Raw genomic sequence first — 72,089 nt, forward strand, 5'->3', positions numbered from 1 at the left:
GTGTGAAGGGGATCGACGACGAACACAAAGCACTGTAGCTTCTCATTTAAACAGATCTCAGATTTGAACCGACGGCTAAGATTGATTCTGGGCTAAATCAATGGTAAAAAGTCATCCAAAATCTGATCCGAAGGTACTGATGTGGATCTAAGGTCTGGATCTACTCTCCCGTAGGTCGGATCGATCAGATCATCACTGGATGACCCAGATCCGCCTAGTTTTCAATAAACGGTTCAGATTAAGTCGGGCTGGATCAATAGCTAGATGAACTCAGATCTGCATCAAAACTTCTGGATCTTCATCAATGGCTCAGATCTGCTCCCCATTAAGTTGGATCGGCCAGATCTTCAACGGATGGTCCAAATCTGTCCTATTCTTGATAAACGGCCCATAATGCTCCAAAGCTTGATCTTCTTGTTTGAACTCCGATTCGAGCCCAATTTCGGTCCAAATAGATCCAAATTCAAGATTCTTTGATGCCTACAAAATAATAATCAAATATTAGCATCAAATAATATAAAAATAAAGTAATTTATAATTAAGTCCAAAAATATACACAATGCACAAAATGTGATGTAACCATGATTTTAACCTATGAAATCAACATCAAATCATGCATATATGAATCAGAATAATGCAGTAAAATCATGGTTATCAACCAGCAGCCGCCCTCTTCTCCCTCTTGTCACACCACAGCTGCCCTCTTCCCCTCACCACTATCCATCTCCTCCGATGCTCATTCAGCCACCTTTCGACGTCGATACAGCCGACTCCGGCCTCTCCACTGTCATTGTCGCCGCTTCCGGTGCCGATTCGACCGTTGCTATGTGTAGGCCATCGAGCCACTGTGTCCCGCTCTTCGTATCGCTATTATGTGTCGACATTCGAGCCGCAATGGAGTACCGATCTGTGTGCCACGGTTGTATCCCGACCTTTGTATTATTTTATATCCCGGCCTGCGTGCCGAAATCCATTTCCCGGCCTATGTGCCGATTTAGTTTCCCGGCTTGCGTGTCGGTGTAGTGTCCTGGCCTGTGTGCCGATCTTATTTTCCGGCCTGTGTGCCGACCCAGTGTCCCGGTCTGCATGCCGATCTTGTTTTCCGGCCTGCATGTCGGTGTTTTAGCCAGACCTGCAACTCATCTTCTGGTTCCGCACCGCGTTCGGCTCTGCGTCGTTAGATCCAGCTCTCCAGCCTGATCAGAGTCATCTGCTCTTCCGGGTCGTGACAACTCGAGCCGCGTCCCATCCGAGGGCGCCCCCCTGGGCCAGGGTACGTTTTCCGTACTCACCCCTTATTTATTTCATTATTATATCATTAGCCAGTTACTCATATATTCGTTGGATCCACCTTGAGACTCGGGGTACCGGGGCCCGGGCCAACCCGGTCACTGGCTGCAGGTAGCGTTGACCAGAAGACTTTTGAAGACTCGGTCAACACGAAGGCCATCTCAGCATACCCCCCCACCGGGACGTCGCGACTCCAGTCAACATCCCATCCACCTCCCCCGACGGTCCGTCTGACTCAGCTTCCGGACCGGATCAAATTTGGTGCCGTCTGTGGGAACACAACAACCTGTCGCAAAACGTGAAGATGGACGACGTCGGGAGGTTCTCTGCCATTATCACAATCCTGGAGGATTTCGACGCATATATTATATTTTATCCTCACTCCACCGGTATTCGGGAGTCGAGGGATCGAGTGGAGCTTCAGCTGGCTGACAAGTTAGTTTTTCAGTTATGTTTTTTCCCTGACTCCACGGGTATTTGGGAGTTAAGGGACCGAGACAGACCCTTAGCTGGTTGGCACGACTTCCTGATCAGGTACGCTACGAGCTCTGCTCTCTTTTTACGATTATAGGAACTGTTATATTTCCCTGATAAAAGAGTAAGAGCCTAGTTCCTTGATCAAAGACTAGAGACTTCAATTTCTGATCGGACACTAGGGGTCCAGCTCCCCGCTCATACACTTGGGACACAGCTCCCCGCTCATACTCTAGGGGCACAGCTCCCCACTCATACACTTGGGACACAACTCCCTGATCATAGACTTGCAGTACCACTTCCCGATCAGGATCTACGGGCCTTGCTCTTTGATTACAGGCTGGGAGCCTTACTCCCCGATCAGGGACCAGGGCCCAGCTCCTCGATCAGGTGTACTATAGGCTCTGCACCCTTCACCATAAGGCTCTGTATCCTCTTACTACTACAGGCTTTGCACCCTTCATCATGGGGCTCAGTCCCCTCTTACTGCCATAGGCACTTTACTCTATCATTAGTATATGCTCTGCCTTCACTTGTTTTTGCAACATCTTCCGCCTATAGGTTTTGCTCCCTACATTCACGGTGCTCTGTTCCTATTGTTACGGACTCTGCTCCCTTGTGTGGCTATGGACTTCACCCCCTCTAACGGTCAGGGCTCATATTATCATCCTCTCCCCTCGCTCCATGGGTATTCAAGAGTTGAGGGACCGAGATAGATCCTCAGTCAGGTGACACCACTCCGTGATCAAGTATGATAAATGCTTTATTCCCTTATATTGCTACAGGCTGCGCTTCTATGGGCTTCAGGGCTTATCCTCCCTCGTTCGGGGTTGAGCGGTTTTCACTGGTCTTGGACTAGCTTATCGGATTTCATATCTCCCCCGTTCGGGGTCGAGCGATTGTCACTGGTCTCAGACCAGCTTATTGGATTTCTTATCTCCCCCATTCGGGGTCGAGATTTGACACCGGTCACGGACCGGAATATATCACCTTTTACCTCCCCATTCAGGGTCGAGATATCGCCACTGGTCTCGGACCGGAGTATCATTACTGGTCTCGGACCAGCATCATCTCCACCGGTCTCAGACCGGAGTATCACTACTGGTCTCGGACCAGCGCCATCGCCACCGGTCTCGGACCGGAGTATCATTACTGGTCTCGGACCAGTGCCATCGCCACCGGTCTCGGACCGGAGTATCATTACTGGTCTCGGACCAGCGCCATCGCCACCGGTCTCGGACCGGAGTATTCCAGACTCTCGCCTTAGTGCGAGTTATAAGTGAGCTCTGCTCTCACGCCCAACGACCTTTCAGGTTGGCTCTCATGCGAGAATTAAAAGTGAGCTCTGTTCTCACGCCCAACGACCTTTCAGGTCAGTAGTCCCAGACTCTCGCCTCAGTACGAGTTATAAGTGAGCTCTGCTCTCACGCCCAACGACCTTTCAGGTCGGCTCCCATGCGAGAATTAAAAGTGAGCTCTGTTCAAACGCCCAACGACCTTTCAGGTTGGTAGCCCCAGACTCTCGCCTCAGTACCAGTTATAAGTGAGTTCTGCTCTCACGCCCAACGACCTTTCAAGTCGGCTCCCATGCGAGAATTAAAAGTGAGCTCTGTTCTCACGGCCAACGACCTTCGTGCCCAGAGCCCTGCACTCTCGCCTCGAATTATAAGTGAGCTCGCTCACACCCAACGACCTTCGTCGGCTCCCATGCGAGAATTAAAGTGAGCTCTGCTCACGCCCAACGACCTTCGGTCGGTGGCCCCTCTCGCCCCAGTGAGAGTTATAAGTGAGCTCTGCTCACGCCCAACGACCTTCGTCGGCCCCATGCGAGAATTAAAAGTGAGGTCTGTTCTCACGCCCAACGACCTTGTCGGTAGCCCAGACTCTCGCCTCAAGGCGAGTTATAAGTGAGCTCTGTCCACCAACGACCTTCTGGTCGGCTCCCATGCGAGAATTAAAAGTGAGCTCTGCTCACGCCCAACGACCTTCGGTCAGATCCCAGACTCTCACCTCGGTGCGAGTTATAAGTGAGCTCGCTCTCACGCCCAACGACCTTTAGGTCGGCTCCCATGCGAGAATTAAAAGTGAGCCTGCTCACGCCCAACGACCTTCAGGTCGGTAGTCCCTGACTCTCGCCTCGGTCGCGAGTTATAAGTGAGCTCGCTCTCGCCCAACCTTTCGGTCGGCTCCCATGCGAGAATTAAAAGTGAGCTCTGCTCACGCCCAACGACCTTCTGTAGACTCTCGCCTCAGTGCGAGTTATAAGTGAGCTCTGCTTTCACGCCCAACGACCTTTCAGGTCCGCTCCCATGCGAGAATTAAAAGTGAGCTCTGTTCTCACGCCCAACGACCTTTCAGGTCGGTAGTCCCAGACTTCTGACGGTCATGGCTCAGATTATTCTCTTCTCCCCTTGCTCCCCGGGTATTTGGGAGTTGAGGGACCGAGACGGATCCTTAGCCGGTTGACATCACTTTGTGATCAGGTATGATAAAGGTTCTGTCCCCTTATATTGCTACAGGTTTCATTTCTATGGGCTTCAAGGCTTATCCTCACCCGTTCGGGGTTGAGCTATTATCACCAGTCTCGGACCAGAGTGTTACCACCAGTCTCGGACCAGAGTATCATTAACGTGTTGGAGTGTATACTAGAAGCCTAAGCTTTTGTAAACATTTATTTTGAATAAAGAATCACATTTGGTTAAATTGTCTATATTTAGTTGTAGTTGTTCAATTAATTTATATTGTGGATAACATAGTATGTGGTGCCACATACAGAAGATGATGTTATCAATACCTTATAAATTATAAACAGTAGCTCATGACCAAAATGGAAAGGAACAAACCATTGGAAGGTCATAGTGTAATTAGGAATTAGTTTATCTTGACTATATAATTACACTAGTACACTTAGAGTGTATTGAGTATGACCATTTGAGGTTGTTTCTTTTATACTGACTTTATAAAGGAACAAATACCTCAGTTATTATGAAAGTGTGTGCTCTTAATCCTAATATAATAACAAGCACATATATTTGATATTTATTTCTTTAATTTATCAATGGGTGAGATTTAGTTCGATGAATCAATAAACCCGATAAGTTGGGAAATGATATCACTTATAGTGTGGTTGATTATAGAAGGAAACTGTGTCCTAGTAATCTAGGTTGATAATGTCCCCAAGATGAGCTCATAAAGATTGTCATGTTAAACCCTGCAGGTGGACTTAGTCCGACATGACGATAAGGTTGAGTGGTACTATTCTTGGATTAAGATATTGATTAAATGAGTTGTCAGTAACTCACTTAATTAGTGAACATTCGACATCTTAAACACAGGGAGACTAACACACTCATAATAAGAAGGAGCCCAAAAATATAATTTGGGATTGGTGCGGTAGTTCAATAATAGTTCTCTAGTGGAATGAATTATTATTGATAAAATTAAGTTGTGTGTTCGGGGCGAACACGGGATGCTTAATTTTATCGGGAGATCAAAACTAATTCCTCCTCTCGGTCCCTATCGTAGCCTCTTAATTATAGAGTACTATACCCACCTATACCCACCTTCTATATCCACCTAAAGGGGTCCGGCCAAGCTAGCTTGGGAATCAAGCTAGGGCCGGCCTAAGCTTGGTTTATGGGTGGCCGGCCCTAGCTTGAACCCAAGCTAGAGGGGGCCAGCCATAATAAAATTAAAAAGATTTTTAATTTTAATTTTTATTATGTGGAAGATATAATTTATTAAAGAGAATTAAAATTAAAATATCTATCTTAAAAGATCTACAAAAGATTAAAGAAAGAGATTAGATCTCTTTCTTTATTTGTAGATTGGAAAGATATTTTATTTTCTTTTTGAAAATTATTCACATGTTGAAAAATTAAAATTATAGAAATTTCTTTTTATCAACCATGAAGGGATTTTAAAGGGAAATTTTATTTTTTTAAAAATTTCCAAAGACAAATAAGGAAGTTTTTATTGTTGATTGAAACTCTCCTAATTTGTCTATTTGAGTTAGCCGGCCATGATTAATTGATTAAGAAATTTTATTTAATTTTTCTTAATTAATTGTTGTCAAGGAAAGTTAAGAAAATTTTATTATAAATAAATTTCCTTATTTGCCAAAGCCAAGGAATATAAAAGAAGGGGTAGGGGTGCCTTCATGGGTTACAACTTCTATTGTTCTCTCCCTCTTTTCCTTGGTGTTGTGGCCGGCCATCCTCTCTTTCTCTCTTCCTCTTTGTGGTGGCCGAATTCTTCATCTCCCTTGAAGCTCTTGTGGTGGCCGGATACTACTTGGAGAAGAAGAAGAAGAAGGAGAGAAAGCTTGCATCCCTTGGAGCTTGGTTTGTGGTTTTCTTCATCCTTGGTGAAGCTCTTGTTTTGGCCGAATCTAGCAAGGAGGAGAAGAAGGTGTGTTGGTGATTTCTCATCTCGGAAGATCGTTGTCCACACAACGTCCGAGGTTAGAAGAGGAATACGGTAGAAGATCAAGAGGTCTTTCTAAAAGGTATAACTAGTAATTTTTCCTTTCCGCATCATACTAGTTATTTTTGGAAATAAATACCAAATACAAGAGGCTTACGATTCTAGTATTTCGAATATGTTTTTCGATATTGTGTTCTTTTGTTTTTTCTTTTCCTTGTGATTTGATTGTTCTTTTCGGTTAACCTAAAGTTATTTTAGGAAATTAAATATTAGCTTTCCTTAAAAGGTTTTGTCTAGTCGGTAGTGGTTGCTCCCATATCCAAGAAGGCCATGTGTCTCGCCACGTCAGTACTGGGAACAAATTATGGAAATTAATATTTAATGGAATTAATAACTTAGGTGATTTGGATCGAACGTGTTAAGTTCCGCAGGAGATCCAAGTCTAAACCTAAAAGAATAAATAAATTAAGTTTTGGATCAAATGTGTTAAGTACTGCAGGCGATCCAAAATTTAATTTAAAAGAACACATGGTAGCTAGGAAAAGGTTCAGACCTTTGTACAAAATTTTTGTACAGTGGAACCTCTAGGTTTTCCGAGTAGCAACCAACATAACGATCTCTCGGTCAGGCGGTCAGACCAATTCCCAGTCAGTCTTCCAGACAAATTCCCGGTCGGACTTTCAGACAAATTCCCGGTCAGGCTTTCAGACAAATTCCCGATCGGGCTATCAGACAAATTCCCGGTCGGGCTTCTAGACCAAGTCCTGGTCAGACCTTCAGATCAATTCCTGGTCAGGCCTCCAAACTGCTTCTTTGTCAGGCCCTCAGATTGTTTCTGGGTCAAGTCTCCAGATCGAGTACTGGGCAGGCCTCCAGAGCACCTCCCGGTCGGGGTCCCTGACTCTCGCCCCGGTGCGAGTTATAAGTGAACTATGCTCTCACGCCTCCAGACTCTCGCTCCAGTGCGAGTTATAAGTGAGTTCGGCTCTCACGCCCAAGGACCTTTTGATCGGCACTCATCCCTCTGCTCGCAGCTCTGCCTGACACTCACCGCACTCGCTCTGCTCACTTGCCGCTCTGCCCGGCACCCATTATACTCACTCTGCTCGCTGCTCTGCATGACACTCGGCTCCCACGTTCCGCTCATCGCTGTTGCTCAGTCGACATTCATCGCTTCACTCATCGCTCTGCTCGGCACTCATTGTACACACTTCACCGCCCTGCTTGGCACTCATCATGCACACTTCGCCGCCCTGCTCGGCACTCATCATGCATGCTTCGCCGCTCTGCTTGGGACTCATCCTTAACGCTTCGCTTACCGCTGTAGCTCGGTCAGCACTCACCGCTCACTCGCCATTCTACCCGGCACCCATCCCACGTGATTCACTCGTCGCTCTGCTCGGCACTTTTCGTTCACGTCTAGCTCATCGCTGTTGTTTGGCCGTTGGCTCGACTACTCACTGGTATCGCTCGGCTACTCGGTTTACGTTGATCGACCTATCACTTAAGGGCTTCCTCGGTTATGCACTTGACTTCGCTCGCCCATTCTTAGCTTGCTCAGTCGACACTCGCTCAGTCGACACTCGCTCGGTCGGCACTCGCTCGGTCGGCACTCGCTCGGTCGGCACCCGCTCAGTCGATACTCGCTCAGTCGGCACTCGCTCGGTTGCCTGCTCGGCTTTCCCCATCCCCTGATCAGCTCAGCATCGCCACAGCTACTCATTCGACGTCATATAACAAACCCGCGATATGACTCTGCATTCAGTGTTTTAGTTGGATGGGTCTAGTCAGTCGGACTTGCGCCTCCTTCGACTAGACTTGAGGGGGAGGCTTGTGATACGGTTTGGGCTGAGGGGCAGAAGAGGAGATTGAAGGAAGGAGAGGGGCAAAGGGGTCCTTTTACTGCTAGGGTATTAAGGAAAAGTGAGAAAGTGATTTTAGGGGGGTGGGCTTCGTGGATGGGTTTTTTCCGCCGCCAACTTCTCCTTCTACCTCCTTCTCATGCGCGCCTCGCCGGCGCTGGTTTCCGGCCACCACCTTTTCCTCTAGCTCTTTTTCCCTCTTCTCCTCGCGACGCCAGCCCTAGCCTCCTTCTTCCTCTCTTCTCCGTGCTTTCTGTTTGCCGCCAAGAAAAAAGGGAGGAGAAGGCATCATCTTCTTCCTCGGACGCTACTCGCTGGTGCGACGCCAGCCTCCGACTGTCCTCTTCTCTTCTTCTCCTTCCAGACGATGCCTCCTCTCCCTCTCTCTATTTCTTCTCTCGTGAACAGACCACGTCAAGCTGAGAGGGAGGTTGGCTCGTGTGTGCACGGCGTCGCCCATAGGAACTAAGCATCCTCCTTCCTCTCCCTCTCGCGCTCCTTGCCGGCGCTCACTCCGACGTCGGCCGCCACCTCAGTTCCTCTCCTGCTCCTCTCGCCGCATCCGCCGCAACCGGGAAGAGGAGAAGCTTAGTGCTTCCTTACGGTGCCACCATCAGACGAACTCGGCATCGCCCTCCTACCCACCTGAGCCCATCAGCCGGCACCAACAGCCTCCCTCTTCTCCCTCTTGTCACACCACAGCTGCCCTCTTCCCCTCACCACTATCCATCTCCTCCGATGCTCATTCAGCCACCTTTCGACGTCGATACAGCCGACTCCGGCCTCTCCACTGTCATTGTCGCCGCTTCCAGTGCCGATTCGACCGTTGCTATGTGTAGGCCATCGAGCCACTGTGTCCCGCTCTTAATATCGCTATTATGTGTCGACATTCGAGCCGCAATGGAGTACCGATCTGTGTGCCACGGTTGTATCTCGACCTTTGTATTATTTTATATCCCGGCCTGCGTGCCGAAATCCATTTCCCGGCCTATGTGCCGATTTAGTTTCCCGGCTTGCGTGTCGGTGTAGTGTCCCGGCCTGTGTGCCGATCTTATTTTCCGGCCTGTGTGCCGACCCAGTGTCCCGGTCTGCGTGCCGGTCTTGTTTTCCGGCCTGCGTGTCGGTGTTTTAGCCAGACCTGCAACTCATCTTCTGGTTCCGCACCGCGTTCGGCTCTGCGTCGTTAGATCCAGCTCACCAGCCTGATCAGAGTCATCTGCTCTTCCGGGTCGTGACAACTCGAGCCGCGTCCCATCCGAGGGCGCCCCCCCTGGGCCAGGGTACGTTTTCCGTACTCACCCCTTATTTATTTCATTATTATATCATTAGCCGGTTACTCATATATTCGTTGGATCCGCCTCGAGACTCGGGGTACCGGGGGTCGGGCCAACCCGGTCACTGGCTGCAGGTAGCGTTAACCAGAGGACTTTTGAAGACTTGGTCAACACGAAGGCCATCTCAGCATACCCCCCCCCTCCGGGACGTCGTGACTCCAGTCAACATTCCATCCACCTCCTCTGACAGTCCGTCTGACTCAGTTTCCGGACGGGATCCATTAGAAAAAAAAATATTCCATGATTTATCTAATATTGAACCGTCTAGGATAAACAATATACCCATTTACTTATCATCCCATACAATTTTATTCGATTAAAAGATGTTTTCAATCCATTCAAATCTAACTAAGTTGACTCGAAGCTTGTTAGTAACTCACGTAGATAAGATCCGTTCAACTTTTTTTTTTAATTCAAATAATAGATTAGTCAACTGTGTTATGTTATAAGAAAATCCTTCATTATGGATCGAAAATTCAGTTGCTAAATGGATATAGCTATTGATTAGCGATAAAAAATTTGGAACATATTTTTTTTTGAGCCGTCGACTTCATTTAGCAACGGCAGGGCTGGCCCTAACTTTTGGGGTCCTTGGCGAAAAGAGAAAAGGAACCTCTATGGATGCCCTTGGTGAAAAGAGAAAAAGGATCTTTATAGGAATTTTTTTTACTAACATACAATTTGAATATAATTTAATAGAAAAAATTAAAAATCAATATATTTCATTTAAAATATAATAAATTTCATACAAAATATATTTCTCAAGATTCTTCAAAAAGTGCAACATCATACAAAATATGTTACCCAAGTTGCTCCAAAAAGTGCAATACCTACAAAAAAAAAACAAGTATTAAAAATTTATTGAAAAAAAATCTAGATCTTCTAACATTTTGAGAAGTAAAATCATCAATAAGGTCTTCAAAATCAAGTTTTTCTAACACCTCATTTTCAATGCATAAAATTGTTAAGTCATTTACATTCAAATCATTATCATCATTTTCTCTTAATAATTCCTGTCCATTTATTGCATAATTATGATCATAATTTTCTCTCAATTCTTCCCGTTCATTGATTGTATTATCATTTAGTTCTTCTTGATTACTCGATTATTGTTCATTTGTTGCATGATCATTTGGTTCTTCTTGACTTTCTTCTTGTAATTTATCAACTAAATCTTCAATTGAAGAGCTAGCTATAAAAAATTTACGAAGAATATCTTTGTATGTTTAGTAATTTGTTTCACTCTTTTTCTTTTGTTTCTTTTCTGACTCCAGAATGATGTCTTTAGAAATATGTTTGCACTACAAATTTCAAGTGTAAAAATAAAATACACAAAACTAACAATGAAACAAACACAGGTAGTGAAAATAATAGTGAAAGAACAATAAAGTCTTTATGCTTGAAGCAATCGATATAATCTATTTTATGATAATTAAAATTGAGATGATTTATTTAAACTCTTTCAAATCTACAAGGAAAAACATAAAATATTGGACTCTAATGCAATATTAAAAATCAATATTGAATATTGACAATAAGAAAAAATATAAATAAGTAGATAATTACATTGTAAGTTTATATATTGATGAATGATGATATTGAAGAAACTAAAATTTCAATTGGACGAATAGACTTTTCTAATTTAATTAGAAGAGATTCAAAGGAGAAAAAGGGAGAAAATTATCATCTAGGATTCAGATTTTATTTTTCGGAGTCTTCTAACTTTTGTAAATAAATTAATGAAAAAAAAGTTATATAATTAATAAAGTCTTGGAAAAGAAAAAAATAACCGTTTACACTTATTTTTTTTCTTTTCATTTTTAGATTTTTTCTTAAATTTTAATGGAAAATATGTTGTTTTTGCCTTTAGTAAAATAATCCAACAATATATATATTTTTGGACATTTATTAAAATAATCTAATAAAATATATTTTTTGAGTTTTTATTAAAATAATCTAATTATATATATAATATATATTGTATATGTATGTCAAATTTGGGACCCCTAAAAATCGAGGGTCCTAGGCCATTGCCCCCGATGACATGCCTCAGGGCCAGCCCTGAGCAACGGATATTTTGATCACTAATTTAGTAATAAAAATTAATATTCATTGCTAAATTGAGAGACAAATGTCGCTAATTAAGTCAAAAAATTTCTAACACCCGCTTCATTTCACAATTTAAATTATATTTACATCCAAATATCAATCTAACATTACACATTCAACATTCAATATTCACAAATCATCCACCATACATTAAACCATCATTCACAAACAATGATAGATCATTCACAAACTATCATTCACAAACCATCATAAACACAACCATGATCCATTAAAGACTCATTCACAAACTATCATTAACAAACAACAATCGATACTGATCCTGTCTGAGAAGCTGGATAAAACGGAAAGCCGGGAGAAATAACCTGCTGCTGATGGAGAATAATACCTATGGAATGCCGATCCGAGAAACCCAAAGCGGATTAAAGAAGATGAAGCCCCAAGAATGTCCTCTTGATGCAAGATACCAATGGCGACGAAGAGATCCGATCGAAGAACACCCAGATTCGAAGCTTCCGAGACTTCCTGCGCACCAGAAACCAGCCAACACTATCGTCAGTGACCTAAGACCGGGGTGAGAATCCCTGGGTAGGCCCTCCGACGCTCAAGTTAGTGATCTCTCTTGGTGTGGAAGAAGGAGGAAGAAGATGAACAGTAGTTGAAAAGTTAGGGTTATGAATGTGCACAATGATGTGAACTTACCTAGCCAACGGAGAGGATTCTCCCTTTTATACCACTTCATATAACCTCCGTAGTCATGAAGTGGACCCCGGTTTGTTAGAGTTTGTTATGAGATGATGTAAGCTGTGTACTTGTGGTAAATGACTTTTTAAGGAATCTTCTTCGTACCCCAGATGTACCTTCTTTGTCGTCTAGCACCTGCAAAATGGTCTAAAAACACATTTCCCGCCAAAATATATAACACCGGTTATACAATCATATACTGCAAATATCTTCAGGAACTACTTTATTCGAAATATTACTTCTCTTCCATCTCACCAGTTCTTTTTCGAAGTGTTTCTATCCTTCCTACTCGCCCCTCCTGTTTTTGCTACATCAAAGGTGGCTTAATATACTAATGTTTCTTTTATTGATCGGGGTTAAGCTTAATTATGTTTGATCAATTACTATTATCTCTTATGAGGCTTGTTGGTCAATGCCCGTTCGTGCTCCTTTACCTCCTTTGAGGTATATTCTGGCCGATATTAGCCTACCTCCTTTGAGGTATATGCTGATCGATGTGGGTTTGCCTCCTTGGAGGCATATCCTGGCCGATATTGGTCTACCTTCTCTGAACTATATTCCGGCTGATATTGACTTACCTCCTTTGAGGTATATGCAGATCGATATGGGTTTGCCTCTTTGGAGGTATATCCCGGCCGATATTGACCTTCCTCCTTAAAGGCGTATCCCGACCGATATTGACTTACCTCCTTTGAGGTATATGCAGATCGATATGGGTCTGTCTCTTTGGAGGTATATCCCGGCCGATATTGGTCTACCTTCTCTGAACTATATCCCGGTCGATATTGACTTACCTCCTTTGAGGTATATGCAGACCGATATGGGTCTGCCTCTTTGGAGGTATATCCCGGCCGATATTGGCCTTCCTCCTTAAAGGCGTATCCCGGCCGATATTGGCCTTCCTCCTTAAAGGTGTATCCCGGCCGATATTGGTCTTCCTTCTTGGAGGTATATCTCGGTCGATATTGGCCTTCTCCTTAAAGGCGTATCTCGTCCGATATTGACCTTCCTTCTTGGAGGCATATCTCGGCCGATATCGGTCTGTCTTCCCCGTTTGGTTATCTCCTTTCCCTTCCTTATCGGGGACCCATGAAACCTAACCCATATCAGATACATTAAAAATCATCCACGATACAATAAAAATCATCCATGGTCAACATTTACAAACTCATTCATTTATCAATAAAATGTTGGACAATATATCTATTGGAAATTTTAAGAAATTTAGTCAAATTTAAATTACACCAAATTAAATTCAACTTATATGTCAATATGACCTAAGCTGATAATCATAGGTTGCTAGCGAGGGCTGGTTTTTACCAAGTATTGAGTGTTGACTGCACAGTGGCCGAGTAGGTAAAGCGGCTGAGCAGGTAGATTGGTCGAGTGGGTAGTGAGGAAGAGCAGCTAAGTGGCAGAGCTGACAAATCGGCTGAGCGAGTAGATCGACCGAGCAGACCCTACGTTTGGGCGACTAAGAGGTCGAACAATGGAGATCGCTGAACGCTGAGTCTTAGTGGACGAGTGAAGCATAATCACCGACCGAGTACAAATTTCAAGTGGGCAGTACAACAGAGTGACTGATCAAGCCGAGTGGCACAGAGTAGCCAAGTGAGCAGGGCAGCTGAGTCGTAGATCAAACTGAGTGATCGATTAGGCAGATCGGGCGACTAGGTAGTGAGGTCGAGCTGGCAGATCGGCTGATTGGGAAGTGCAGTTGAGTCGTTAAGTGGACAGAGCGGTCGAGTGGGAAAAACAGCAGATCCGGCTGAGCGACTGATCGGCTAGAGCTTCCGAGCGGGCAGAACGACCGAGTGTTCGGGTGACAGAGCAGACCGAGGGTTGCGATGGACACAGTTTCCTTGAAACAGATTCGCCTCACCTTCAACTATGCTTCGAAGTTTTCTCAGGTCTCCTGTTTCCCAAGATACAACGATTAACTGTAATTCATACCATGCACTGGTGGTCATGGTGAACTAAGAGGTACATAACTGCTATCACGGGTACTCCATCGAGTAAGAGATGCATGACAAAGGAGGAGGGGGAACATAGGTGGAGAGCTTCAGCTTTTCCATCCGTGTTTTGCTCAAAATCATGGTCTCTCTTTATATAGGAGCACCATCCCTCGTCTGAATTGAATATCGAATAATGACCATTTAATACCCCAAGGATTAATAATAGTCAACGATCATCAATGGTCGACCATTACTATCTGGGAGGTTACGAAATCACTATTAACAATGATCAATGCTTCCATTACCTTCTTGAATAGCAAACAAAAAGAATCTATGTGGCAAAATGTTAATTGTTCCATTTGGACAAAGTTTGTCCCAACTGGTCCAACATTCGACCCTCGTAGGTTGTGTTTGCATACGAGTCAACTTAATTTAGCGCAATTCGAACCCTGTATTTACACTCCCTCTGTGCACCCATGCATGAGAGAGAGTCTCTCCCATACATTTGTTCACATCATCAATGCATGTGAATCAATATTAACAAACCAATATGCCTTGAAACTCCCAATGTGGGACTAAAGTCCCATTTACAATGGAGTCTCTTTCCTCTTCCACCTCTTCTCCATTCACATATATCCAACAATCCCCACATGAATGGAAATAGGGTATGTGATATCATTCAATAGTTGAGTCCAGTATAGGACAGGTATGTTTTACCCTTTAAACCTTTAATCGTTAAAATTTGTTTACTTACTTGCTGACAGTAGATGTGATGTCCTTGAACTGTTCTATCATCTATGCAAATATTGACATATCTCACCCAAGACTCTCCTTAATATAACTTAGTTCTCATGAGTGTGTTCATTCTTGGTCATGAACACGCCTGGTTTTGTGAGAAGTTCTAAGAATTATGCCTCCAATTCTCTTCAAAGCAGCCCCACTTCTTTCTTACATAGGTGATCTCTTACGAGTATTCCACATTACTCTTCTTGGATCATTAAAAGTCATGTGCTTAACCTCCATCTTTCACTGATCCATTGGGGCATCCCCCCACAATGAGTAATTTTATTAGTACAATTAGGTTATCCCTTTAAACCTAGTTCTTGGGATCTCTAGTCTGCATAGGTTGGGTTTCTTTTGCACCAACATTTTCCATCTGCATCAAGCGCATCCCTCACGATGAGCTTGCAACTAACTCTTTATTAACCTTTTGGTTAACGGATCTATTAGATTATTCTTTGACTTCACATAGTTAACAATGATAACTCCCGTTGAGAGTAGTTGTCTAATAGTATTATGTCTACGATGTATATGTCTTAAGTTACCATTATACAGATGACTCTATGCTTGGGCAATTGTTGATAGACTATCACAATGTATGCAAATTACCATCACCAATTTTGGCCATCTCGAAATATCTTCTTATAATTATCGTATTCAATCGGTCTCTTCACCACATTTGTCAAGAGCTATAGACTCAGATTCCATCGTAGATCTGATTATTACCGTTTACTTAAAAGATTTTCAAGTAATGACTGCACCTCCCAGAGTGAATGCATATCCACTCATAAACTTAGAGTCTTTTATATCAGATATCCAACTCGTATTATTGTATCCTTCGATTATAGCAAGATATCTTGTATAGTGCAGTCCATATTCACGAGTATACCTTAAGTATCTCAGTACTCTTGTTATCCCTTTCTAGTGCTCAACACTGGAATTACTCATGTATTTACTCAGTTTACTTACTGCTATGACAAGTCTGGTTGTGTACAACTTATCATGTACATCAGACTTCTAATCACTTAAAAGTACTCTATCTGAAAAATACTTTCACCTTAATTTTTTATAGATGTTGACTCGTATCTATTGACATTCGTGTCAATGCAGTATCATCCTTGGTAAATTTCTCAAGAATCTTGTTCACGTAATGGGACTGATTAAGAACAAGTTCTTTTGCTGTTCTATGAATTTTGATTCCTAAAATCATATCAACTAGGTCTATATTTTTCATATCAAATCTTGAGTTCAACATATTTTTAGTGGATTTAATTATCTTATCATCTACATATAGGTACAAGATGACGTAATCATTCTCTGTGGCTTTCATATAGACACATTTATCACATTCATTAATCCTAAATCCATATTCTTTCATGGAATTATTAAATTTCTCATGTCACTACTTTGATACTTATTTTAAGCCGTATAACGACTTCACTAATCTACAAACTTTATTTTTCTATCTTGGTATACAAAAATCCCTCAGGTTACTCTATGTAGATCTCCTCTTCTAAATTTTCATTTAGAAATGTTGTCTTTTTATATCAATCTGATGTATTTTTAGATTTCATAGAGTGACTATTGCCAATAATACTTTAATAGAAGTTATTCTCAACACCAGATAATACATATTAAAATAATCAAGGTTTTCTCGTTATTGATATCCTTTGATTACCAATCTGGCCTTATACTTATCAATTATTCCATCTGACTTCATTTTCTTCTTGAAGATTCACTTACAACCTAGTGGTTTACTTCCTGGAGGAAGATCCGCAAGTTTCTAAGTGTGATTGTATAAGATAGATTCTATCTCATATGTAATTGCCTCTTTCCAGTGAGGTCCATCAGAAGAGATTACGACTTCTGAGTAACTTCAGGGCTCACTTTCTAACATGAAAGTGATACAATCTGATCCGTAGGATTTTTCTACTCAAGCTCTTTTGATCCATCTAAGCTCAATCTTGATTTTCATCATCATCTTTTTTGCCTTGTGTTTCACATGTCCATTTTTAGGAGCTAGCATTCTCTCAAATTTTATATGGAAACATATAATCGAAGAATGAGACATTTCTTAATTATATTATCGAGTTCTTGTATATATCCGATATTTATGGCTCGTATATAAAAAATTGATACACACTGCTATTATGTGCATATATAATAAATATGTAATCAATAGTCGTTGGTCTTATCTTAATCATTTTCGGATCAGACACCAAAACTTTAGCAAGACACCCCTATATTCATAAATATTTATAGGATGATTGTCTTCTATTCCATAACTCATAAGGGTTATTATTTATTTCTTCCAAGACAGTTTATTTAAAAGATAATTAGTTGTTAACACAGCTTCCCCCATATGAACTCTGACAGTCCAGAGTTTAATAGAAGAGCGTTCATCATTTTTTTTAGAGTGCAGTTTTTCTGCTCAACAACACAATTTTACTGAGGCGTATAAGGAGCTATACTTTCATTTCTAATCCCATGTTTAGCACACAACTCAGTGAACGGTGATACATATCACTGTCTCGGTTACTTTGAACCACCTTAATCTTTTTATTAAGTTAGCTTTCAATCTCATTCTTATAGAGAGCAAATTTCTCTATAACTTCATCCTTTTGAAAAGATACACATAATAGTATTTTATGTTATCATCTACAAAAGTGATGAAGTATTTATTCCCACCATGTGTTAGTGTACCTTTGAGGTCGCACACATTGGTGTGAATTAGCCCAACTAATTTGTTGCTTCTCTCAACATGCTAAAAGAATGACCTAGTCATTTTTACTTCAACACAAGTCTCACACTTGAGTTTTGGGTTAAGGTGGAATGTAGGCATGCTTTGCATGTTTATTAATATATGCAACACATCGTAGTCAACATGTCCTAGTCTATCATGCCACAAATATGAAGACTCAAGCATATAAGTGGAAGAACATTCATATTTATTTATCTTAGGTCTAATGGTCATTGCATTGAGCTTGAATAACCTATCAGATATATATCCCCTTCCTACAAACATTCTATTCTTAGACAGTACAACTCTGTCTGAATCAAGAACAATGTGAATGTCATACTTGCTTAACAGTGATCAGAACACTAGATTTTTCCGAATCTCCAGAATATACAACATATTGTTTAAAGTAAGGTCCTTGTCCTAGATCATTTTCAGCACCACTTTTTCTTGGCCCATGATGTCCGAGGTTGTTGAGTTCCCCATGAACAGCTTGTCTCTATTGATTTCTTTAAAGTTATGGAGCCGCTCCTTATTTACAACAGACATGTCTGGTGGCTCTAGTATCGATCCACCATTATCGTGGGTTTAAACCGATCAGGTTCAGTTCTGAGACCACTGTGTAGAGGTCATCCATTTTTGGTCCCTCGTTCAAGTTGGTCTCCTGCTTCTTCTTTGGCTTTATACACTCCGAAGATTTGTGACCGACTCAGTCATAGTTGAAGTACTTCCTAGAGAACTTCTTTTTGTTGATGCCTTCTTTGGGTCCCATCTTGAAAGACTTGGGATTCTTTTGTTTCGAGTTTTGACCATGCTCGACCACGTTAGCTTTCATAGTAGCCTAAGAAAATATTTTTCTCTCTAAACTCTTGTTATCTTCTTCGATGCAAAGTCTAACAATGAGTTTCTCCACATTCATCTCCTTCCACTTGTGCTTTAGGTAGTTCTTGAAGTCCTTTCAACCTGGAGGTAGCTTCTCAATGATAGCCGCCACTTGGAAGGTTTCACTCAGAACCATCCCTTCTGAGTGGATCTCGTGTAAGATCACCTGAAGCTCCTGGACTTGGCTGATCATCGTCTTAGAATCAACCATTTTGTAATCTAGGAATCAGCCCACGATGAACTTCTTGGCCCCTGCATCTTCTGTCTTGTACTTCTTATCCAGGAACTCCCATAGCTCCTTAGTCGTTCTCTTTGTTCTATATACAATGTATAGCGAGTTAGCAAGGTTGTTTGATGATGTAGTTTCGACAAAAGCACTTAGAATGATTCCATGCCTCGACTGCACCGATGGTCTACACATCAGCATCCTCAACAAGTTTAGGAGGATTCTCGGTTAAGAATCGAGTCAGATTGAGTGTGGTCAAGTAGAAGAGCATCTTCTACTGCCACCACTTAAAGTTCACTCTAGTGAACTTCTCTGACTTTTCCCTGTGGTTGATTGATACAATTTTAATGAGGGCGGAGGAGACCTTCATGTGTTGAGTCCGTTGCACCTAGCACTATAAATGAGCTAAGTTGAACTTTGGGGTGTTCAAGCTTGTCTGATAAGATAACCAAGTCAAGCCGAGCCGAGCTTAAAATGAACCAAACCTTTGAAATGATTGTTCAAGCTTAACTTGCTTTATTTTTTATGAGTTTGAGCTTGTTTGAAGCTTGGCTTGAGTTTGGTTAGTTTAGATGTTATCAAACTCTCAATTCAAGGTTGGTTCGTTTAGATGTTATTAAGTTTTCAATTTAAGCTTGTTTGATTATTTGAAATTTTTACTTGCTTGATTAGTTATTGAGCTTGATAATTCAAACTTATTGGTTTATTTTATTTTATTTTATTTTGTTTATTTAATATATTGATAAGAGTTTTATTAATGAACATAGTTTGTAAATGTTGTTTACGAACATTGTTCACGAACATTGTTTAGGAATATTAACGAGCTGAACACATATATGTTCAAGTTTATTTGTTTAGTTTAACGAGTTGTTCAAGCTTGTTTATTTAATTGATCTTATGTGTATTGAACGAACATAAACAAGCTCTTACCAAACCAAACACTAAGCTTGTTTATGAACGTTTGGTTCATTTACCGCCCTAGTTGCACCTCAACACTTTATTCTATAATAATTTCAATAGAACCAACTTTGTTTCAAGATTATTAGACAATCTGCCAGAGATTTTGGGGGAATTTAGCCGAATTTAAATTACACCAAATTAAATTTAACTTATCTGTCGAGATGACCTGAGTTGATAATCTCAAGTTGCCGACGGGGGCTGGTTTCTGTCAAGTGCTGAGTGTTGACTGTACAGTGACCGAGTGATAACTAGCTTATTGGGCATATCATTGTGGTTGTTATTAGATGATTTTTGAGCTTATTGTCTAGATAAATCGATTTGTTAGATGATTTTTCATAATGAGGAATGTTTTGAATTAAATACATTTATTTCTTTTAATTCATAATTTTTGCCTCATAAATGTAATTTGGCTTTGTAGGTAACCAATGGGATACATTGATCACAAGGATTCAAGTTAATTTGAGAAAGGATTGGGTTTATTCAACCAAGTAGGGTGACCCAGGCTTCATTCGAGTTCAGTCCAAAATTCAGCCAGCTGTGTGAACCAAGCTACTGTTTAACCGATTGAGTCAAGTCACTGTTGAACCATTTGAACCAGGGGTATTTAATGTTAGTGCTTGGCACGATGAACAGTGACTCCTGCTACTGTTTACTGTGCCAGCGTCTTCTTCAAGCACGCGATGCAAGCTCTATTCCTCACTTCAAATCTACAATCCATTTTCTTTCATTGACGTCGAGTTCCTAATTGTCCGACGATCAACCTTCAAGGATCAGAGTGCATCAGGAGGCATTCTTCCTGCTCATGATTTCGAGTTATGCATTTCCCCTGTTTCAGCCGCAGATCAGAGGCGTTGCTCTGATCTGTAGATCCAGAATTCATTGGAGTTTCTTCAAACTCACTCGATCTTCCTTTCCATCCGCGTGTTTCAGTGTTCAAATCCAACGAATCTAGGACTTCATAAATCTGATCTTGGCACGTTGAGGGTTCCAGATTGATCGCTAACTTGCAGGGAGTTTATCTGAGCATTGAATTCATCTGGAATTTATCAAGGAGTTTGGAAACTTACCTCGGATTGTTTCAGGGCGAGTTCCTTATGCATCTCTGTGTGACGGCAGAGAGAAGAGGATTTGAATCGTGATATGGAATTGGGAGTGTTTTATGCTTTCAGATCTACAGTTCGTATTAATAAATCTAATGCTTAGATTTCTTCTACTTGTCTTCTTAAACTCGTTTTGAATTCTTCACATTTCTTCATTGCAGTTCGTTTTTGTATTGCAGTTCATTTTTGTTTTAAGTTCTGCATCGTAGTTACTGCAATTCTTTACTAAATTTCAAATTAGCACTTCTTGTTTGCAATTCAAATATCAGCATTTAAATTTTGAATTCTCTGATGAGTGTTTCATTGTGCAAAAAAGGCGGGTCCCGCCGCCCAGCGGCCCGGCCCCACAGGGATCCTAGGAGGAGGTAAATCAGCGGTGAATGTTGATCCGGGTAAAGCGTGGTGTCTCCGGAATTTAACACAGCCGGCCCAGATTATTCATCAAGTGCACGTCCGTGGACCTTCGACCTTACGACTTATTATTGTGTAAGGATGTCACGCCTTAACCAAGTGATCCAGCCCGCAGGGCCCTGATGAGTGTTTCATTGATTCTATAATAAGAGTATTTTTCTTTATTTAGTTAGCTTGGTGTAAACGCTTTTCAGTATAGATTTCTTTGCTTAAATCCTTTGAGTTAAATTCTATTACACATCAATATCTAGGGTTTGTAATCTTGTTATTTTAGTGTTGTTTTCGACGGTGCAGTCTCTCTTAGTTGAATTGAATTCAAATTTTGATTTTAGTTAGTTTGATTAGGTGTACTAGCTAGCTTGCATTTCAAATGTTTCCCTCATTTTAAATTCAGACCAATCCCCATTTTAAAGAAGAAAACCAAAAAAAAAAAAAATCAAATATAAAGAGAATACACATTTGCTATTTAACTTCGAGAAATAGAGACCTATATTACATCATTTCTTTTGAGAAGTTATAGGTTTTCAATAAATAACAATTTGAAATACCAATGTGACATTCAATTTGGGCTTATCACCGATTCACTGAGCAGGTAGAACGATCGAGCGACCAAGCAGATAGAGCAATCGAGCCGACAGTGAGACAGAGCAACCAAGTGACAAAACTGACAAATCAACCGAGCGGGCAGATCAGCCGAACGGGCAGATCAGCCGAGCGGGCAGTGAAACAGAGCAGCCAAGTGACAAAGCTGGTAGATTGGCCAAGCGGGCCCAACGTTCGGGCGACTGAGAGGTCGAGCAGTGGAGACCGCCGAACGCCGAGTCTTAGTGGACAAGTGGAGCAGAGTCACTGACCGGGTACAGATTCTGAGTGGACAGTACAATAGAGTGGTTGATCAAGCCAAATGATATAGAATAGCCGAGTAAGCAGGGCAACTGAGTCGTAGATCATATCGAGTAACCACCTAGTAGATCAACCTACCGGCTAGTGAGGTCGAGCAAGCAGATCAGCCGATGATTCTGCTCATAACTACTCCTACAATCAAATTATTCTATTATGACAGTAACCATATTTAGAAGAGTACATATCCATGATGAATGTTTCTACTCCTATAATTAACTATTCTTACAATCAAGTTATTCTAATATGACAGTTACCCTATTTACCGCCAGAATCATGGGATTTTATTTATTTTCCTAACTTATTTATAGTAAGAATCATGGCATATAATTTACTTTCCTATTTTCTGTGTCTTGCGGTTGTAATTTGAAGACTTGATTCATTTAATTTTTTAAGATGATGCAGCTAAATACCAAAGTGCCATATCTCAAAAGAAGGTTACAACAACAGCAGGCAATGGGTCCAATTATTTGGGCCGGATATTTAGGGGGCGTTTGGTATGTGTGTTTTTCATTTTCATTTTATGGAAAACGTGCGTTTTCTAAAAAACAATGTTTGGTTTGCATTTTTCGCGCGCGTTTTCTAAAAAATTGACTATCGTTTTCTAGAAAAACAGAAAATGATAAAAAGTTATTTTCTGTTTTCTAAAAAACGCGCGTTTTCCAGAAAATAAAAATAAAAACAATACAAACCAAACGCACCCTTAGATTTTTTTGTTTCTCATGACTCTCTGGATTCTAGATATTGATAATTAAATTTTATCTCATCAATGGACTCTACTGTACATATATTAATGTTCACTTTTAATTATCTTAAAAGTTTTCTTTAGCATCCTGCGGCCTTTTGTTACCTTCATCTATGATCAATTCAGATTATAAATCTATTGGCCATCTGTAAAGTTAAGGTACTCAAGTCGAAAGAAGGTTACAGATAATAATTAGTACATGGTCGAAGCGATTCTGAGATGCCAAGTAAATTAAGGAGGTGTTTGATTAAATAATAAGAATGATTATATAGTATGAATTTAATAATAGGATAGAATGAAAATAGAAATGAAAATAAAATCCATTAAGTTATATGAGTTTAATTAATTCTCATAAATCTAATAATTATTTCTAAAATATTATTCCTAAATTCACAATCCAAACATTATTTTCTACTTATCATTCCATTCATTCATTCTTAAACTAATCAACCAAACTAATCTTTGATCGAACGATGCCGTGCAATTTGACTCGCTGACCATTTGCCCCAATATATTTTAGCACTTTAAATATTAATATTATCCAAAATGCTTAAATATTAATATTCTATCCAACGCCTGAGCTCCTTGTTGTGTTGTCGCCGGCCAAGAGCAACTCGACGGCCCGCATGATGGAGGCCTTCAATCGCTGCTTAGCCTCGCCCGTGCACGATTCGCGACTTCTAGGGTTATCCGGACTCCTCTCCGCCCGCAGCCACTGCGGCGTCGGCTTCATCAGATCAGCTCAGCCTGCTCGCTTCACTTCGAAGAGTTCGATTCCCACTTGCAGAACCCTTCGATGCTCTCCTTCGGCGATTCCTTTCGATGTATCACCTCCTCCAATCGAGGAAGATCCCGTATGTCCTCTTCATCTCGTAAATATTTGGAATTCCGTCTTAGTCTTTGTCCCTGATTAATCGTTGGAGGTATGGATGGGCATTATTATCAACTTTTGTCTCTGAAACCCCCGTATCTCCTCCACAGATTTTGATTTTTTTTTTTTTTTGTATGCTCATTTAAAAATGTGTTTTTTTGTGTTTCCAATTTTTTGCAACAAGGCACACTAGTGTGGAGGTGAATAGTGAGGACCACGGATGCAAAAGTTAGACACAATGGAGAAATAAATCGTATCTCTAGACAGGATTGTTCCAAAGGTATTAATTCGGAAGGCACAAACCTCAACCACAAATATACGTTGTAATAAACATAGAACTCTACTATCAGTATGCCCAAATGTTTACTGTTGGAATGAGAAACTACTACAGAAATACTCAAGAATTGCAGATTAGATATTTGAAATTTTATTCTTGCAATAAAATAGGACAGTGGCACAGGTAGATAATGAGAAATTATCAATTCGCTTGAAAGTTTGTTGAAGTTAGGATGTTTCAGGCTCATCAGTCCTAGTCCTACATAGATGAGTATGGTGGATCATTAGATTTATATATTAAAAGGGTGTCCCTCTCACAAATGACTAGTCATTTTAACATAAAACAAGCTCCACTTTAACTCAATATGATATCAAAAGTCAAAACTTGTCACACACCTTTGAGTCACAATGGATGTGAGGGGAATATTGAAGTTACAATGCTCCATAGTCCATGCCCATAGTGGCAAATGGACAAGTCTGGTGATCTATTATGATTATATATTAAAATGGTGGCCCTTGGTTAATTAATTAGTCAATTTGCAAAACTCCACCCCATTTTAATACATTCCTATAAATCCAATAGAGAGGGAGAAAGAGGAGATGGTGATAAAGAAATCACTACCAATATAAATCATTCAAGAGCGAAGAAATCTCCGGCGAAAGACTAATACTTAATGCGAAGCAAGGATACAAATTTGAGGAAGCTCTTGATGAAGACGAGGAGCCTAGATGTGAGAGAATAATGTGTTCCATAGACACCGACAAGATGGATGGAGGATGAAGGATGGGAATGGCAAGCTTTGATATCATGTGTATTATGAGAAAAATAATTAGTACTAGTTTTCTAGTCCCCTCTACTAACATATTATCATAATCTTGTATTATCCCTATCCCTAGGTTTGTGCATTTATAAAGATAGCCCTGACCTTTTACAATTTGTTCCTTAACACTCAGATATATGCTAGTGTATATATACAAGAATGACACTGAGTTGTGTATTATCAGGCATAGTTGTCAAAATCATACAATTCACAGTTTGTATTATACAATACACAACAATTCATATTAACTATAATAAAAAGAATCGTGATGACTCTTTTTAATTTGATACAATTCTACATGAGCCTTATTTTATATGATTCTACAAATAAGAAAGAAAACTATTAAAAGTTATACATGCCCAAGTAATAGTAATAATAATAAAGAAAGGATAACTATTATGTTATATGGTACAAAGCATGGTTTGAAATCTGGTACCATTCCAAGTTAAACGGTCAAAACATATCGTTCTGACACATTACTGAAACTCAATACTACACCTCACCCAGACAATGTCTCTTGTGTCATTATGTCAATTATATCGACACTTGACACTCCTTGGCATGCTAAAATTGAGATAATGTTATTATTGTTTTTTATAGTTTGCCTCCATACAAGATAGTCAAAATCATAGCATCCCAATTGGAAAGCAAACATTACTATATAATAGTCTTGTCTTTTTCTTCTTCATTCCACTTCAAATTTACCACTGACATTATATAGCAAAATGTTGCCTAATACCAAAACAACATCATTCCAGTCAAAAACCATAACATCGGTACGACTCGAGATTTTGAACCTTGATTCAAAGGTCCATAGGCATGAAATCTCAAAGCCAACTATGACGTAGAATAAGAAAGTTTTACAACATGGAGCCAATAATGAATAGGTAAGGGGTACTTGACAACTAACCATGACTAAGAAGAATAAGTCTAATAAGTGTGAAATTGTCATGACTTAGAAGTCATATCATAGTAAAGTCGTTAAATGGTTGATAATGAATTTTGCATGTGAAAGCATTCTATGATGAAGTTTCAATCTTAATGTATTGAAATAAACAAAAACATATTCATTGTCACCACTATAAGATATGAACCTATGTATTAACGTTGTCAATTATTATCATCTTCATTTTTCATTTTTATTATTATACTATATATTATTTTTCATATGTTTGGATATCAAACCTATTTTGAATAAAGTTAAATTCTTTTTAATATGTTTTATAATTTTTATCTAAATCTTACTTCAATATGATTCATCATTAGAAACCTTAATTTGACCACCTTATTCTCAGATACTCATGACTAACTGTGAATTGTTTGAGAATAATCTTCAAATATTTTTCTTGGTGCAATCTTGTGTCTATCCCTTTGCATAATTGTAATTTTAAAGGAACATCTTGAAGAACTGTCCAAACATCTATGAAATTTCATAATATTAAAAAAAATGAACATCTCATTGGCAAAAAAGTTTTTTTTTCTAATCTTATATATATATATATATATAGTCAAACTTCTTCAATACTATTCAAAACATCATAATATTGCATCTGCTTAGAGATTCAGAAATGTTATTTGCTCAATATTAAATGAAAAATTCTATTATAACTAAATCTTATTGGATTAAAATTTGAATACAGAAACCATATGAAAGGAGGAATGAATAAGCAAAGGAGAATAGGGTGGTCTAAATAGAGAAAGAACAGGGAGAATGGAGAGACAGACGTCAAATAATGGAGGGATGGATGCCAAAAATGATACTAGTTACGGCTTTCATTAAACTAATGCATAATCTGTCAGTATTCTATTAATTTTGCAACATTATTAAGTAAAACAAGTTCAAAAGAAAATAGTTTTATATTTTAGATAATGTCCTAAATTAATATTTGTCAATCATAAAAGGAAAAAGTATCTTTTGGCTCCTCAATCTGCAATATTTTTGATGGTGTATCTATACATGTATAACATATTAATTATTGCTATTTCTATTTGTCTTAAAAAATATGAATAGGAACTCAAGATAGCTGAAGGGGTTGACGGAGAGTATGATATTGCTGAAACATTTGCAGATGATAACATGGCAATTGATGCTGCCTTTGATGAAGTTGCAGTACGTTCTTAATCTTACTAATAACCTCTTTAATATGTCTAAGTTTCCTTAATTATTTTTACTATTTATATGATTTAATAATTAATTTTATAGATATCGTAAATATCAATTTGATAAAAAGTTCTAGTTGTTACTTTTTAGGGTTAATTTTAAGTCTTACAAGTTAGGAATTTGAATCAGCTTTCTTACGGCACAAATTCGACTCAAGTGGAGCCCATTGGTTGAATCTGACTTGATTTAAGCGCAAACCACATTCTGATGTGATTCAAGTTGAGATAGTTTTAATTTTAAGTTGGGAGTTTATTGGTGGCATGGAAAGATTATTCGTCCCCTCTCATTCACTTGTTTGTGCCCCCTTCCCATAGTTGATCCTTGTTCATTATGTTTCCTTCATCATCTTCTTCTATGAGCAACTCCTTACCCAAATGAGTCAAGAGAGATTTTCTCCTCTTCTTTGTCTTCTTTCTTTCCTTATCTCTTCCCCTAGAGCTGGCTGCTTAGTTTTGAGTTGGAAGAGAGAAGAGACAACACCGCTTGGGAAAGCTTTTCTTAAAAACTAAATAAAGAAAGTTTGCCTCTTTATCTTATTTTCGTTAGTTTTGGGGAGTCCAAGGCAAATCCTTAAGTCTTACCTTGCCAGCTTGGGTGCTCCTAGAGCTGATATTCATGGTTTTGGCTTGTTTAGGAACAGCAAGGAGCTTGAAATTCCAGCAGCTGTTTGTGACTGGGGAAAATTTCCTCTTGCGATAATTTTTTGTTGGTCCATTCTATCGCTGATTAGTTCTAGGATTTTGTACTGATATTAACCTTTGTTGTGGGTTTATGTGCTTATTGTTTTGGTATTGGATCTCTAGTTAAGTGACTCAAATCTTTTGATGTTAACAATTGAGGTTTGGTAAGTGTTCTCAATGCTACAGTAAAAGTTAATTTGGATTAGAATTATGGTTCAATGAAAAGGATTCTATGCTTTTTATAGGATATTCCCTTGGAGGTGTTTCGGGCATCTTCTAGTATGGTTGTAAATGAACAGAATATTTATGAACAAATTCGATATTCAACTCGATAAGAGCTCGTTATATTCATTTGATATTTAAAAATTAATTAAATAAATAAACTTGAACATTGGTAAACTCGATTGTTAATATTCATGGATAAAATTCATGAATAATTTATTAACTTGTATAAAGTTTGATAATGATATTATATTTGTAATTTTATATTCAAATATATAAAAGTATAATGAATATTTTATAAATTTTATATTGTTATATTAGATTAATGTTTGAAATAAATTATATTAATGTCTCTTGTTTGAACTAAATAGTTTTTATGTTCTTCCCCTTGTAGATCGCAGACCTATCACATTTTGGGCGTTTAAGAGGTATTTTTCCAAAGATTTGCTACTATTGCTACAAAATTTTCATGTGGGCTATCATCTAGTTTGCTAATTCTTTTGATTTTGATGTCATAGCATTTTGCTAGCTGTTTTATTAATTTGACCCGAAATATAAACAAGAGAAGAAAACCAAAGAAATAATGATGAGTAAAGGATTGAACTTCGATAATGGAGATGATATTGATGTTGACAACAATGCAACACTGTAGAGGTGATATTAATGGAGATGCATCGGGTGGTGGTCAAACTTTTGTTCCCTTGACTCTAACACCTAAGCTTAATATGTGAGGGGCATATGGGCAACGCTATACACATACAACCCGGGATGATGATTATGATGCTAGAGCGGTTAAGACTCAGTAGTTGATATAACATTAACAAATAAAATAACGCTCATAATTATTAGGATATATGGGAGATTTTAGTTGAAATTGATTTTGATCAAGGTTCATCGTATTCTCCACTTATTATAGCTCTAATGCATATGACAATCCTATATGAGAACGTAGGAACATATATGTATCTTATCTTATGCTTGTACGAGTTCTGATTGATTTCAATGATGCCTATTAAGGCCAACTCTCATTGGTGAACCAATATATGTTGATGGATATACAGAGATATCAATATTAGTACCACATGTCAAAAGCTCTGTTTTTTTCAATCTTACAGTTTGGATAAGAAGTTGTTAGCTCCATGGTTTGTGAAGTTCTTAGTCGCCATTGAGCAGTTAAGTAATTGTGTTGCTTTTACTTTATCTTAATGGAGTAATTGGGTGGCTGATAGTGTAGTGAAATATGTAATGGGGAAGGGCTGTGATATGCAGGTTGTAGGTTATGATGACTTTAATCTGTTTTAGTATGATGATAAAGTTACTACCAAAAGTTGAATTTGTACTGTTTTAGGAAAGAGAGAAATTTATATTTATGCTCGTGGCATTAATAAGTATGAAGTCTTCTACCTTTAGCATACTCCCTCACAATCATCATAACTCACAGGTACATTCTTTTTTTTTTTTTTTTTTTTTTTTGACATAATTGGGATCCAAACCCTAGACTACTTGCTCTTGTACTATGTTAAAGTTCAACTGAACTGAGAACTCAATCTAACCCAAGGACCTAGTCTCTTAGGTGGAGGATTTCTTCTGCTTCACATGGACAAGTTCAGTTGTCTAGAGCAAGAGGTAGCAATGCTCCTTCCAAAATCCCTTATTGGATTTACTTTTGTTTCAGAGAACATCACTTGAAAAGTTGGTTTTGAAGATGCTGTGCTTTTCATGAAATAATTATTCTCTAGACGGGCTTTGTTCTTTCCTATCTATCTACAACCTAAGTGAATTATCAATTCCAATATAAATTAGCACCTTCTGAAATTGTTAATATATTGCTACTTTTATTGGCATTCTTTTTGCAAATATCACAATTGTTTGTTTTTCCCAGATGTGCTCAAACTACATGGATGACAGGGTTTCCTATAACATCAGTATTAATCGGTTTTATTAATCTTTCTGTTAGACTATATCTTTTTTAGCTATTGAACTTCTTACTAAACGCCGAGAAAATCCAGTCTATAAATTAGTGAGATTTAGCTGCACCCTTTTGTTCCTCTTAGCTGCTAGTTAGCTTGTTATAATTTCCTTAATCTTCAGTAACCGGTGAAGATAGAGTTCAGTTTCTTCACAATCAATCTACAGCAAAGTTTGATGATCTAACTGAAGGAGTGGTAATAAAATTTTTCAATCTGTTTATTTCTTAAAATGGTCTAACAGCTTGTTTATTGTGATTGGTAATATCTGAAAAAGTGATATGCAGGGTTGTGATACTGTTTTGGTTACTGCAACAGCTCGAACAATTGATATTGCTCATGCGTGGGTTATGGTTTGTTTTCTGATTTGTTGCTGTTACTCTAAATGGATAGTTTCGTCATTCCACATATTTTGATAAAAATTATAACTATGCTATTGTCTTTCTTTTCTTCAGAAGAATGCAGTTCTGTTATTTCTGTCACCTTCTACCTCCAAAAGCATAACTGAAATGCTTAACAAGTATGAAATTCTGTATTTTATAATTCTCTTAAATAATCAATCATTTTTGTGCACTTTTCCATTATTGCTCGTCATACAGCATCAATAATCAGTCTCTCTGTATACGGCATCATATCTTATCAGTTGTAACTGAACCATTGTGTGAATAAAGCTGTTTCTTTTAAATGAATTTATTTGTTTCTGTCTAGATTTTGCTGGATACATTATAAATCAGAGTTTCTCGTACTCTCTTGTTGTTAGTAACTTGTTAACAGAATTTGTAGAACTGTTTCATTGCATCTAATTGGCATAATAACACTTAAACCTCATTTCTTTTAATTTGATGAGACTTTTTGGGTTGGGCATTGTAATTAAGTCCATGCTTGCTTTTGCTTTATTAAATAGAGACTCAGAAACTGAAGAGTACCTTTGTGAAAATCAAATATAGTTTAATTTATAATTCATGACAAACATGCTGGATCAAGGGTTAAAGTATCATCCCCTATATTTCAGTTTCACTCAATTGCTGGAATGGTACAATTTTGCTATTGTGCCGTGCCAACATTCATCACACTTCAACATGGTTTAATTATAAAATATAAACCTACAGCAATTAAAAGCTAATTTAATTAAAATTATATTACAAAGTACAAAAACATAACAAACTCTAATACCAAAATTAGTGTTGTGCAATTGATGAAAGCGTTAGTTCTTATAGTATCCTATTCAGATCAACTAGATAATTTTTTTTTAAGATTCAAATTAATTAATGCTCCTACAATTAATTAATTTCTTTAAATGAGTTTGAGAGGGAGTGGTAGAATCTATTTGTTAATTGATTAATATACTTTCCTATAAACATTCCAAACTTAGAGGTGTAAATTTATAATAATGATAATAAGATAGTATACATATAGGTAGAGGGAACTATCTTGAGGAATTGACCCAAATAACTTTCACCATTTTAATCAACATCAACATATACTAAGTTCTTGGAGGAGCTAAGGTTGTCCCCTCGGATGGGTTTAGTGGCTAGCGCATGAGGTGTTGCCACCATGAGGTCTGGGGTTCGAATCTCGGCAAAGTCGAGGTAAATACCTCCCTTATGTGCTAGTCACTATTCCAAAGGCTAGTAGCCGCCCGTAATTTACCTCCTCCGTGTTAGCCCCGGGACGGGTTGACGGGGGCGCTGGGGGCGAGCGTATTCGCCTTTTGCCACCTTGGAGGAGCTAAGGTTTACCTCTCCGTGTTGGCCCTGGGATGGGTTAGTGTGGGCGCTGGGGGCGAGCATATTCGCCTTTTTGCCACCTTGGAGGAACTAAGGTTGTTCCCACGGAGATGCCCAGTTGACTAGAGGATGGTAGATTTGCTACAATGGGATAGAGATCAAATCTCGGCGAGCACATGCTCTCGGGGGAAGAACTCTTCCCACCCGTTAGTCACTTGGCGGTCGGCTATAAGCTAATCCTGTGATTTACCTTCTTTTACATAATCTGATGACGGACTGTAGGGGTGCCTAAGGTGAGTGTAATCACCTTTTTGCTACAATTGAAGGAGCTAAGGTTCTCTTTATTTTAACATTGGTGAGAGGTGAGGATCTGTTAGGGTCCATGGATAAACCCCATTTTTGTCATTAAGCAATCTTCATTTGTGATAGCTTTGTTTCACATGCAAAATTATACCTATTCCACCTTATATACCCTACTTTTATTTACTTATTGTGTCTCATCCCTTTTGTTTTCCAAAGTAGCCAGCTATTCTAAAAGCCTTCAGCCTTGTCATTGTGAAGGATTGCAGTTGGATTGCAACAACTGAAGGCTCATAAAACTCTTCTCTGTACTTTAAGATGAATTCCATCATAAGAAATGAATGCTATCTAGCCTTTCGTCTACAAAAGTATGATTGTCTAGCCTCCTTCCTCAATATAACATGTATCTTGAATTCTTGATGATTACTGGGCGTAATTATGTTGAAGTGGGAAATTACTGGGATGTTATTGGTGAAGAGCAAATGTCTTATTGACACAAAGAATTCCACGTTGATAAGTGATATTGTGATGAAAGCAAAAAGTAGAGCATGGATATGCCTCCATATTAAACTTCACATAAGAATTTGGAGATTAGTTTTAAATTAATGAACACCCTTCTCTCATACAATATCTAGGAAAGTCATTACTTCGTTAGTTTATTCTTCCCTATGAATTACGTGGAGTTGCTTGTGTACTGTGCTTGCGAAGTGGGGATGATCCAAAAGAAGCTGTAAGTCAAAATAGATTCTGTTGTTTCAGTTACATGATTAGCATTTCACCTTGTTTGGTATTATCTGAAGCAACATCATCCTTTAGCTTGCCTTGATTTTTCTTGTAATGGCACCCCTTATGATGCTTGGTAGGAGTCTGGCTTTTGGGGAGTTATCACTTTTATTAAAAGCAATACTTCCATTTCTTCTCTTTGCATTTACTACTCCAATTTATAGAACATAGGCCATTTTTGACATGAAATGCTAATGGTCTTGTTATTGGAACAAATAGCTTGATTACCATCAACCTGTTTGCTTTAACTATTTGGTGCAAATGCAATCAATGCACATGTTCATAGGTGCAGACATTATTGGTGTTGGATGTCAAAGCCTATGTCACCCTCACCTTTTTTCATCCAGAGTGAGATTGAAATTGGTGGTTTTATGTGTGAATGGCTAGCCTATAAATGCATTAAGAAAATGCTATGCCCATAGAGTACTTTGTGCATGAATATTACTAGAACCTGCAAAAATCTTTAGCAACTTACCATGCTATTGCTGTACCAGAACTTGGATGAGTATAAAGATTAAAGATAAATTACCAGTATCTAACTGATATTTATTTAGGATCTAGAGCAGACCAGATTTTGTTACCATGTATTTTGTTGTCCTTCTATATTCAAAGTGTTTGTTTAAATTTCTGTTGGTGATTTCATGTCCAGGTATATTTTCTATGCTGATAAAGTGGAAATTCATGACATCACAAAGCAAACATATTTTTTTACTCTGATGGGACCTAAGAGCAGTACAGTTGTGGCATCATTCTTGAGTTAGATGAACTCTTTTTTATCTTTCCATATTTTTTTTCTGTGGCTTGATAAAAACTTCTCTACTATGTGATTTTACTAAGGTAATGGAAATGTTAAATCTTGGAGATCTTGTTGGGCAACCGTATGGTACACATCGACACTACAGTGTAAATGACCTGTTTGCATTTGTTGCATATAAAAATATAGAAGAATATCCTCTTATCTCCATCGTATTGCTTGAATCATATTTTCTTGTTTATAATTGTGCTGAAAATTATGTTGTCAAATGGTCTATGTATGTGTGCTGCATTTCAGCTAGGAAACTGTCAGCTTCGTTTTCTTCATTGTTAATTCTATAGTTTTGTTGTTTTATTGTTATTGTTGTTTTTCCTTCCAAGATAGTAAAAGTTTATAGAGTAAATGAAAATACTATTTTTTTTATATTGCCTTTTCCATCCAAAATCTCCTTGTAGAATTCTCTTATAGGGTATGCATGATTGTCTAGTTTCGTTTTGATGTGAGATGACAAGACCACCTTTCTGTTTGAACCTGCATTAATGCTAATTAGCAAGCTAGGAAATTGCTCCAATTTTATTTTATCAAGCAAGCAAGTCAACATAGTTGTTCCTCCAACTTAGTAAGGTAGATATTATGTGCTTCTCTCCCACCTCAATGATTAACTTGGATTCCTGGCCAAAGATGAAGAGGAGAATGCATTTAATTTAGTTTTAATTACTTTTTAGATTTATCTGAAAAAGTCATCATATTATAACTATAATTAACTTCGATACAAAATTGGCTGATCATGGATTAAGGTGTTAAATGAGTGCATGATAAATTTATTTTTAGTAGAGCACTCTAAATAAAAATTTCTTGTGGGACAAGTTTATTTGTGTTAGTATTTAAGTGTTAGACAAAGGAGCTTAACATATGACTCTTTAGCCAAAGACTTCACTTTTGAGGAACAAGCTCTTCACCCTTAAAGCTCTTTACCATGTCCATGCGGTATCCTTTCATTGGCTTGACGCTCACTTTGAGACCTATAAATTGGTCGTGAAAAGGATTATGGGAGACATAAAGGCTAGAATAATAATCAACTGCTCTGATCTCGAACCTGGGGGGCCATAAATTCCCATCTGAGGTTCATGATAGGAATGATAAGATGTTCCTAACATGGTACAGTGAAGGAGAGCTTGGGGTTGGATGGTGGATTAATATCAGATGTGAGGAAGGTATAAACCTGATGATGAATAAGATATCTTGAACTGTTCGAATGGGGGAGAGGTCTGTGCCAAAGGTGAGCTCAAAATGAGCGGAAGATGACTTGTCATAGAGGAGAGAAGATGTGAAATGACTCCCCTACACTCAAAATTTGGAAAATTGAAGGTACTTACTATTAGGCTAAAGGTGAATTCAAACATATGGACCAACTAATTAGCGTGATCGACCTGATGTGACCAATAGGCCTGTTCAGACTGACCAATTAGAGATTTGTGCGAATTGACCAGCTGACCTATACGACTAGTAGATCAATGTTCAAGCGACCTCTCTGGCATGTCATACAGCTCAATCAATTCCCAAGAATTAAACACGCCATAAAATAACATGTCTTCATTGTAAAGAGAGATATTTCTCAGCTATTACTTTTGTATCTTTAACCTCTCTGAATTTTGACCAAATTCTCGAACGTAATGACCGGTTGAGTTTATCCATACATAGATGTTTGATATGGAAATAATTATTGCCTTTCATTATTCTATTATCAAATAGATGTTGAAGTTTGCTACTTGTCAAAAATTGCTACTGGCAGGTAAATGGAACTCCAGTGACAATTGGGGTCGGCAGTATCTTGTTTAAAGATGGTTTTTCATTCATGCTATCTTCAGCTTCTGCTAGATCCGTCTGGAGATCTCTTTTGTCTCATGGTGCTATTCCAATGGGAATTAATGCCTGGGAAAGACTTCGAGTTCTTCAAGGTCGTGCGCAACTCAACTATCTCTACAGACCATAAATGAATCCCTTTTTGTCTTTCAGATTTCACTATCTTCGTGTGTATATATGTATATTCCATGTTTAAAAACTTGTTCTGGTGCCTATTCTTTTCCAGAATTATATTATACAAGACCTACCATATTAAGAGAAAGTATACTGGATCCAGTGATTGTTAAAATGTGTGAAAATGTCGGATCATAAGTAGATTGTCTATAATATAGGCAAAGAGAAACTAGCTTCTTTCTTATTCTGTCATCCTCGATTCAACATTAACAGCTGATACCACTTTTGTATGCAGGGAGGCCAGCCCCCGGCAGGGAGCTCACTAAAGACTATAATGTATTAGAGGCAGGCTTATCAATGGCTGTTTCCGTAGACAAAGGTTTCTTATTCTAGATTTCGTTATATATGTTATGCTCTATTCAAAAAAGTATGATATGTCATGACAATCTTACATCGAGTGTTTATCTTTTTTTCGATACTTAAGGATGTTATAAAGGGCAAGAGACCATATCTAGGCTGATTACCTATGATGGCGTCAAGCAGCGACTATGGGGAATTCGACTGTCAGGCCAGGCAGAACCTGGGAGTTCCATCATGCAAGATGGAAATAAGGTATAGCTATTCTACTTCATCATTTCTTTCAAAATTCAATAGCTGGAAATGATCACATGGCAAATTTTGAGTTCGATTTCATCAATAACCGCAGAGAAATTCCTATCTGAAATTTTCTGAGCAGGTTGGGGTTCTTTCAAGCTACTCGATTGGCCGAAAAGATGGGGATCATGTCGGTCTCGCCTACGTCAAAAGACGCATCAATTCAGCTGAAGTAGAAGTTGGGGATGTCAAAGGAACACTCATCGATGCTCCCTTTTTGTCCTACTCCAATTTGGGAGAAGGTAAATCTATTGCATCATGATGGTTCGTGCTGGATCTACTTATTTTGCCACTTCTACATAAAAGGCTTGGATTTGTATAAAATAAAATCCACACTTTTAGTAACTCCTTGAGTCTTCTAGGTTCGCTCTATTTATAAAAGGAATGTAATGACGTTCGTTTAGTAAAGTTTAAGTTTTTTAGACTATCAAAATTTGTTTGATTAAAATTGTTTGATTGTATTAAAGATAGGCTCCAGGGACTAATTGAGGTACAACCATGTCTATTTAGCATAAATTCGAATCTCAGCTGATACACATCACATCTGAGGATTTCAAATTACTTATGAAGTTAGAGAACTCTTCTGCACTTCAATTCTCGATTTATTTTGGTTGATGGTGGAAAATTTCTATGGACCTTCACCTCCAAGATTAATCAAATAGTAAGAGTTCAAAAAAAATCCAAAAATATTTTTAATATTAAAGAATTTTAAATATAAAATGACACAAATCAAAAGGGTACCCATCATCTTCAAAATCATCATTGGATATCTCATTTCCAATTAAAGTCAAATGAGCGTCTCATTTAACATGAATTATTTAAACTATTCTTATATTATTTGATCATTCGATCATGTAGTAACTAATTGCCTTAACTTTGGTAATTGAATTGTAAAAAATGATGAACTGTGTAAAAGTTAGCATATAACTTTTATAATGTGTAAAAGTTAATTGTTAACTTCTACAATGTGCAGTTTTTATAACGATGATTTTATATCATTTTACTTCTTTTAGTAATAACCTAGTTAAAATAATATTTTAACGAGTAAAACAAATTTATAAATTCCACTACACTCATTATATTTTAAATAAATATAATATAATCATGATCAAACGTATAAAAATTAATATATAGCTTCTACAATATATAACAACTACGTACTAGCTTCTACATATGGTAGAAATTAGCTGATAGTTTCTGCATATTACAAAAATTATTCGGTAGCTTCTATAATAACGTTTAATCTAGAAATATTTTTAAAATAAAATTATGGGAGGGATGTTTATTTATTTATTTTTTAGAAAATAGATGTTAATATAATATTTCTCTTAATTTGAGACGTTATTTTGATTTTTTTTACCGATATAAAAAAAATGTGGAGGACGGTAAATAATAATAAAGAACGTTTTTTTTTCATTTTTATCCTTATATGTTATTTTTTTACACATAATTTCATCCTCAAGAGTATTTTAAGGAGAAAAAAAAATATTTGTGGCGTATTAAATGGAATATGTACGGCCCTAACCGGCTTTATGGCAATTTCCCATGATCATGTTGATCGACGGCTAGGATTGAGTAAACACAGTCATTGCCTTTTACCACCGCTGCGCTGCGCTGCCCTACTCCTCCATCCATTATCACGAAGCCGACGGAAGGAAAACCGCAGAAGCACAGCGCTAACCAAATCCCTCCTATTGCCCACCGAGAACTCCGAACAGTACTGAGCAAACAGCGGGCGAGGAAGCAGACTGACCTCCGGCGACCCAACTCCGGACGACCATCAACTTCAAGCCCAGACGGCTTCACCATTTCTGTTTTCTTGCCTTGGCTCCAATTTCGTCTTCTTCGCAATCCCCTCTGAATCTAGGGTTTTCGGTCCTTTGCCCTTTTCGAGGTTCGTTTCAGCTTGTTGCTTCTAATCGGCCCTTCTTTCACGCGGACGCTGGGTATGTGTGAGATTTGACCATTTTGATGAACGTTCGTTAGAGATAAACCCTCCGTGTTTGCTCCTAGACGGTCTTTTTTTCGCGGTTTAAGCTTCTGGAGGACCAGTCTGTCTGTTAACAATGCTAATCTGGCACTCGTGATTGTTTTATGCTGACCAAGTTAGACTCTTCTCTTTGAGAGAATTATTGGGCAATAGTTCTTTTGATAGCCCAATTAACACTGCACAAGCCAATAGGGAATTGAATCCAAAGTTATAGAGTTTTGTCTCTTTATATATAATGGTATGCGCTGAGGATGGAGCAAGGTGAACCGGCATTGGTTCCACAGTGGTACAGATTTGCAAACGGGAGCACTTCCAACAATGTTGTGCGAGCTAGCTCTTCCAAACATTTTGGTATGATTTCTATGCATTAAGAAGGAGTTTTGCAGTTATCTTTCTTGTATTTTTTTCCCCTTTTTTATTTATGCCAACATGGTAATTCTTTTGCTTATACAACTCTTGATTGATTTCTGTAGATGGAAATGACGTAGATTTTGGCATGAGAAATAGAACACTTGGCGATCAAGATCAAAACATAAGGAGTTTGAGCTCTAACAGTTCTGTGAGTCACAATAAAAGTAGCTTCGCTAAATCTCAGATATATAGTAGTTTTCGAAGGTCTCGTGATAGAAACCAAGATAAGAATTTTGACCGACGTGATAGTGAAAATAGGTCAGTTTTTGTTGATAATGGATTCAATTGTCGTGTTTCATCTCCTAAATCTGAAAAAGATGACTTAAGGAATTTCGAATCTACAATAGAAGGAAGGCAAGTTGAACCTTGGTCTAAAAGACTTGGAAGTAGTGGAAATAATAGTGTTCCTCATGGGGGAGCTGCAATTAGCAGCATTAGCAGTACAGCTTTTGAGAAAGATTTCCCAACCCTTCGAGTTGATGGGAGGCAAGGATTTTCTGATGGAGCTGGTGTATCACCTCTTGGTGTTAGAACTTCTGTTCAGAGTCTTCCCATTTCTTCTCCTGTCATTATAGGAACTTCAGTCCTTGCAGAAGTACCAGTTAAAGTTGAAACTACTGGAACTGTGTCCTCACCTGTGCCACAAGCTGCTTCCATTGGTCAAGTATCTGCAGCCGGAAGCACTATGGCAGAGACTCTAGCTCAGCCACCACCCCAGGTTGATACTCTTCAGGTAATTTGTTGAGTATAATGCCTTATTTTGAAATTGAGTTCATTTTAAATGACTTTTTTTGGTTAATTGTTTTGCAGTTATCCGTTGATACACAGAGGATTGAGGAGCTTACTCTTAAGAAATGTAAGCAACTGATACCAGTGACTCCAATGCCTAAAGCTTCGGTAGGTGCAAAATTTATGTGTCTTTACTTTGTTACATGTAACTCATTATTAAACTTGCTAAAATGGAATCTCCTTTGAGATTAAATTCCTTGTTGACATTAGTTTTAATTTCTGGAGAATATTTAAGTAGAACATTTTCAAAGTTTTAACGGAAACAGTCTTAGCAATTCAAAGTAGTCTGGTAGGGGAGCTTGATACGTGTTACATCAAGAATCATTTAATTGTCAATGTAATATCATGAAAGAACCATTTGTCAAGGTGTCATTATGGTATGCTAACACCTTTGATACTCAAATTTAGGTGATATTGAACTCAATTTTGGTTGTGAACAGGCATAATGTTCAGAAGCCATCTTGTTAGTTTAATTATTTTTTTCCACGATTACTGCCATGTTATTTTAGAAATTATTAGGTTGACTAGTAAGCATTAAACATCTTAATTACCTCATGTTTTCTTATATATATATATATATATTGTGCATTGATTCCTACCCTAATTTAAATTTCTTTCTTTTCCCATGCTTTTCTATTTGTCACCGGGACCCCTCATAGCGGGAGCTTCGTGCACCGAGCTGCCCTTTTTTTCCCATGTTTTTCTATTTGTCATCATGAGTTCAATAAAGAACCATATTTTTTTCATTTGCGTCACTTGTTTGGATTAACTGGTAACTCTTGTGGCTTAACTTAGAAGAGTCAAGTGTATTTTGTTGATGCTCTCATTTAGGAGAATTAAAACTTTTCCCCCTTCTTTCATGAGTGCTCTTGGCTCAAAACATAACGAGACAGGGGAAATTAGCGGAAAAAGATTTGATTAGGTCATATAATTAGCTGTCTCTCTTACTGTCGCATAGTGGTACAAACTGCATTTTTAGTGGTTGAATAGAAACTTACTAAAAGTTGCTGTATAAGAATATGAATATGTCCTTTCGTATAAATGTTCCTGCATAATTATTATACTTGTATGCTTCCTCTTTCCCAAGTGATGCTGTTAATTACATCATCAGTAGCAAGGAGGTGATGTTGTGTAGTACCTTGGTGGTTAGGATAAGTTGAAGTGATATATTGGAATTTGGAAGTGATCATGTTTGGTTTAATTTGGTTGTCCATGATGATTCTTCATTAATTTCAATGTCCCGTCATTTCTTTTTGGTGTTTTATTGGGTTGGATTTTTTAACCATTATAGATCCTTTTCTATTGATTTTACTGTGACTCTTCTCTTCTTCTGGCCGACAATGAGAAACCTCATCTATGATTCGAAGTGGTTGATATATTTGTGAAACAGCATCTTACTTTTCTCTAAATTTACCAAGAGTTTACAACTTCATCTCCTCAATCTCTTTATGCATACTTTTTGTTTTTTAGTAGGCATGATATGGTACATAAACATTATAGTGTTCATAGTTTTTCTTTAAAATGTAGGGCTCAAGTATAGGGTTTATTTTAAATTTATAGTTTTAAATTTTCAAAAGTTTGTTTAAATTTTTGAATGTTTTTATATTTTTTTTTGGTAAAATAGACTGTCTCAAGAGAATTGGGCCTTTTATAAAAGGGGTTTGGATCCTAGTGCAATTAGATTCTTCACTTTTAATAAAACTTCTATTTTGATTCTTGATGTTTATCCCCCCTGAGTGGGCATCAATTTTGCTATCAAGGCTATGTAGATCTTGTTCCATTTTGGTGTTGTATCACAACTGCTTTAAATAACTATATCTACCTTTTTTTGTATTTAAAGTATCTTTTCGTATTGGTCACTGGAATTGATCAATTATCAAACCTTTACAAAAATCTGCAAAAGTGTCCTAATCATGATGGTTTATCTCCACCGAAACCTTCAACATGGGACAAGTAGCATATGTTGGCTTCTTAAATATGGTGGAGTATAAGCCAACTTGTTAAGGCTTGAGGAGTTCTGAGTTAGGAGGTGTTTCAGGGATATGATTTGTGCAAAAAGTACATCAAGACAAAATAGTATACAAGCACATATACAAACAAAGCACCACCATCTTAATGGTATACAAGTGAAACTGTATGGGCACGATATGGTATCAAAACCGTATCATCTCTGACAACATGATATAGTATCAAAAACCTATCATTCTGGTCAAAACCGAAACACTGGCAGGGTTCAAAATTTTAAACTTTGAATTCAACGAGCAAAATTTATTTCTTATGGATGGTTCAACTGGACAATTTGTTTCTGTTGTAACTAGACCACTAGAGGATTCAAACGTCAACACCAAATGGGCCAACAAGCCTCTGGAAATATTTTCATAAAAAATAATTCTCATGTGCTTAATCACACTCCTAAAATTTCTCTGTATGTGAATTTTAGTATTGTTTCCAAGAAACAGGTGGTTCAAATAACCGTCTGACTTCCGACATGCATCTGCAGTATTATTACACATCAATATTCTATGGCCATCTATATTGTTATAATGGGTATGAAGATTTTAAAACAAAAACATAGCAGAAGGATTGTGGTGGAGCCACTACCTATATATATAGATCGAATATACTTCGTTTTTATCTGTTTAGCAAAAATTGGATTCATTAGATGAATATTGACTTGGTCATGATTTGAATTTAGCCAAGTTAGATATTGCTTTAGAGTGCATAATCCTTACATGGTATAATCCTCATTGTTGTAGGCTTGGTTTTCTATTAAGCTAAAAAAAACTGCATTATGCTGGGTTACAATTAGTGTTTTTCTTTTTCTGCTTTCCAGTTTTGTTATTACAGTTCCTGTTTAATTTTTTTACGCATTTGTTATCTTTCTTCTTTTCATGTTTCCCTTTCAGAGTTCCAGCTTGATTGAAAAGGCAAAGTTGAAAGTTGCAAGAAAAGGAGAGTTTGGGCATCTTAATAAGACTGGCCAGCAGCCTCATGTGAACCTTACTGTCCGTCCACCAGCTAAATTTGATACTACAAAAACGGCTGTACCTGGAAACTTTCAAGTTCTTTACCGAGAGAAGAATGAAATATCCCCCACTGCCAAAAATGGACTTGGCGTTAGCAAAATGACCTTTGGCCATGTTCCAGCTGCTGCCGTTATTCCTTTGAAGAGTCCAACTAACCAAAGACTTAGAGTCGATAGCAGGAACGGTGTGTCGACACAGAACTCCTCTGGGGAGAGAAAGCCTCTTTTTCAAGCTCAGAATAGAACTGATTTTTTCAATTTATTGAGGAAGAAATCATTAACCTGCACAAGTGCTGTCCCAGAGTCTGCTTCTGTTCTATCCCCATCTAGCTTGGAGATAGCTGATGTTGAAAACAAGAAAATCACATCCCCACTGGATGCTAGTCCTTGTTCAGATGTTACTGTTGACCCAGAAGAAGAAGCCTTCTTGCAGTCACTTGGATGGGATAAAAATGCCGGCGAGGATGCTCTTACAGAGGAGGAGATCAATGCCTTTCTTAAGAAGGTAAAACTCACTCTTTTTCTATGCCAAAGCTTTTCTACTTTTTTATTATCACTATAATTTGTATTTTTTGTTGCTGTTGTTTAATACCTTAATGCACCTTGTTCTTGCCAGTATGACAAGCAAAGACCTTTTAAAAGACATGCCATCGAATCCCAACAAGAATCCGAACCAGAACGCGGTGGTGCAGATGCATGAAAATGGATACTCCATCCTACCTTGAAATATCTCCTACCCAGCTAGTTTTGAGGTGATTTCTCATTGATATTTGAAGGACTTGACAAATCATGGATCAAAGAGATGAATTTCAGTTTTTCCCCCCTTGAAATGGATTGCAAAACCAGAATAAAATTATAAATGCTTCCACTTTTTGGAGCTGCGGTATGATATATCTCAAAACGTCTTGCATAGGTATCTCTTTTTCCACAAATGGTAAAATGGGATAAATGAACAAGTTCACGAACTAGTGATACAATGGAGATGCCTTTCGATCAATATGGTGAATCTAACCAAAAAAACATTCTTATAATTTTGATCAATGTAGATATATAAATACATTTAAATTTTTTTTAAAAAATAATACAATTAATTTATTGTTATTTAATATAATTTGTATTTAGTTAAATGATACGATTCAAACTGTCACATTTAAAACTCAGCTTTTGATGTGGCTATGAAAGGTGAGAAAAAATATATATGAAAAGATTGTACGGTCGCTGGTTGAGTTATATATCGTGATCAGCAATTGACCAGGAATCCTATTGTCCAGTGATTCGATCCCACGGTCACAAGGTTGCTTATTATTCTAAGAAACACCTTCACGATAGCTTATTAATGCTGATGACTAACAAATCCAATACAAGACGAGCACTAAACAATTGATTTCAAAAGAGTGAAGCATAAGAATACAGCATTGATACATAACAGATTTACGGGTTACATTCCAAATCACCACAAGTTTCTACTGAGGCAAAGACAAAATATGTACATCATAGACATCTAGATCGAAACAATATTTGTCTGCACTCTTAAATAACCAATCATGTTTCAGGACTGACCCAACCCCAACACAATTTCAAATGTGCCAACTTGAAGACCAAATAACTATCACACATTATGCAAGTCTATGACAAATTATCTAGGCGTGGGAACCTACGAGTGAAAGGAGAAAGGTACGGTAATGACCTGATGTCTCTGAATGAATGGCATCGTGAAGGTGTTTCTTGTATTTTTTATGGTACTCGACCTTTATGTATTGCATGTCAATTTCGGTCCTGGTAACTACAACCCGCACGAGTGCTGAGTCATTGGTACCTAAACCTTTCATTGCCTTTCGAAGCACCTGGAAAACACCAATTGTAGATCAGCGTCATCATTCAGTAAACAGGTATATCATTATGTCAAATACCAAAGATTGGTGATTCATCGAACTTCATTTGGTTGTTATATCATTAAATCAAAATAAGTTCTACTCAACAAAACTGAGCATAGAAATTCTAATTACTAGCATCGTCAAAAGATGATGAACCTGGTTTTAAACAAACATTAAATTATTTTTGTTCTAATGGTTCATACTGTTATAAGAAACCAAAAAAGAAAGAAAGTCCTAGGTTCATCGACATCTTGGACCTAATAGTTTCTGGCCAGGTGCCAATTAAAATAGTTTTTTTTATGGTTCAGGGTGATTTTGCACGGACTATGGCTGCAAATTTCTCCCTAACAAAGTAGTGTTCTAGAGCCTAAGAGACACCATGAGGCATGTCCAAAGAGTGTTGAATACCAAAAGACAAAATGAAGAGCTTTTCTTCTTGAGGAGAATTTTTTAGTACCCGGTAAGTAATAAAAGTGGGATTTTTTCAACTTCTCTATTGAAACTAAAAGAGGAAATTCAGGAGGACTAAGAGGTTTTTTACTTCTCTATTGAACCCAATCACATGGTTTATATAGCTAGTATTTTAGACTCTTAAGATTAGATATGTAAATTTTTATAATTTTATAACTGTATATTATAAAAATTTAGAATTAGAAAATTAACAATAAAATTATTATAAACTAAGAGTACAACATTAAATGGAATGTACCCATATGAGCTTTAGTTTTATTAGTGTCATTTGAGACGATCAAATAGTCTTAGATGATGAACTTAATAGTAAAGTAAATAAACTTAATTTTTTAACTATGTTCTACTGATAATTTAAAAAAAAATATGATGAGTCGAGTGTATTGGATGTGGAAAAAACATGTGTATCCTATTTTAGCAGCCATTGCTTATGATGAACTATTGATTCTCATGTTTACATTAGCGTGCAAGTCTTGCTTTAGCGCAGGTAACATGGTATTGGACATGGTATTGGACGAGGAGAGTTGCTTAAAAGAGGGATCATTGAAGATGTGTACATGCTAGAAGGATTAGCTAAATGTAAAGGAGTGTCAACTACATTAAGGCGGAATCCCAACACTAGACTTAGATCCGACAAGTTTGTCTAAGTAATGCAGCACCAACCCAAGCACCACCAACATCACCCTCATCTTTACCGTTCCAGTTGCTAAGTATAAGGTAGAACAAAATTGATTCTAATCCATTCGAACTTTGAAGGTACTGGGGCATCCCAAGTGAAAGGCCAAAGCATCAAGTTTGGATTAGAAACATAATATTTTTTCCTCTAAAATTTTAATCTTAAGATTTAATATATGTACTTAAGTAATATTCAAATTATATGACATTATTTTTATTGTGTTAAAGTTAAAGGATGTAACTGCAATATTCTAAACATTTAATTAATAAAATTTAGAGTTTCTTTTATCCATTTTTTTCCTTATTTTTAAATTTCCCTATTTTAATGTTTTCCTAATTTCTTTATCTTTGCAATATTTTCTAAATTATTTTTTTAAAATTCTAATTTTTTATTTTTTTATATAAAAAATGGTTCGACCTGGCTAGGCAATTCCTGTGCCAGAGTCCTACTTGGCATTGGCCATGAAAATTCATGTTAAGTTGGGCCTGCACATCACCTCAACGAGCAATACCTCGACCCATTTTTCATAATTCTCTATATGAAAATTATCCCAGTGCTACCTTGGTATCTATTTATTTGATTCATAACAATTTCAACATATTATTCATAATTATAGTGTTAATAAAGGAATAAGTAAAAAATATTAAGAAAAATAATTTTTTCAAAATTCATCTTCTAGGTTCATCCTATAACCAATATTTATTACAAATGGAATAATTATTTTGATAAACCAAGCATATTAAAGATTTATTTCTAGAATTACTTTAAACTTTACTAATCAGCTCAAATAGCCTTTCTATGTGGCTAATTTAAATCATCAAAATACACTAGCTCCTAAATCAAAAAGAAACTTAAATTCAATGTATCCACCAAGACCAAATAGCTACTGTATATGAATCCTCTTTCTCCTGAGCCTTAATGACCGGAAGTAGAATCAAGGTTGATGCCACATAAAAAGTACAAATCCCTTATCATCTATGGTTTAGATGTGCATTTTCAAATAATCTAAATCTACAAGAATTAAGCTGAAAAGCAAACTTTTAAACAGTTAACTAAATTTATGTCCGATCAATAAATGAACACTAAATTATAATCGCACAATTCACAAACAATGAGGTTGATCTTACAAATGGCATACTTTACGGAACTAAATTGAGCAAATATATACCTTGGCAAAATACTTGGCAGGATTCTCTGCACACCTAAGAATTGTCAGAAGAGCAAATTCAAAAAGCCCAGATGTTTCACCCTTCACAGCCTACATTTAAGAAAAGTCTTCTTAATAGCCCGATATGAAGAACATTAACAAAGAAAGGCAGGCTCCAAGAAAAAATAAATTAATTAAGTAATAAATAATAACCTTCTCCAGCTTGTTCCCATAAGTATGATCATAGTAAGAAGCAACAGCTGCCAACTGTGCCCTGCTGCGTTCACTAAAAATGTGGATGAAGGTCTTTTCATCTGTTCCCAACCTTCTCTCGCCAGCTTTGAATAGATCTTTTGCATCTTTTGATACCTTATGTGGATCAACCTCATATCCTTCATAACGTCCTGTTCCAATATATGCCAGCAGTAGCTACAGGCAGAACAAAATCTTCAATTACATGATGGTTAAAGTATATAGTTGCAATTTCAAATTACAATCAAACAGCTAAAGAAAACATTTTAAGATCATATTATATCATCTAAATCATCTGAGTTTGCAGATGGAACTAGGAGAGCTAACATAGCTAACATTGTTCAATTTTTCATGAGAAGCAGCCCATTAATACAGTGAATGTATCATCACTCTTCCCAACAAAATGATTTGTTCTTTTCAAAAGGAAAATTATCAAGGCCTGATTCTTTCAAACAGATTTGAAAGATATAGTGAGGTGTAGAGAAAATTCCATACCATGGCAGAACACCAAATAAGTAAATTTTAAAAACTGCAACTGGATTTGTTCTTTGTTTGAACACTAGGTGCTTCAAAAATTAGTCAAGCAAACTTTCCATTCTTGGAACATTTATCAGCGCTTTATTCTTCATTGTCTATGGCACCACATAAAACATACAGAACACTATGAATAACCCACTGGAAACTAATGCTCAAATTTAATTAAATAGAAAATATTTTTCACACATCGCAACATAAAATAAATTGGATATACCCAGAAGGCAAAAAAGAAAATAGCAAAAACAGGATACAATGTGCAAATGAAAAGGAAAACTTAATCATGAAAGACCTTTTGGTGATCACCAGAGGCTTGATAATGAATATCGTGTTCTAGATGAACACCAAATTTGGCATGGTATATCTGTTTGATCGTCTGTATTTGTGAGGGTGTACGAGAACATATTATTTCAGTAGCTGCATATAAATCAATAACCCCACAGAGCGCTTCCCTCAGAACAGTCGCATCCCTACCAGCTGGATCAAGAATCCACAGCAGCATTGCTTTCTGGAATGGAAGTTATTAATCATAGCTATAATGTGAGGTAAAATAAGACAAGCTATTATGATATATGTCAAATCATATCTACATTGAGTAATTTCATTTCACCACAGGACAAAATAAAACTAAGGCCTCGTAGTAGTTGCCAACCTAACCCACGTAGAGAGACAATTAAGAGATTTATAAGATAAAGCCTATTTTTCAAGTGTGAGAACAGTTTCAACATTGTTTTTGGCCATCACAAAATTTTATGTTTATGTGGGTGCAATTATTCTAGCATCTCGGGAATAATTTGAAAGCGAATACAAGCAGACATGGAGAATATGCAAATAGGGCATAAATCTGGAGTAGGTTATTTATAGTTACAGAGTAGACAGAAATAGCGACCTGAATCAATACGATAGATGAGAGAGTATAGAGTAGATGCCTGAAATTACAAATATTGTATAATAAGATGATATTGCATATGGGATTGGATTGATAGGCAATTAAAAGGTAATATAAGCTGTAATGACGGTCGAAGGGTGTGGGAGTGATCATCATGGCAAGGAGCTCAGACAAGGTGTGCTCCAAGTAGACTTCTAGGATGTGACATGAATGGAATCAAAACACACATCAAAGCAGGAGAAGTGTAATAAAGACATAAGTAGCTAAGGCAAGGTGTGGCTCTTAGTAGAGTTCTAGGATGGAGACAAATGAATTGAAACACATACTAATGCGGAGAAAGTGTAACAAGCCCATAAGGGTCACTTAACTTGAATTAAATATTTACTCTTAATGAAACATATTTTGGTTAAATTGGCTTGGTTCTCTATGGAGCAATTTCAGAATGCGTGATCTCTTAAGAAGCTCCCCATCTTGGTATCAGATTCCACTATGGGATCAAATCGTGAGGCCAATAATATAGGATGTCAGTCAAAACAAACAACGCATCCATGTTGGTGATTGTCAGAGTACATGGTGTGTTACATAAACAGAAATAGAAACCACCAATGATGAAGGTTCAAGAAAGATGAAGCCTCAATCTATTTTAAAATCCCAAGATTAACAACTCTAAAAATAACAATTATCATTTTTGAATTTTCTCACAATTCATGAAATATATGTTTAATAAAAATATTGTCTCGTGCCTTAAGGTTCCCACTGAGTTCTGATGATAGCCTGTTGGTAAGCTCAGCAGAATACATGGCTTTGTACTCCTGTTGAATAAGCGCACGCTGTGTTGCATCACGATGAGCAACAATATTTATAACAGCAGCACTATCACAACCAAATCCTGTATGATCAAATAAGTATATTGTGTAAAATTGTCTGGCAAAACCAAAGTCATAAATGCTTGGGCTAGTCCATTCAGAAGTATGTTGGAACATTCGGTACACACACACAAAAAAAAAAAAAAAAAAGTAAGCACTTAAAATAAGGATCACAACAAGGAAAATAATTTAGTAGAATGTAATCTATTGACCTACAATTCAAAAATCAAAAAGAAAAAGAAAGGAAAAAAAAGTAGCTAACCGTAACAAACCAAAAAATGTAATCCCCAGAATTTCCCATTGTATCCAAGGGATAAAGCAGTTCTAAATCATCAAAATAGCAGCCACCTGCTTATTAATGTATAACTAACAAAAATACATATGACGAAGCAGAGAGGGATATACAAAAAATAATAATTAAAACCCTCTAAGATCACAGAAAAAGAAAAGAAAACGAATTCATTTTGCAACTTAACAATTTTATAATGAAATTTTAAAAGGAGAAAGTTATCCAGAAAGAGCATTATTAAACTATAATTTCATTATACATTATTCCGCCTTATACTCTTGAAAGAATTGAGGGGTTTTGCACAGTGTTGGACATTTGGTGAAATGAATGATGCAAGGTTCCAAAATTGTACCAGATCCACAAAATATAGGCAGATCATAAGCACGAATCACCCAAAAGCAAACCAGATGACCGATAAACCGAACCGAACATTCAGTACCAAAAATTTGAAGCTAAGCAGAGACAAAAAATAAATAAATAAATAGTAGCGCGCATCCCCCAAACAAATGGCTCTCGAGAATATCAAATCGAGGAGAAACGGGAAAATTTGATGGGATTACCTTTGAAGGCTTTGTAAAGATCGATGGCGTCTTGGCGAGGGTTAGTGAGGAAGGGGGGAACGGCCAGCGTCGACATGATCGGTTTTCCAGGTACCGGCGTATCGCCTCAGCTTCGCTTCACCGATACAGATAAGGACGAGAGGACGGGTACGGCCGTACCCTTCAAAAGAACTTGATGGCAATTCTGAGGACGCGTTCAAATGGCGCGAGGCATCAGCACGTCTTTGACTACAGGCTAGGAATTGGTCGACTCGCTGCAGTAATAATGGCGAGCGCGTTGTCCTTGCGGAGTTGCGGGGCCGCGGTAGGATGCCAAACGGACTGGTGGGACGGCCATTTCGTAACCGAGAAGAGAACCTGCCTTTTACTTGTCGCGATAGCCCCGCAAGCGGCTTAATATTTAAGCCGCGAATTTGATTTTATATCGAATTATACTACGGAACCGTTGACACTCGTATATTTATTTATTAAAATTAAATAATCACGTGTCGTATTTATAGTAAAAAATAATTAAGTTCATATCAAAACACTTTTCACAATTCATTCTCCGTTTGTGTAAAAAGAAATAAATCATAAAATCGTAATTTATAATTAACCGTCAAATTAACTGAGAGATGAGGAGAAATTTTTTTCCAATAGACATGTGTCATTATAATAAATATATCATCCTTTAGTTAGTTGGACAATCAGAACAAAGCCTAGCCTAGCCTACCAATAAGAGCCTAATGTAAATTGCCCTAAACTTCTTATATTTTTTACCAAATTGAAAATAGAAAATTAATAGTGGTTAACTTTAATTATAGTTCTCAAATGCTCAAGTGATCTAATGTGATATTATACAAGTTATAATGAGATTTTTCCACCTGCAAGGAGCTACACGAGTTAGCAGGAGTTTATTGGAGATTGATCCACCGATGGATTGAAGTTTCGTCGACCTTACAAACATGTCATGGAGTAGGAGCCCTAATCTCTAAACCACGTTAAACGAACGTGTATTGGTTTGCTTTCTTATTTATTGCTTTCTTTCCTTTTGTTTGTTAGTATTTTTGTTTCCGCTACGACTAACAATTGTAAGAAGTTATTCACCCCCCTCCAACGGCGCTTTCATCTTGGTCACGTCGCCAATAGACTTCACTCTTCTCTAGAGAAAATCACTGGCCTGGAATGATCTGGGAATAACTCACATGTTGTAATTTTACTTCATTCTCTGTAGATATGTCATCAGTCGGATGATAGCTGTATATCTTACTTTGTCTATTACATCTAACTCCATAAGTCGTCGATCAAGATTGTCTTCGTCGTATAGCTGTCGTCAATCGAACTCTACGTTAATCTCGACTAGCACTACTGCTTCTCCTCCGTACATCAAGTGGAATGACGTAATGTCAGTGGCTTCTCGAGGTGTCGTGTGATAAGACCATAGAACACTCGGTAGCTCGTCCACCTAGCTTCCTCTCATATAATCTAGCCGAGCCCTAAGCCCTCTGAGAATTTTTTTATTGATGACTTCCGTCTGATCATTATTTTGGGGGTAAGCCATTAAAGTGAATGCCTATGTAATATCACAGCTGGCACACCACTCTTTGACCCTCCGTCCCTGAAACTATCTTCTATTGTCAGAGACTAGTTTATGAGGGACACCGAACTGGCATATGATATTTTACTACAAAAACTTGATAATCATCTGCTTGGTTATCTTAGCGAACGGTTCGACTTCTATCCATTTGGAAAAATAGTCCACTGCCACAAGCAGAAATCTTCTTTGGTTGGTCGCCATGGGAAAAGGTCATACAATGTTCATGCTCCACTGGTCGAACGGACATAACACGATAGATGCCTTAAGTTCTTTAGTCGACTAATGCGATATGTTCTAGTACTTTTGACAAGAGAGGTAGATGAACACTGTTCGAGCGACATCTGCCTGTAAGGTAGGCTAAAAGTACCTGCTAGTAGGATTTTTCTCGCCAACGAATGACCGCCCGGATGATTACCATAGGAGTCTTGGTGAACTTCTTGTAAGATGTACTAGATGTCTTTCGCTCCGAAACACTTGGCCTCGAGAAGTGGCCCTGGGATGATTGGGTATAAGTCAAAGTGCCTAAAGATATTTGAATAGTCCACAAAGAATTCACCACTCCTTTTTATAAGAAGACGTATATCCGATGACTTCTTGTCAGGATTATTACTTGTAAGTTTTTTGTCAAAACATTACATGTCAAGAGGATGATCTTCTTGGACACATGTTTAAATAATTTGAATATGTAAAACAATGAACTGCTACTTGGGCTAGGTGTGATGTAGTTAGCCTAGTGGAAACTAACACGTAGAATATGTCCTGAACCAAGTGGATATAAGATGAGTGAAAGAAATAGACGCACTGATAACCATAGTTGCTAAATGGTTCAGATTTAGTTCTGGGATCAACTATAATTTTTGAGTTAATTGAGGATCATGATATACTATTAGGTGTCACTCATGATTGATTCATAATTAATGGTTAATTATGAACGATCAACATAAATCGAGAACATATTGGGTCACATACACTATAAGTATATCCGAAAAACTTAAAATAAGTTTGAGAATTAAATTCTCAGATTAAGAGAGACTAAGTCGAGTAGGACCAGACGAGAGATAAATATGGAAGATATTTATTAGACTAGAAGCAATGGTAGGTCATGCCTCTTGTAGGTAAGGTTAGATCCCTTTTGGTTTAGTTATAAATAAAAATTAGTTTGGTATAATAATGAATCAAGAGTGGTTTAGTTTTAAAATAAATTGGTTTGGTTTTGAACCAAATTTAATAATAGAGGATCGGGTTGCTATTGGGTTTTAGGTTTGGGAGATAACTCGCTTCTCAAGTCATTGTGAAGAGTATATATATACCTCTCCCTGAGGAGAAGAGATTGATTTTTTAATTCATTGGAATTAAACCTAATAATGATTATGTTTTTCTCCTCTCCCTCTCTATTGCTACCGATTTTGACGTTGACGCCACTTGTTGTCAATTTTAGCGTCAACGCCACTTGCTGTCGATTTTGGCACCAACGCCACTTGTTATTAATTTCGGCGTTAAGGCCCCTTGCTGTCGATTTCAACGCTACTCCCTTACTACCAATTTCGATGCTGATGCCCTAGTTGCCGACAGCCATCTGTGCTTCGGATAGCAACTCCTAAGGGCGTTAGATAACAGCAAAGGTTGATATCCACCTCTTCTTTTGAGTCGGTCAAGTAATTGGTCGGACCTTGCTTTGTGTTGTCGGGTTGCCCTCACTACCGAACACAAAGTTGAGTTAGAGTTTCCTCTATCAGATTACATCATCTCTACGTTTGGCTAGTACAAAATCAAAGATGAAAACTTGTGGCTTAGCAAAATCGTCTCGAAAATATTTCGGTGTGGATATCGATAGAGGCTAGCCTTATGAGGCTAGCTAAACACTCTCTTCAAAGTTCGATTACGAACTCAAAAGTATAATTTCTTTAAGGTCGTCGTTCGATCGTTGGGGAAGACGAGGTGTTTAAGGTTGTCGCTCGACCGTTGGGGAAGACAAGGGTTTACAGTCGCCGCTCGACCATTGATATTGACTAGGATTTAAGGTCGTCGCTCGACCGTTGAGGAAGACGCATCTCAAGGGTAGCATTCTTCGCTTTTATTCATATTTGCCCTGCGTTCAGGAAACATACAAAAATAAATGTATTTACTCGCGCACCTCTCATCCGGCCCTGTAGGGTTGGAGATGATTCGTGCTCCACGACCTCTCGAGCTGCCTTCCCTCTCATCCTCCAAGTAGTATGCGCCTGAGCGGAGCTTTTGCATGATCTTAAAAGGTCCCGCGGGGATTCAATCTGGGTGACGTCGCCGATCGATTTCACTTTCTTCCATATGAGATCGCCGATCTAGAAGGACCTCGGGATCACCCTCCAGTTGTAGTTCTGCTTCATCCGTTGTCGGTACGATGTTAGCCGAACAGCTACTCTTGCCCGCGTTTCATCCACCAAGTCGAGTTCCATGAGCCTCCATTCGGCATTTCCTTCATCGTAGTACTGCACCCGATCGGATTCTACTCCAACCTCCACGGGGATGATTGTTTCACCACCGTATACCAAGTGAAAGGGGGTTACGCCGATCGCCTCCTTCGGGGTTGTGCGAAGGGCCCACAACACACTTGGGAGCTCATCAACCCAGCTACCTCTGATGTGGTTGAGTCGAGCGCATAGAACTCTGAGGATCTCCCGATTAGCGACTTCGGCTTGTCCGTTGCCCTAGGGGTAGGCCACAGAGGTGAAGGCATGTTGGATGTCATAGCCCTTGCACCACTCTCTAAGCCTCTGACTGGCGAATTGTCTCCCATTCTCTGATACAAGCCGGCATGGGATGTTGAATTGACATATGATGTTCTGTCAAACAAACTTAATGAACATCTGCTCGGTTATTCTTGCAAGAGGCTCGACTTTCACCCACTTCGAGAAGTAGTCCACTGCGACAAGTAGAAATCTCCGCTGACCTGTCACCATGGGTAATGACCTAACGATATCCATGCCTCATTGATCAAACGGGCAAGATATTGTCGACGCCTTCATCTTCTCGATCGGTCGGTGCGGAAGGTTGTGATACTTTTAGCAGGACAAGCAGGTGGTCACCGTCCGAGCGACATCTTCTTAGAGGGGCGGCCAAAAATACCCAGCTAAGAGTATCTTTAGAGCTAAGGCACGGCCGCCCGGATGACCTCCATAGGAACCTTGGTGCACCTTCCGCAGAATGTATTTGGCATCTTCTGATCCAAGACATTTGAGTAGGGGTCTGGAGAAGGCTCTCTTATAAAGCTGGTCCTCGACCAAAGTGAACCATCCGACCCTCTTTTTTAGCAAGCGAGTTTCTTCCTGGTCGACAAGGATAACTCTTGACCGCAGAAACTTTGTCAGAACCGTCCTCCAGTCGTTCAGGAAGGTCATTCCTTCCATTCGGTCAATATGTGTCACGAGCGAGACTTATTCGATCGACTGCCCTATGACGATCGGTGATAACAAACTGGCTAATTTTGCCAACTCATCTGCCGCTTGGTTCTCCAATCGGGGGGATATTTTGTATAATGATGTCCTGAAAATTGGTCTTCGGCTTTTTGAAGGCTTCCGCATAAATTTTACTCTGCACTGAAGTCCCTCTTTCTTTGCTTCACCGGCCAAGTGTCCGGTCGGACATGAAACTCATGCTGAGCCACGCTCGGGGAGATACCAGGAAGCTCGTGTGTCGACCATGCAAACACATCATGATTTTGTCTAAGGCAAGCAATCAGCTCTGCCTTCTTCTCCACCCCCAGGTCGGCGGCGATAAAGGTGGTTGCTTCCATTTGGCTGGGGTGGATCTGAACCTCCTCTTTTTCTTCGTACACCAATGTAGGGGGTTTTTCAGTGATTGCGTTCACCTCCAGGCACGGATTCTTTCGAGCGCTTCTTGCTTCGGATTTGATCATCTCGACGTAGCATCGTCGAGCGGCCAGCCAATGACCTTTGACTTCACCCACACAATCGTCTACCGGGAACTTGATCTTTTGGCAATATGTAGCACCATTGCCCGGAATTCGTTGAGGGTCGATAGGCCCAAGATGACGTTGTAGGCCGACGGTGCGTCTACCACGATGAAGTTTGTTATCCTAGTTCTCCTCAGTGGCTCTTCCCCGAGCAAGATGGTCAGTCGGGCCTGTCTGAACGGTAGTACCTCGTTGCCCGTGAAACCGTAGAGAGGGGTCATCATGGGCAGCAACTCATTTCGATCGATTTGTAATTGATCGAGCACCTTCTTGAAGATAATGTTCACTAAACTCTGTGTATCAACAAAAGTTTGGTGAATAGTATAATTAGCAATTACCGCCCAGATGATCAGCGAGTCATCGTGAGGGATCTCCACTCCCTCTAAATCGCAGGGGACGAAGCTAATCTCGGGCCCCTCTGCTTTCTCCCTGCTGCATCCTACGGCGTAGATCTCCAGTCGCCGAGCGTACGACTTCCTAACTCTATTGGAGTCACCGTCGATCGGCCCACTGGCGTATTGGGACCTTGACGTCCGCTAGAGGGGGTGAATAGCGTCTCACCTAAAACGTCGCATCCTACAATACTTAGTGTGCAGTGGAAATATAAACAAACAAGTAGAAAACTAATATAAATACAAGACAAGAAATGCAAAACGAACTACACGATTATTTAACGTGGTTCGGAGAGCAGGACTCCTACTCCACGGTTGTCCGCAAGGTGGATGATCCCGATCCGTCGGTGGATAACTCCCCAGCAAACTCCGGCTAGCTCACGTAGCTCCTTGTGGGTGGAGAAACCTTACCATAACTCTCACAAGAACACTTGAAACGCTAGGGCACAGGTAGACAACTAATAGAGGTTAATCACCTTTATTTCGTTAACATCAACCAAGATCACAAGGCTTGGTTATATAGGCCACAGGTTGAAAAATTCCGCCTACCAATCGATTGCCAAAACCATCAGTTGACTGCCCGCTTGTGGAAATTCGACCGTTACATCCCAACAGTTCGATACCAGTTGACTGATAAAAGTATTAGTCAACTGCTCTACACTGACCGAGCGAATAGAAGCATTATGTTCGCTCCCAGTCGACTAATAAAACTACAGTCGACTGTTACAATACTGCTACAGTAACGCTACAGTAACCCCTAATTCTAGGATTTTACCCTCGAGTACATTCACTCAGCACTCGTCCTCGCCTAACCAACCTAGACCTAGCCTTCTAGCCTTCTCCATCAGCCTTGCGTCCCTCGGATGTCTCCCCATCCTTCACGTCTTGCATTCTAGAGCTTCCATCAACCTTGTCATTGTTGTCGGGTCTTCCTTTGCCAAGAGGTCCCACCTCCGGGACTTCGTCTATTGCCAAGTCACACTTGGACTTACGTTGTCAAGATTGTATACATGCTTTGACTTACACCGCCAAGACTCATCATTGGACTTTCCTCCTTTGCCAAGATCACACTTGGACTTTCCTTATTGTACCTGTATCCTGCACACTCACAATGCATATCAAATACAACAATAAACCTAACTTAAACCTTTGCCCAGACATCAAAACCTAGGGTACCCAGATTGCTCCAACACCGACGATCATGCCTATTTCTTCTAGGGTAAAGTTGCTTCTGTTTTCTTCCTCCCGAGCAGAGAGTATATTTCGCTCAGCCGGGACTCGGGAGGGATCAACGTTATCCCTCCGCTAGTGTTGATGGTGCCGCTCAAGCATCCTTCTTTCGTCCTCTCGTCGCCCGGTAGATCGTTGTCTATGCCACTGATCGGGAGTTGGAGAGCAGCGACGGTATCCTCTCGATGCTAGTCGGCTGTCGATCAGAGTCAGATCGTAGCAGTCGCGCGTGTTGTGCGTCGCCAATTGGTGAAAGGAGCAGAACATTGGCGTTCATACCTTGCCTCTTGTCGTCTTCTGCTAACTGGAGGCCACATGTTGCACGACATGTGTCCTAGCCTCCTGGTGTGGCCGCACTCCCTTTGCTCTTGGCCCATTGGGTATGGTTGGTAGCCGCTAAAACGTCGTCGATCGGGCGCCAACGCGGGCTCGACCAGCATTTCCTTTTTCCTCGTTGCCTGGCTTCTTCCACATTTATATATTCATTGGCCTATCTGAGCAGGTGGTCGAACTCCCTAGGCGGCTTCCTAATGAACGACCTAAAGAATTCTCCTTTGAAGAGCCCTTGAGTGAAGGCGTTCATCATCGTCTCAGATAAGACCAAGAGGATATCCATGGCTACTTGGTTAAAGCGTCTGATGTACGTTTGGAGCGCTTCCTTGGCCCCTGCTTTAGGGCAAAGAGGCTGACGCTCGTCTTCTGATAGCATCGGCTGCTGGCAAATGGTGCTGGAATATAGCTCAGAAGTCTTTGAAGATGCATATGGATCCGTCCGACAATCTTCGGAACCAGCACTGCGCCGAGCCGAAGAGGGTAGTGACGAAAACTCGACACTTCACCCCATCTGTGTACTGGTGCAACGTGGCCGCGTTATCAAACTTATCCATATGATCATATGGATCAGTCGTTCCATTGTATTCCCCGATCACCAGTGGGCTATAGTGCCTGGGTAGAGGGTCACACAAGATCGCCTGAGAGAACTGCAAATTAATCTGCTCGGGCGAAGCGTGACTTCTAGGCGCCTTTTCTTTTCACGTATCCTGAACGGGAGTGTCGTCCGTAGATGACCCCCTTTCCTAGTTCGCCTGACCTATTTCTAAGGGGGTTTGGAACAAGGCGCGATCAAATGGGATAAGCGCAGGCGGCACTTCCTGCGTGCCCATTGGACCTCTATTCTGCCCCCATATGAAAATTGGTTCTGGTCGGTCTTCCAATCCCTCTCGCCCTCCTGCTGCCGACGTCGCCGGATGTTGTACTAGTCGATCGACTAGTGTTTGTTGTTGCTGCTGCTTGAACATCTTCGCCGCTCAGGCTTACACGAGCATGTCGAGCTCCTCTTTGGTGAGTGTCACGGTGGTGAATCGCCCAGCGTCCTCCATCTTCTTAACTCTGATGCAGGTTAAGTTCCCACATACGGTGCCAAATATAATCTTGTCTGAAAGTCGATGAGATGGAAAGCTAGGGATGTCGCGCTCCCGCTGACCGCCTGTAGATTCCACTCCGACTTGCAACACAGATTACGTCAGTGCCGAGCTAAGGAAGGGATCCTCGGCGTTGGCCCTCCGACGTTCAAGTCAGTCACCGACTATGAAGTAGAAGGCAGACCAACAAAAATGAATAGTAGCATGAATAGTATCTATTGCATACTTCCGTCGATACTTGAACCCCCCCTTTATATAAAACTCTTGTAATACGCATACACACTCTCCAAGGCTAGCACATTTTCCCAAGTTTTCCTTGAAAAGACTTGTCAGTAAAATACCCTTGGCAGTACCAAAAATTCTGATAGGCCTCATCGCCCAAGGACTTAGAGAAGTCATTTTTTTTTGTCAAAGAAACCGCTAGCCAGCAGATAATACACATGCTTCTCATAAGGGCTGAGAAGTATATCAATATGAAGAGGTTCAACGAGCCCAACAAGAGCAAAAAGGGTCGAAATGTCAGCTCGAATATTAACCCCTTCCCTAACCTGTTCAACATGTCCAATAGAGGTATTAGCCCTATACTCCTTATTACGGTATTCTAAGAAAAGGGCTATACGAATTTGTGAGGAGCATCAATTCATGAGATGACCTGTGGTGAGCACACAACTCATAACCGTTGAGAATTGGAGTGGATTATTAAGACCTACCCTCGCATAAGAAATATATTGGTTGGTCTAACTCTTAATCAGCAAGGACAACCTCTTTGTTACCCTCCAAGATAAGAACACCCGAGCTCTACACACCAGATTCAACCCCCTCAGAATTAACTTACAGCACAACCACAAGAAAAGGTCTCAATTCAAAATCCTCCTATTCGGGGGATGCTTACATGATCTTTAGAGGAGTTACTACTGGTGATTCCAATCGATCTCAAAAGAGGCATAGTTGAGAGAAATGCATGACCAATTCACGTGCTCGAAGTAGAGGTCGGGCGTGCCTTGAGATTTAGTCCTAGAAACCTGAAAGACATCATTATCCCACACAATAATACTTTGATAATACGTGCAATTATATCTATGATGTTGCTAGGGTATTTATGGATGCAGATAGTTGGATCAACATTCTCTACTAGTCAGTCTTAGAAAAAATTGTTAGGACCAAAAGTAGCTAGAGGGGGGGTGAATAGCTCGTCGCGTTCGCTCGGTGCGCTTCGTTGCTTGGCGTTGCTTGTTTCTTCTTGGATGTGCAGCGGAAAATACAGAAACAAACACAAAACGCTAACACTAGGATTTTACTTGGTATCCACCTCACAAGAGGTGACTAATCCAAGGATCCACACCAACGCACACACCCTCCACTATGAATAACACTCCTTTATGGTAACTACCAAAGGCGGAGAAGTCCTACAACACTCTCAATACAAGAAGAAGAAAGCGGAATACAAGTTAAGCAAAAGCTTACAAGATGTGCAGTAAAAACCCTAACCCTAACTTCTTCCTCTTGCAATAGATCCGCCTCTTGACTTGGAAAGCCTCCAAGAACCTTCAAGAACTGGCGATCACGTGCTTGTAGAGAGCTGTGGAGGAGCTGGAATGAATCTGAGAAGAGCTCGTGAAGATATACTGAAGACCACGCTCGCCTGCGGCTTTAAACCCAACGCAACGGTCGGATCCCGATCGATTCGAATGTTCCGAATCGATCGGGGAGGCTTTGGATCGATCCACGAATCGATTCAGAGCGCCTCTGTGCTCAGGAAACGCGCCTGGATCGATCCACGGATCGATCCAGCGCTTATCACGCGAAGCAGCATCGTCCCGATCGATCGGCTGATCGATCGGGACCTCTGGATCGATCCACGGATCGATCCAAGGTTCGCTGGGAAGAATCTGGATCGATCCACTGATCGATCCACATCCTGGATCGATCCACGGATCGATCCAGCACTTGGTTTTTGCCCAAAACCAAGTCCCAAACCTCCCTAACCAACATCCGGTCAACCTTGACCTGTTGGTACATCATGCCTCGCATCTGGTCACTCCCTTGACCTGCCAGGACTCCCCACCAAGTGTCCGGTCAATCCCTTTGACCCACTTGGACTTTTACTCGTCGTGCCAAGTATCCGGTCACTCCATTGACCTACTTGGACTTCCACCAGATGTCTGGTCAACCTTGACCCATCTGGACTTCCTTCCTTGCCAAGTATCCAGTCAATCCCTTTGACCTACTTGGACTTCCCAACACCAGATGTCCGATCATCCTTGATCCATCTAGATTTCCTTCCTTGCCTGGCTTCACTCACCAGGACTTTCACCTAGCTTCACTCACTAGGGTTTTCCATCTGCCTAGCTTCACTCACCAGGACTTTCACCTAGCTTCACTCACCAGGATTTCCTTCTGCCTAGCTTCACTCACTAGGACTTTCACCTGGCTTCACTCACCAGGATTTCCTTCTGCCTAGCTTCACTCACTAGGACTTCCTTCACTTGCCAGTTAGGACTTCCCAGTCAAGTATCCAGTCAACCTTGACCTACTTGACTCTTCTTCAATCAATATCTTATTGTCAAACATCTAAACCCTAACCAAGACTCAGCTTGGTTAACCAGGTCACCCTTGACCTGAGGGATATTGCACCAACAATCTCCCCCTTTTTGATGTTTGACAATACCACAATAACACTTACAATCCCACATGTAAGTTAGGCTAATCCTATAGCCTCCTTCTTCATGCCACTAGGTAATGAACCCATAAATTAAGCTTTCCATTCTCCCCCTAAGAGGGCAAACTCCCTCTAGGTAATGAAAACCTAACTTACTTCCTTTCATTCTCCCCCTATTGGCACACATCAACCCACTACAAAAAAAAACATCAACCCGTCTTTGGACACACATCAACCTATGCTCCAATTTTGGGCACACTTCAACAACTCCATTTGTTGAAGACTCTCCCCCTGAAGAGTTGCTCATCGTGATCACAATTTCACTCATTGTGATCAACTCAATATTTAAGGTCCCATACCCTTCATTATCCTTAACTTCTCCCTCAATGTTGACAAATACTCAACCTTGAGCATTTTCAACCACTTGAGTTGCCACTTGAAATGATGAGGATATCCACTCCCCATTTATCCCCATTTCAAGTTTAAATGCTCAACCTTGAGCAAGTTCACAACAGAAGGTTAACCACCTTCCAAGGTTCATGAAAAATAATTTTCATGTCTTTAAAGAGTCCCTCCCCCTAAAGACATGGTGGTAACTTCTGTCATTGCACCAACAATGACTTGGAATCCCTAAACCTTTAGGAAACCCAGATTTAGAAGTTTTGAGGTTCAAATGTTCAAAATTTGAAACAAACCTCAACCTAAACTTCAATGAAGTCTTCCTTAACCATTCCATCCTTGTTTTCAACACGAAAACACCCTTTTTATGTATACAAATGTATTTTAAGGGTTTGGAATGGTTACCTAGACTAAAATAGGTTCAAAGTGCTGAAATCAAGCTTTCCCAGCCAAAATCAGCAACTTGGATCGATTGGAGTTGGGTTCCAATCGATTGAACCTTTCTGAATCGATCCACTGATCGATTCAGACTACCTGGATCGATCGGCTGATCGATCCAGCGAGCTTCTGCTACTTGCCTTCTGAATCAATCCATGGATCGATTCAGGCACTCCAATCGATCCATGGATCGATCGGAGCTCTGATAGTTGCTGAAATTCCATTTCAGTCAACTTCAGAAACCCCTAGAAAATTCTACAAAAATCCAAAAATTATGAAATTTCGTGTAGACATTGTTTAGGGCATATATTATCAAGGAAAAATAGTTTTCTATGAAAATACATCATATTTTCAAAGATTGACACAAACTTGAAAACTTGCAAAACTTTAGTGTTTTCTTCAAGTTTGTGTCTAACTATTCAATGGTGATTACTATCAAAAGATAGCCTTCACCAAGGTTTTCCAAAAACATTTTAAAACATTTTCAAAACCAATATCCCATCATGTTCCTTGGGCATAATGCACATGACTTGTACATTAGCTTTCCCAATGATGGGAAAACACATAACTATGTGTTTTGATGAACCTAAAACTCAAAAGAATGCACTAAATCAACATTTTGAGTTTTGTTCATCTTCCTAACATCTCACTTGTATCTAATGTGCACTAAAACACATACAAGTCATCTTATAGTCCTTGTGAGATGTAAGATTTTGGTTTTGCCCTATTCTAGGGATCATGCATATCTATCTAGGCATTTTAGATATATACTAGACATCCACCAAGGATGTCACTTGTTAATAATTGTTGTTAAATGCCTTTTGTCCTTAATTACAAGGAATTAAACTAATGCATGATAATGTTATGGCATACATCAAAATAAAATAACTTTCAAAAGAAAATATCCTATAATTACATGATGTATGAATGTCATGACATGGTATTTTTGGATTTTTCATAATAAAACATGAACGCAAAAATAGACATGATGTCATGACACATGATGGGCAAACAATCATGGCAAGATTTAGCATAAATAAAATATACCTAGATTAACTATCTAAGTATCCTTAAAACCTTAGCTAAACTTACAACTTAAACCTAGATTGCCCTAAAGTGCTTCAAGAAAATGTCAAAGCCTAAATTGGCATTTCTAATTCCCTTGATTAATTTATGCCAGTCGAAATTAAGCATATCCTCAAATGTTGGCATATTTCATTTTTCCACAAGAGTAGCACTTCAACATAAGGCTTCAATTTCCTTTAATTTTCTAAGAACATACCAAAATCCCAACTTGGTAGCTCTTATGAATTTCCCAATATGTGCCTTTTAAGATTAAAATCAAATTTTCACCACTAGGCACATTTTACTCTTTCAAGGAGTAAATAATAGTTCCATTTCATTTTCAAAGGTTAGCAAAACCTTGAAAATGCTCCTTGAGTGTCAATTTCCTCAAAGTTGGGTTAACTACCCTTCTAATTGGAGTTGACACTCTAACCCATTTATGGGATAGAGAAGATGCTCCTAGGAACCCAACACCTATTGGTGCTCCTTGGATGCTCTAGGTACTCACTAGGATAACTTCCTAGATACCTTCCTAGTGACCTTGTTGGGCTTCTTAGAAGCCTTGGTCACATTTTCTAGGTCAACCCTAGGGATAGCCTCCCTTGTGACCTTGTTAGTGACTTTCTTAGACTTCTTAGAAGTCTTAGTCACTTTGGTTGCAAAAATACTCTTAGGGATGACTTCCCTAGTATTCTTGACTTGACCACTAAACCTAGGGTTTGTTCCATAACTATATGGAACCCTATGATAACTAGGCACATCCTTCTTAGCCTTTGGTTTGTATCCCAAACCTCTATGGCTATTTGATGGCTTTGACTTTCCTAGCCCTAGGTTTTGCTCATTTTGCCCTTTTAGGATATTTTCCATCCTTTTTAGGGTCTTTTCCATTTTATCAAGTCTTGACCTCAAGACTTGATTTTCTATCATTAAATTCTTAGGTTTTGGTCCATGAGCATTTTTGATCTTGGGCATGTATCTATTTTCCTTAGTGTTCCCGCCCAAGTGTCTATCTACCTTCCTAACCTTAGGTTGGGTAGTTTTGGCATGTAGGGCCACATGCTTTTCCTTAAAGCCCTCATGCTTTCTATTTTTATGGTAAATAGCATTAAAATGATAAAAGTTAGACCTATCATGCTTTTTACCATAATGTAAAGGAGTAGGCTCAATAAATATTACCTTCTTCTTTACCTTGGAGGCTCCCCCTTGACTAGTGCCTCCTTGAGCCTTGACCTTCTTCTTCCCCTTGGGGCATTGACTACGATAATGCCCCTTTTGATTGCAAGAGAAGCATATAATATGCTCCTTGCTCTTCTTTGTGTTTGGGATGGTCTCCTTGGGCTTCACCTTGCCCTTTTGTGCCACTTGGCCCTTCTTCTTGGCTAATTTAGGGCACTTGCTCTTGTAGTGCCCATGTTCCCTACATTCAAAGCATATAATATGATTTTTATTATTAATTGAAATATTTATACCTTTACTTGTAGGGGTGGCATCTTTTTCTTTGGATCCGGAGGTAGAAGCTTCCTCTTGATCGGACCTTGATTCTCCTCCATTTGATTTTTCTTGACTTGTGGAGGTAGAAGCTTCTTCCTCCTCTTCTTCTCTTGACCCGGATGTAGAAGATTCTCCTTCTTCTTGATCCGGCGTCACCAAGGATTGCTCCCCCTCAATCCTAGAGGTGGAGGCTTCATCATCTTGAATATGAAACAAGGAGTATGCTCTCTCCTTGTTCCCTTCGTTGCATTCCCTTGAGGATGAAGCTTCTTGGATTTCCTCTTCTTCGGAGGTTGAGCATCTCTCAACCTCGGAATCCTCCTCTTGGTCTTGCTCCAAAGAGTCACCCTCTCTGGATTCTTCTTGATCTCGTACAGTGGAGGGGATCTCTTCATTAAGCTTGGCCAATTTGCTCCAAAGCTCCTTGGCATCTTCGAATTCTCCAACTTGAGCCAAGATGTGGCTAGGCAATAAGTTGACCAAAAGCTTGGTCACTTTGTCATTTGCCTCGCCCCTTTGAATTTGCTCCGAGCTCCATCTGCTTTTCTTTAGAAGCTTGCCCTTGGAGTTCGTTGGAGCTTTGAAGCCTTCCATTAGAGCAAACCATTGCTCTATCTCCATCATAAGAAAGTTTTCGATTCTTGATCTCCAAGAATCAAAACTTGTGGAAGTGTATGGTGGAGCCACCCTTGTGTCAAATCCAAGTCCATCTTGGAATTGCATCTTGAAGTTGAGCTTGATGAAGTCTTGAACTTAAGAATTTGCTCCAACTTCTTCACCCTCTAGCTTTTCTTGATATGCTTGACCCTTCCGCGATGATTCGGTGAAGAGCGGCCTTGCTCTGATACCACTTGTTAGGACCAAAAGTAGCTAGAGGGGGTGAATAGCTCGCTCGGTGCGCTTCGTTGCTTGGCGTTGCTTGTTTCTTCTTGGATGTGCAGCGGAAAATACAGAAACAAACACAAAACGCTAACACTAGGATTTTACTTGGTATCCACCTCACAAGAGGTGACTAATCCAAGGATCCACACCAACGCACACACCCTCCACTATGAATAACACTCCTTTATGGTAACTACCAAAGGCGGAGAAGCCCTACAACACTCTCAATACAAGAAGAAGAAAGGGGAATACAAGTTATGCAAAAGCTTACAAGATGTGCAGTAAAAACCCTAACCCTAACTTCTTCCTCTTGCAATAGATCCGCCTCTTGACTTGGAAAGCCTCCAAGAACCTTCAAGAACTGGCGATCACGTGCTTGTAGAGAGCTGTGGAGGAGCTGGAATGAATCTGAGAAGAGCTCGTGAAGATATGCCGAAGACCACGCTCGCCTGCGGCTTTAAACCCAACGCAACGGTCGGATCCCGATCGATTCGAATGTTCCGAATCGATCGGGGAGGCTTTGGATCGATCCACGGATCGATTCAGAGCGCCCCGTGCTCAGAAGCGCGCTGGATCGATCCACGGATCGATCCGGCGCTATCACGCGGAAGATCGTCCGATCGATCGGCTGATCGATCGGGACCTGATCGATCCACGGATCGATCCGAGCTTCTGAAAGAATCCGGATCGATCCACCGATCGATCCACATTCGGATCGATCCACGGATCGATCAAAGTTGGATTTTGCCCAAAACCAAGTCCCAAACCTCCTAACCAACATCCGGTCAACCTTGACCTGTTGGTACATCATGCCTCGCATCGTCACTCCCTTGACCTGCCAGACTCCCCACCAGTGTCCGGTCAATCCTTTGACCCACTTGGACTTTTACTCGTCGTGCAAGTATCGGTCACTCCATTGACCTACTTGGACTTCCACCAGATGTCCGTCAACCTTGACCCATCTGGACTTCCTTCCTTGCCAAGTATCCAGTCAATCCCTTTGACCTACTTGGACTTCCCAACACCAGATGTCCGATCATCCTTGATCCATCTAGATTTCCTTCCTTGCCTGGCTTCACTCACCAGGACTTTCACCTAGCTTCACTCACTAGGGTTTTCCATCTGCCTAGCTTCACTCACCAGGACTTTCACCTAGCTTCACTCACCAGGATTTCCTTCTGCCTAGCTTCACTCACTAGGACTTTCACCTGGCTTCACTCACCAGGATTTCCTTCTGCCTAGCTTCACTCACTAGGACTTTCACCTGGCTTCACTCACCAGGATTTCCTTCTGCCTAGCTTCACTCACTAGGACTTCCTTCTGCCTAACTTGCCAGTTAGGACTTCCCAGTCAAGTATCCAGTCAACCTTGACCTACTTGACTCTTCTTCAATCAATATCTTATTGTCAAACATCTAAACCCTAACCAAGACTCAGCTTGGTTAACCAGGTCACCCTTGACCTGAGGGATATTGCACCAACAAAAATGGGGATTAAGATAGATGATTTATGGTCTATCACGACCTCTTTATTTGAGCTTTTTAGACATGAATAGTTTCTCAGCCAAATTAAATTGCCTCTCTCCCTATGTGAAAAACGACAAAGGAAAACAGCATTAGCTACTTTTATTGTGATCGATGCCCCTTCCTCCTACAACTTTACTTTCAACTAACCAACTCTTAGCGCTCTTCAAGTTGTTTCTTTCCGTGTCATACGGAGATTTAGTTTTTTAATTTTTGATGGGTAATGAAAATGGGGAAGTTTGGGGATCAATAAACCTCTTGAAGATGCTATGTCAAAACTATCCAAGCAAAATAGAGAAGGAACAATCAAGGAGCGTGACTAAATAGACAAACTCAACCAATGGAGGGAGTATACGCCATCAATCAGGGACAACACTCAGATCCCTAAGCCAAAAGTTGAAGTAATTTTAGTACTTTTAGCCCATCCCGAGAGGACTACTAACCCTATATTTGGATGGAGTGAGGGAAAGTTCATTAACAGAAGGAGAAGGAAGGATAAATGAAGAGAAGTAAAATATTTAGGGTGCGTTTGATTTGTACCGTTTTCATTTTCATTTTCTAGAAAACGCGCATTTTTTAGAAAACATAAAATGACTTTTTGTCACTCTCTGTTTTTCTAGAAAACGATAGTCAATATTTTAGAAAACGCGCGCGAAAAACGCAAACCAAACACCATTTTTCAGAAAACGCGCGTTTTCCAGAAAATAAAAATGGAAAACACGCGTACCAAACGCCCCCTTAACTTCTCCTTGTTTGGGAGGAAAAGAAGATTTACTAAAATAACATGTGTTATTTTGTTTAAAAGAAAAGGAAGAAAAATGAAGATTAAATAGATAAAATTACAAAAATACACTTACCTTTTAAATTAAATTTTTTTCATAATATTAATATTTATTTTATAAATATAAATTAGATATTTTTAATAATAAAATTAATTTTTTATATTATCATTTAAATTAATTATTTTTTAATAAATAATTAATTTTATTATAATATTCATAATAAAACAATGAATTACTGATAATCAAATAATTATAGGAGAAATAATAAAAATAAAATTTTTAAAAATCTTAAATAAAAAAAATTAAAAGATAATGTTGATAACGAGAATTTCTATTCTTTAAAAATTTATTAAAGAAGACGAGAAAATATTAAACTTATTAAAGAGGAAAATTTTAAAAATAATAGATATCCTTTTAAATTTTGAGGATAAAAATAATTTCTCCCTTCAATTCAATTAGAAGACGTATCTGATCCCTTACTCTAATAATCTGATAGTAAAAGAATTGTGAAAAAAACGAGGAAATCAAAATTAAAAATTAAAATATTTCTTAAACTATTAAAAACAAGGATAAAATTAAAATAAAAAATCTTTTATTTTTTCTTACCCTTCCTTACACCCCAATTCAAGGTATAAGAAAATCTCTCTTTCCATGAGTAACGAAGATTAAAACTTATCAGGTTCAAAATTTTTCTTTCCCTTATTTCCCCTTCCTTCCTCTTCCCTCACCCCCTCCCAAACAGACCATAAGGGTTCTAAGGACCTCATGACTGAGTTGAAAGCCTCAGTCGTTGCATGCACAAACTCTTGGAGGCTAGGCATATTCAGAAAGTGGAATACCTAACCGGACTGTCTAATGTAGTATTAGTGCTGAAGTCATGGTTTATCTCAAAGACTGTTATCCTCAATATATTATTATGATGGGCGCTTATCAAAAATAATATCAAATCCTCTTAGCTAAAAGGACTAAAACAAGGTTAATTCTGATGGGTCCCATTCATAATTAAACATAAAAACACATCCATGAAAATTTAAATTAATAGTTGGTGTAGAAAGTTATCTCTTCTACATAACTTTGAACCTCTATGTTATCCATACAAGTATGCTAACTGTCTGTCCTGTCTCACCAGCACAATTAGTTTTGGTTTCCGGTTTTTTTTACAAACCCTAGATTTGGGCTTATTTGAAAAACTTAAATGAAAAAACAGAAAAACAAGGCCTCATAAGAACAAGTAAAGAAATTCTAAAGAAAGAAAATTGTTTATTTGCCTTTTACACTACTAAAGAAATTCTTTCGAAGAGCAAATACGATTGCATCGAAAGACAAAACTCAAATAAAAGGCCTCAGAAGTAGAAAGAGCATCAAAGAGATGACAAAGTCGTCAAATCTCAAATGGTACGAACAATAATATCACATCATCGGCCAATCTAATGACTGAAAATAAGAAAGAAAAGAAGAAGAAACATAGATTCAGAACACTCGTTGGCTTTAAGAGCGAACTAAAAGAGTAAGTTGAAAAGCAAGAGAAAAAACTCACAAGAAACTTTTGTTTCACTGCCTTCCTGTAGCTACCAAATAATCAAAGAGATCTTTCAAACCAGTAACGTCAGAAGAAAATTGCTCGTTACCTAATCCGATCCAAAATCGATGAAAAACGAAAGGCCTCAAAAGTCAGAAATAAGAAAATAAATAAAATAAAAAGGCGCATCAGAGGAGTCGCCAGATCTCAGATGGTACGGACAATACTATCGATGAAAGGCAAAGGAGAAGGAAACATGAATTGAGAGTGTTTGTTGGCTTCAAGGGCATTAAAAGACGGATGGTGAGCATCGGCATGGAGAGTGGCAGGGTGAGGGTGGAAGCTGTGTTAACATTATAAAGACAGAGGCGCATCACAAACCCTAACTTTTGTGAATGACATAATGACTGAATTGCCCTCCATCAGAGACAAATATGAATTCAGTTATTTTTCATGCGATTATATTTTTTTTCAAAACAACTCTTAAATAATTTCATAATTTAATGTACATCTTAATATAAATAAATAGACTAACCTTTCTGATTAAAAATAATACAATTAACATATCAAATAATCCTTTCAAATTAAATTTTCTAAATAATAAAGATTAATATGGATTAATTTACAACAAAAAAATACCTATAATATCTCAGATGCATGGCGATAGCATAAGAATGGTATGTTGAAACTACAGCAATGTGAAGGAGTCATTGAGAAAAATGAAAAGTTCAAGCTAAATAAAAGTTGGAAAAAAAAAAAGAAATAAAGTACCTAGATATCACTGAGCCGCGATTCATCTTCTTAAGAAAGATTAGTATGGAGAAAGCACATCAGGCAGGATCAGATCTAGAACCGTAGATAATAACGATGTTTCCAATGATAACTTAATTGTTCAATGTGATGGTAAGCAACAGGGTAGTATACTCATGTAATAAGGATTTAATTTTCTGGACATGTCAAATGTTCATAGTGCTCAAATCACTCATCATACTGACTACTCACCAAGAGCCATCTATGCTTCCAGAATTTACCAGCAGGTCAATCGTGGGTCAGTTAACATTAAAAAAATATATATAGTAACCATTAAAACGGGCATCTAGGGTGGTTGGTTGGTAAAAAAAAAGAATAATTTTGTTTTAATAAATTCATTGTGATCAATTTGATTTTAATTAGGTCCGACCATGATTCAGAATCGTCGGTTTCAGTTGGTACAGTTAGCACCAATGATCAAATTTAAGTTTTGATGGATGACAAATGAATTAAAGTTAAATATTGTGTTATTTAACCTTTTTACTAAGTGTGCAAGAATTGTCGGATCTAGAGGACCTAACACCAGGTTAAAGTCCAGTTAGGTCTGAGAACCTGATAACTGGCACAAAGTTCGGATAGGTCAAGGAGTGACCCAATATTCAGCTAAGTTTGCGAAACTTGATAACTTGCCAAAGACTAATTAGGTCTGCGGACCTTACAACTAGTGGGAAGACGTGGTGGGTCGATAGGTAGTCAAGTGACTGTAAATGGTGAGTAAGATAAGTCACTGGAGGAGAGTGATCTAGTGAGAGCGAGTCTAAGTTAGGGACTGTAGGTGCTGATCCAGTTTAGGTTCATTTTATAAACCTAAATTGAGATTATGACTAGATCCTGATCTTGGAAAGACATTATCTAATTAATAATGTTAATTTCTATTGTGCTAACTCTATTTTGCATATTATACTTTATTATTTGGGCTAATGGGCTTTTGTAGGAGTTAAGTACAAAAATCAATCTAAGATGAACAATGTCCGTGCTTCGGAGTTACGGGGAGGTGCCTCGAAGACACCCTAGATAGGTCAGAGGCACTTTCAAGGAGATAAAGTTTGCGCTGCGAGGAGGTGTCCTGGAATACGTTGGAGGCGCCTCGGATGTACATTGAAGACGCCCTCGCGCGGATAGAAATTGAGGACTTTAGGGATGATAAGCGTTGAGGTTGGAGGCGCCTCAGATGAGGTTAGAGGCGCCTTCAACACTCTTTAAAAGGCCTGTTCGACCAGTATTTCATACAAATTTGATATACGAGCTCAAATGATCCTTGTGTTGTTCCGATCGCGATGCTGCTCTGCTACGATGTTGTGACACCGACTCCAACCCTCGACCTCCATTTACTACGAGTCGGTATATTTTAATTTAAGTTGCAATTATCTATTGTTTATTATTGAATAGAAAAAGTATAGGATTGTTACACTTCCTTCGATCATTTTGTATTTGGGTTACTCTTCCAGTGGTTCTAGAAGAGAATTTAGTAGATTGTCCATTAATAGGTCCGAAAGACCTGTGTCTTAAAGTATGAGTCACCGAAGGCTCCGAACCAAGTAAATCGTTTGTCTTTGTTTTTTTCTCGTAGTTTATTTTTAATTTCACTGCATACTCGTATTTCGAAAATCGGAAAAGAAAATTTTTTAAAATCATATGATTCACCCTCCTCGCACGTGCCTCGATCATACAATATCGACCTTAACCTTACAACAACAACCAACAACAACCAAGCCTTTTCCCACTAGGTGGGGTCGGCTGTATGAATCCTTTTACGCTATTGAACTCTATCTCCTATTATATCATCATCTATATTTAAATAAATTTTATCTTGTTTTATTGTTGCTAACCAAGTCTTTTTTGGTCTTCCTCTTCCTCGTTTGATATGCATGTTTATCATAGTTTCACATCGCCTAACTTGAGCATTTATTGGTCGTCTAAGTACATGTCCGTACCATCTTAAACGTGTCTCTCGGAGTTTTTCCTCAATAGATGCAACTCCGACTTTCTCTCTAATGCTCTCATTTCTTATTTTATTCATCTTCGTATACCCACACATCCACCTTAACATCCTCATCTCTGCAACTCTCATCTTCTGCTCGTGTGCTCGAGTCATA

At 38.9% G+C, this 72,089-nt stretch overlaps 3 protein-coding genes and 1 non-coding gene across 5 annotated transcripts; 2 read left to right on the forward strand and 2 right to left on the reverse strand.

Annotated features, from left to right (window-relative positions):
* Positions 1-23,447: 23,447 nt before the first annotated feature.
* Positions 23,448-36,518, forward strand: LOC122006699 (putative transferase At1g60990, chloroplastic). Of its 2 annotated transcripts, XM_042562294.1 has the most exons (13): positions 23,604-23,746; positions 23,948-24,043; positions 26,872-26,970; positions 28,318-28,351; positions 30,015-30,088; positions 30,178-30,243; positions 30,346-30,410; positions 33,350-33,437; positions 33,538-33,603; positions 35,247-35,412; positions 35,727-35,810; positions 35,916-36,043; positions 36,168-36,518. In XM_042562294.1, exons 3-13 carry the CDS (start codon positions 26,938-26,940, stop codon positions 36,345-36,347), a joined length of 984 nt encoding a protein of 327 aa, XP_042418228.1. In that variant the 5' UTR covers positions 23,604-23,746; positions 23,948-24,043; positions 26,872-26,937; the 3' UTR covers positions 36,348-36,518. The 2 variants fall into 2 exon arrangements, with proteins under 2 accessions (XP_042418227.1, XP_042418228.1); XM_042562293.1 differs by lacking the exon at positions 23,948-24,043 and having other exon boundaries at positions 23,448-23,746.
* A 1,174-nt stretch (positions 36,519-37,692) lies between these two features.
* LOC122006700 lies at positions 37,693-43,191 on the forward strand. The gene is made up of 5 exons (XM_042562295.1): positions 37,693-38,426; positions 38,549-39,219; positions 39,297-39,383; positions 42,182-42,805; positions 42,917-43,191. The coding sequence occupies exons 1-5, from the start codon at positions 38,327-38,329 to the stop codon at positions 42,998-43,000; spliced, it is 1,566 nt and encodes a 521-aa protein (XP_042418229.1). The 5' UTR covers positions 37,693-38,326; the 3' UTR covers positions 43,001-43,191.
* Positions 43,192-43,659: 468 nt separating this feature from the next.
* Positions 43,660-50,162, reverse strand: LOC122006701 (annexin D5-like). Its single transcript, XM_042562296.1, has 6 exons — positions 49,856-50,162; positions 48,884-49,029; positions 47,544-47,759; positions 46,679-46,894; positions 46,487-46,576; positions 43,660-44,144 (listed from the first exon to the last, which is right to left on the reverse strand). Exons 1-6 carry the CDS (start codon positions 49,929-49,931, stop codon positions 43,941-43,943), a joined length of 948 nt encoding a protein of 315 aa, XP_042418230.1. The 5' UTR covers positions 49,932-50,162; the 3' UTR covers positions 43,660-43,940.
* Positions 50,163-69,002: 18,840 nt separating this feature from the next.
* LOC122007654 lies at positions 69,003-69,088 on the reverse strand. The gene has a single exon (XR_006119102.1). It is a non-coding gene; the product is annotated as a small nucleolar RNA snoR117 (small nucleolar RNA).
* Positions 69,089-72,089: the final 3,001 nt, after the last annotated feature.

Source organism: Zingiber officinale, chromosome 7B (assembly GCF_018446385.1).
Source record: "Zingiber officinale cultivar Zhangliang chromosome 7B, Zo_v1.1, whole genome shotgun sequence".
Lineage (NCBI taxonomy): Eukaryota > Viridiplantae > Streptophyta > Magnoliopsida > Zingiberales > Zingiberaceae > Zingiber > Zingiber officinale.

Coding starts and splice junctions, on each gene's coding strand:
- LOC122006699 (XM_042562293.1), top strand. CDS start 23,519: ATGATGGAGGCCTTCAATCGCTGCTTAGCCTCGCCCGTGCACGATTCG. Junction 30,244..30,345: donor TTGCTCATGCGTGGGTTATG/GTTTGTTTTCTG, acceptor TCTTTTCTTCAG/AAGAATGCAGTTCTGTTATT. Junction 33,604..35,246: donor GTACACATCGACACTACAGT/GTAAATGACCTG, acceptor TGCTACTGGCAG/GTAAATGGAACTCCAGTGAC.
- LOC122006701 (XM_042562296.1), bottom strand. CDS start 49,931: ATGTCGACGCTGGCCGTTCCCCCCTTCCTCACTAACCCTCGCCAAGAC. Junction 49,030..49,855: donor TCTTTACAAAGCCTTCAAAG/GTAATCCCATCA, acceptor TTGATCATACAG/GATTTGGTTGTGATAGTGCT. Junction 46,895..47,543: donor CCTCTGGTGATCACCAAAAG/GTCTTTCATGAT, acceptor TTCTGCCTGTAG/CTACTGCTGGCATATATTGG.
- LOC122006700 (XM_042562295.1), top strand. CDS start 38,327: ATGGAGCAAGGTGAACCGGCATTGGTTCCACAGTGGTACAGATTTGCA. Junction 39,220..39,296: donor CCCAGGTTGATACTCTTCAG/GTAATTTGTTGA, acceptor ATTGTTTTGCAG/TTATCCGTTGATACACAGAG. Junction 42,806..42,916: donor TCAATGCCTTTCTTAAGAAG/GTAAAACTCACT, acceptor TGTTCTTGCCAG/TATGACAAGCAAAGACCTTT.